Raw genomic sequence first — 72,089 nt, 5'->3', positions numbered from 1 at the left:
TGTACATGGAAATCTTTATTTTTATTATGGTGCCTCACATTGTGAATTTTTTACTATGTTGCTGAGCACCATTCATAATTTCTAATGGTGACACCTAACCCTGGATCTGGCAAGTGACTCAACTGTCAGCTCACTCACTGATGTATGATAAATTACAAATATTTATTGAATACCTACAGTGTGCTGTATTGGGGCTATTTTAGTGAATAAGACCAAGTCCCAGTTATTATGGAATCTGCTTTCTAGCAGAGGGAGACAGATAATTTTTAAATCCACGAGAAGGGTACTATTATTAGCCCCATTTGAGAAACAGAACCACAGGGAGATCAGGTAACTGGCAGGTGTTAAAGGAGAGATTCAAACCCAGGCAAGCTGTCACCTGGACTTGCATTCTTAGCCACTGCTGTACTGGTGCCAACAAAGAGCTCTGGCAGTTCAGAGGACAGCTCAATAGAGCTCAAATAGTTGTTGTATTAGTTTACTTGTTGATGCTGCAACAAATTACCACAAATTTAGTGGCTTAAAACCACACAAGTTTATGATCTTGCAATTCTGGAGGTCAGAAGTCCAAACTCAGACTCACTGGGCTGAAGTCAAGGCGTCAGCAGGGCTGGTTCCCTCTAGGGGCTCAGAGGGGAGAATCTGTGTCCTTGTCTTTTTCAGCTTCTAAAGGCCACCTGCGTTTCTTGGCTTGCAAACCCTTTCTTGCCTCACTCTAACCTCTTGCTTCTGTCATCACATCTGCTACTACTGACTTTGACCTTCTTGCCTCCCTCTTGTAAAGATCCTTGTGATTACAGTGCACCCACCCAGATAAACCAGGATAATCTCCCTATCTCAAGGTCCTCCTCAATTATATCTGCAAAGCCCCTTTATCATATAAGGAAATATATTTGCTGGCTCTGGCATTAGGACATGGACATCTTTGGAAGGTTGTATTCAGTCTACCACTGTTATGAACACTATAACGGCTAAAACTTGTGCTTTGAGACAAAAAAGCAGAGTTGGGGTGGAAAAGGGAGCACTTTCTAGTAAACCGCATTGGTAGAGTATCTTTTCTGTGCAGTTCAGTACTACAGTACAGCTTCATATTAAGTTTGCTTGGGCTGCCATAACAAAACACCACAGACAGAGTGGTTAAAAAACACATTCATTTTCTCACAGTTCTGTAGGCCAGAAGTCTGAGATCAAGGTGCTGGAAGGGTCGGTTTCTTCTGAAGCCTCTCTCCTTGGCTTGTAGATGGCAATAGTCTCCCTGTGCATTCACACAGTCATCTCTCTGTGTACACGTGTCTCTTTGTGTGTCCAAATTTCCTCTTATAAGGACACCAGTCATTAATGGTTTAGGGCCCACCCTAATGACCTCATTTTAACTTAATAACCTCTTCAAAGACCTTATCACCAAATATGGTTACATTCTGAGTTACTGGGAGCTAGGACTTCACTATATGAATTTTAGGGCAACACAATTCAGCCCATAACAGGCTTTAACATACACCAACTCTGTTTAATGCTCACAACAGCTCAGGCTTGGCAGATGAGGTGGTGGCTGAGGGAGGTTCATCCCTGGTCTGAGGTCTCCCGGCTGCCAAGTATTACAGGGAGAATTCACACACAGACCTGTTTGCCCCGAAGGCCAGGTCCTAATCATCCTACCAGCTGCTAGCTGTGATGGCAGAAGATGTGTTGACAGTGAAGAGACCAGCCCAAGGGCGAGAGTGTATCTTGATTTGGGGAAAATGGGAGGGCCTAACTGTGGAGGCCTTTACAATCTGCAAGAGGTATAAAGCAATTCAGCAAAGTTCAGGAAGCAGGAGAGGCAGCGCTTGTGATGCAATTTTCAGACAGCAAGCCAAATTTCCCGTAGCTTCCACCCCACCTCCACTCTCACCATAAACTTATATTAGATAAGTGTTCAGCTTACAAAGTTCTTTCACATGTTTGCACTTTACAACCTCACGGTGACTCTACAGCAGAAAACTAGGGCAAGGGCCCTCTCCATTGATCAAATTTCCCAAGACAAGACTGGTAGTTTCACTTATCTTAAGTTATAATACCCATCATGGCTTCGCAGGAGATAGACAACCCTGATACCAGACAGATGACAGATGTACTTCTTTCCAACCCTGAATGGCTTAAAGTCTAGGATTTTAGAAGCAAATAATCTATTTCATTTTTTCCCCCTTAACTGCCCCTTACCCATTTATATTACTTTCTCAGCCTTTCTACCTGGGGGGGAGAAATGAAAAGGAACTAAAATAATTCAATTAAGCTTAAGCAGCTTTTTGAGAGCAAGAGAATTTTTTTAAACATCTTTTTTGGAGTATAATTGCTTTACAATCTTGTGTTGGTTTCTGCTGTATAAGGGAAAAAGATTCCTTTTGGCTCTGCTCCCCTGCCACTTATCCTGGCCAACATTCTTCCAGAGCTTACACCTGCAAAAAAGGCATTTAGAGATCAACACTTTTCTGCTATGAGAAGTGGTGTATTTTTAAGAGGCATAACCCTTTTCTAAGCTCAATTTTTTTTCCTGGTTCTCACTTCATTCATTGTTGAAGATATCCCCCATCTGTTTAAACTTCCTATTTTTTATTATTACTATATTTTCTAGAAAAATTGTGTAAATTTTGCTAAGTAAATCTTTTTGGGCGGGGTGGGGTTGGATGATATTTGTAAGAAAACAGAAATCAACAAAGATTTAAATTTTATCTACCCTGGTACAGTGTCAGGATTCGATAAAATAGTAACCAACTGTATTTCCCTAAAAATAGGGTACAAAGTTTCTATTTCTTCTCCTCTTCAACTCATTGCTGCTATAGCAGAGTACAATTACAGCTGCTATTGCTGTCTGAAGTCTGAACACTCACACTCGGTGGTTTAGTATTTGCCGAATAAGCAGTTAAATGCATTTTCCTATGCTCATTTACCCGTGCCTGGCATGTGTAAGTGCTCTGAGTCAGCTGTATCATCATCCTATCATTACCATCATTAAGCAATTTTGCGTTTACTGCTGCCCATAACCCATCTCCACTGTGGGCAGCAGTAAACGCACTACACCCCACTGTTCATGACAGCCACTTAAATTAAGTAAAACATATTTTAGGTTGAGAGTGGTAAGTTGTGAAGAGAAAAAAACCCCAATAATATAGGTAGTGTAGGTAGTATCTGTAAATGAATTTTTTAAAATATATTTTATTTATTTTTTAAAATTTATTTATTTTTGGCTGCGTTGGGTCTTCGTCATTGCACGCAGGCTTTCTCTAGTTGCGGCGAGCAGGGGCTACTCTTCGTGACGGTGCGCGGGCTTCTCATTGCGGTGGCTTCTCTTGTTGCGGAGCACGGGCTCTAGGCACGCGGGCTTCAGTGGTTGTGGCACGTGGGCTCAGTAGTTGTGGCTCCCGGGCTCTAGAACGCAGGCTCAGTAGTTGAGGCGCATGGGCTTAGCTGCTCTACGGCATGTGGGATCTTCCCGGACCAGCGCTGGAACCCGTGTCCCCTGCATTGGCAGGCGGATTCTTAACCACTGCGCCACCAGGGAAGCCCCTGTAAATGAAATTTTAGAAACAACGGCTAAGAAAAGCCTCTTTGAGAAGGTGACATTTAGGAAAAGACCTGCAGTGAAGGACTAAGACATAATCCAAGGACAGCACTGTAGGCAAAGGAAATTGTACATGTAAAGGCCCTGGGTCGAGTCTGTCCAGCCTGTTGAGGAGCAGTGCGGAGGCCAGCAGGGCTGCAGAGGGGTGTGAGTGGAGGAGCCACAGACAAGGTCAGATCATGGTGGGCCTAGCAGGTGACAAGACTTTTAGTTTGTACTGAGTGACCTGGGAAGATCCTGGAGGGTTCTGAGAAGAAGAATGACATGGCCTTATAGAGGTTTTAAGAAAATCGTTGTGGCTGTTACGTTGAGAATATTCTGAAGGGGGTAAGGAAAGAAACAGTTACTACACCTAACCAATATACCACTATCCTATCAATTACAATCACCTGAGATAGAAAATAAATAAATAGAAATTAAAGTCATCATTAGTGACTGCCAGCCCATTCTGGTCACTATGGCTGTACACAGAGACCTCTCAAATAAATGTCAGGGTTGGTAACAAACAGCAGTATGTACAGGTATAACAGGTAAAAAATTTTATTTACTGATTTAAATTCTCCTAAAATATAAAAAACAGAACGGTTTCCTGAATTACAGCTTTCGGCAGTAAGTAAAGGTCAACGCAAAGAACAATAAGCCTCAACTTTCTGTAGCAGCCTTTATTTTGCCCTAAAAAGAGAGTCCATTTTCCTACAGAGACATTCATTTAGATGAGACACACATCAAGTTTTTTTCTAAAGTGCCGAAACTCATATAATTCCTGTAACTGCAGATGAGAATTGTAACTTAAATACTCCAGGTGATCGCAAATCCTGAAGAGTTCCTGGTTTCTGTGACGGGGAAGAATTTGACTAGTACATAGTTGAACTAAAATCCAGGCAAAAATGCTCTAAAACTTCATCTACTGGTTTGTAATTCATTAACATATTGTAAGACTGTTATTCAAATCTAATTATGTGGTAATAAGACCTGAGAGTATTTTGTAAAAGTTTGTTTTAAAAATCCCCAGATAAACTTAATTTGCTAATTTTCTATTCTATTATCTACATTTTTCTTTGTTTTATCTGTCTCCTTTTCTTTCCACAAATTCCCAAGGACAATTCCTAAAAAAATTATTAGTCCTGTTGTTCGGTTGGAGGTGAATTTATCCCAACAATCCTCAGGTCTGTGGATGTCCAGAGTGTAAATCTATAAGAAAAGAATACATGCCATGTTAGAACTCAGTATGGACTTTTAGGCATCACAAATAAACACATCAATATAAAGAAGATAACAGCCCTTTGTTATAGAATTTTAAGCAATGGGAAGCCTTTAATGTACCCCAGATTGTTTTCCAACGTAGAAAAAAATCTACCATATCTCTCAATGGATATCATCTAAGCTAAAAACTTGCACTTGATGGGTGCAGGAACACTCTGAGAGGCAACACATGCTATTTTTAATTCTATTTAGAAACGTCTTCCTTAAACTGATTGACCTAAAATCTGCTCTCTACAACTCCTACCCTCCAGTTTAGCTTTATTCTTCGGAGCAATGTTTCTCAACAGAGGAACAAGTTACATTTGGGCAGGACAACCCTCTACTATGCAGGGCTGTCTGCTGCATCAAGAGATATTTAATGTACCTGGCCCTCGCTCACTAAATGCCTGTAGTGGTCCCTCCCCAGTTTATTTATGATACCCCGAAGTACCCCCATACATGTTAAAATCTCCCTCCCATCCCCACATAGAGAAGGGCACCTAAAATCCTAGATCTGCAGGTAGCGACCAAACACACTCTCTTTTCTCCACAGCTGTCCTGCAAATATATCGAGAAAGTCTCATGTCCCTGTTTTACGCTTCCCTGGACTTAAGCATCGGAAGCCCGCAACTATTCTTTATTATGTGACCTGCAGACTTAAAATCATCATGATTTCCTTTCTCCAAATACTAGAAGACTATGTCCATCTTAAAGTATTGTGTCAAGGACTAGGCAGAGGACCACAAAGGCAATTCAGAATATAAAGTGGGTTCCAAATATTTCCTATAATATTTGTGATTATCCCCATAATTTTTGCCTTCCTCTGCTAGTATCCAGGTGCTTAAATATTGCTAAACATCCATTATCCTAATCAGACAATCAACTGATGATAACAACTCCCATGGAGCTGAGTAATGACCAAAAGGAGATGCTGAGAAATTCTGAAGAGGAAAATGCTGAAATGTGGAGAATCACTCATTCATACCTTTTAGCTTTCCTGGTGAGGAAAACAATGAAGGTGATATAGTATGTGGTTTACTTTATGCACATCAGATTTTAGTTTCCTTCATACCATGTTATGCAAGTCCTGCTTACACATGCACCGATCTGTGTAAAATAGATCATCTAAATACAGGCTTACTAACATCTTTTCGATTCTGTTCGAAGAAAATAACAGTAATACTGACGCAAAAATACAGTCCATTTACAAGCAACCTATTTAATTAAATTCTACTTAGTTCATTCATTTTACAGAAGTCAGTGATGTAGACCTGCCATATAAACATGTGGGGCTGAGGTGCTGGGTGAACATCCTGGCAGTTTCCTACTGTGTAGGCAGAACTCTGACATCTTCGCATTTTGTGTCTTATCTTGCCTTGGCCCCTGAGCCAGTGTGACCCAAACATATGAATGATTAGTTTGCTAACCATCAATAGATGCCCACATTTAAACAATACAGTTGTGTTGATCAGTTTGCTTTCAGAGTAATTCAACTCAACCCACAACCTTAAGACATTGCTCAAATTTTTCTAGACACACATCAGAAATAATTCTAGGAAAATGAGAAGGAAAAAAAAAATCTAGGTTTAGGTTTACATTATTTCCCTAGAATAATACAGCTAGCTTTCTTATATGACATATTGGGGCAGGGAAGGGGCAGTTCAAGGCAGTACAAGCCAAGTCGTTGTTTAAGGAAGTAACTTGCTTGGTAAATACAGAGGGCATTTTGTTTAAATAAATTTTATAATTTACACCAAAGAAAAGAGAGGGAAAGATAAGGAAAAGATCAAACCTGGTGAGCCAGATGGGCTCCGACAGCAGCCAGAGCGGTGTAGTAGGGCACAGTCTGACCGATGTTCACTCCCACCAGGCTCAGTGCCCCCAGCATTGCCACAGTGAAGCCACTGAGCCACTGCTTGGTATCTTCACGGAACAGCAGTGCCGTGGACTTAAGCCCGATCAGAGCATCATCTCTCTTGTCCTAACATTAGAAAGTAGTAAGAAATTGCCTGGATGTTACTGAGATTTAATTCACATACCATAAAGTTCACCATTTTGAAGTATGTAATTCAGTGGTTTTAGTATATTCACAAGGTTGTGCAACCATCACTACCATCTAATTCCAGGAGAAACTGTCTTTTAAAGAACATGACAGTAACTCAGAAACAGTTGATCAAAAATGAAGGTGCAGGCCAAATCAAAGTTAAATGTTACTGCTAAAATTATCTTCCAGACCTATTTCTACATATCATCGTACTTTTATCACCCTATACTGACTTTCAACTATACTTTTACTAATAAATTAGAAATCAAACTCAACTCTAATTCTTCACATAGCTCTTCTTTACTTCAGAGTTTTCACATCTCAATAATTTCCTACACATTTTAGTTGCAATCGTGCTAAAATCACACATGTGGAAAAATGTTCACTTGCCACCTAATCACATCCATTCAGATTTCACTTCTGGCTCAGTTTATTCCTTGCCTCTCCCAACAAATCCTTCCTGTTTAAGTAGAGCTAGGTCTTGATGATACACTCACATCTGGTTGACGGGTCTCCTCCAGCAACTTTATTTGTAAGCATTTCCATATAGTGTTGTAATCACGGTCATGTGACATCAGAGGCTTCATGCAAAGTGGGTACAGAGGGACTGTACCTCAACATAATAAAGGCCATATATGACAAACCCAAAGCAAACATACTCAATGGTGAAAAACTGAAAGCTGTCCTTCTAAGATCAGAAACAAGATGAGGATGCCCACTCTTGCCACTTTCATTCAACATAGTATTGGAATTCCCAGCTAGAGCTATTAGGCAAGAAAAGGAAATAAAAGACACCCAAATTGGAAAGGAAGAAGAAAAACAATCACTATTTGCAGGTGACATGGTTTTATATATCGAAAACCCTAAAGTTGCCACCAAAAACCTATTAGAAATTATAAACACATACAGTAAAGCTGTAGGGTACAAAATCAATATACAAAAATCTGTTGTGCTTTATATACTAACAGTGAGCTCGAAGAGAGAGAAATTAAGAAAATAATCTCATTTACAATCGCAACAACAACAACAGCAAAATACCTAGGAATAAATTTAACCATGGAGGTGAAAGACCTGTACTCTGAAAACTATGAGACATTGTTAAAAGAAATGAAGAAGACACAGAGAAATGGGAAGATATTCCATGCTCATGGACTTGAAGAATTAAAATTATTAAAATATCCATACTGCCTAAAGCAATCTACAGATTCAATGCAATCCCTACCAAAATACCAACAACATTTTTCACAGGAATAGAACAAAAAATCCTAAAACTTGTATGGAACCACAAAAGACCCTGAAAAGCCAAAGCAATCTTGAGAAAAAACAACAAAGCTGGAGGTATCATACTTCCTGATTTCAAATTATACTACAAAGCTATCGTTATCAAAACACCATGGTATTGGCAGAAAAACAGACACACACAGATCATTGGAAACAGAACTGAGAGCCCAGAAATAAGCCCATCCATATATGAAAAATTAATTTACAACAAAGGAGCAAAGAACATAAAATGGAAAAAGGATAGTCTCTTCAACAAATGGCGCTGGGAAAACTGGACAGCCACATGCAAAAAATGAAACTAGACCATTATCTTATACCATACATAAAAATTAACTCAAAATGGATTAAAGACTTGAAACCACAAAATTCCTAGAAGAAAACATAGGCAGTACACTCCCTGACATCAGTCTTAGCAATATCTTTCTGGATATGTCTCCGCAGGTAAGGGAAACAAAAGCAGAAATAAATAAATGAGCCTACATCAAACTGAAAAACTTCTGCACAGCAAAGGAAACCATCAACAAAATGAAAAGACAATCTACCACATGGGAGAAGATATTGGCAAATCATATATCTGGTAAGGTGTTAATATCCAAAATATATAAAGAACTCAACAACAAAAAAACAAATAACCCAATTATAAAATGGGCAGGGGATCTGAATAGACATTGCCCTGAAGAAATTTTCTAAGGAAGACATACAGATGGCCAATAGGCATGTGAAAGGATGTTCAGCATCTCTAATTAATAGGGAAATGCGAACCAAAACCACAATGAGATATCACCTCATGCTTGTTAGAACGGCTATCAAAAAGACAGGAAATAACTAGTGTTGACAAGGATGTGGAGAAAGAGGAGCCCTTGTGCACTGCTGGTGGGAATATAAATATGGCAAAACAGTAAGGAGATTCCTCAAAAAGTTAAGAATAGAACTACCATATGATCCAGCTATTCCACTTCTGGATATTTACCTGAAGAAAACAAAGACACTAATTCAAAAAGATATATATGTACCCCAATGTTCATCACAGTGTTATGTGCAAGCCAAGATATGGAAACAATGTGAGTGCCCATCAACAGATGAATGGATAAAGACGTGGTATATACATACAGTGGAATATTACTCAGCCATAAGAAGATAAAGTCTTGCCAACTGCAACAACATAGATGGATCTTGAGGGTATTATGCTAAGTAAAGTAAGTCAGACAGAAAAAGACAAATACCACTATGATTTCACTCATGTGTGGAATATTAAAAGAAAGAAAGAAATGAACAAACAAAATAAAACTAAACACACAGATACACAGAATAGATTAGTGGTAACCAGAGGGGAAAGGGGAAGGGGGAGGGCAAAATGGGTAAAGGGGGTCAATGGTATGGTGACGGACGGAAGCTAAACTTTTGATGCTGAGTATGCGGTAGTGTATACAGAAGTCGAAATATAATGTTGCACACGTGACACATACAATGTGACCTCAATTTTTTTAAAAAGCCTAAAGAAAAAACACTTTCCTTTTAATTTAGTTCTTATTTTAAAGTTCTTAAAAAATGATAACAGTTAAGCCAAAGTTATGAAAAAGAATATTTCTTTACCTGATGAGCATAGATAGTATCGTATATTAGAGTCCACGTAATTCCAGAAAAGTACAGAGGGAGGCAAACAGATGGATCACAGGAGCCCTTGACAGCAGACCATCCAAGTAATGCTCCCCAGTTAAAAGTCAACCCTGTAATTAGCGAAACAGAAAGAGGAGAAAAGTCTAAACGTACTTTAGAATTCCAAAGGGAAGGAGAGAGGCATCAGCATGTATTAAATGCTTCTATGTACTAGGCTCTGTGTATGCTGTTTTCTCAGATACGTTTCTTCCTTAAATTTTCTCAAGTCTCTCATGTGGTAGTAATTAGCTACATTTTACCAAAAAGGAAAACAGAACCAGAAAGGTTAATTAACGATTAAAATAACATAGCTAACACAAAGAATAATATCCCGCTGATAAATAGGAGGTTTCATGAGAACAACATTTATCCTACCTAGTATGACGACTGGCACCAATGATAAATAGTATTAGATGCTAGGGTTTGAACTTAAGACCTATCTGAGTCAAACTCCTGTGTTCTTTCCATTACTGCTCTACTTCCCCTTTAAGTTACAGAAACAAGAGTTAGACAGGAACACTTGTTCTTCAAGCCCACCCTCTCTGAGGAGTGTAAACAAACATCCACACGGTGACAACTCCTAAATATCTATGTGTAAGCCTAATCACTTCCCTCAGCTTCAGACGAGATACTGAATTGCCTGCTAGACATCTCCACCTGCAAGTCCCTCAGGTACACTGACATGCATGCTCTGTGGGACCACAGAGGAGAGGTACTTCATCAACTGAGGAGGAGGGATTCTAAGTGGAAATAGGCAATGTGGAGGAGAAAAAGGGTTTCTGAGAAGATGTTTGGGACCCACGGACTTTGAGGTACCTGAGGGACTTGCTCCTTCAAGATGATGAATGTGTTTCAGTCATGTTTATTTTCCTAGTACCTGGTGTGATTCCTGGCACAAAGTGCAAGTCAGGGTGTCAATAAATATTTAAAGTAAAAATACTAGTTTTCTTAATACTCTAGACTATTCTAGGAATAGAACAGAAAAGTCTAGGAGTAGACATTTTTGCAATAGATTTTGACTCACCTACCTATCTTCCTCTATCTGCCAACAAATATTTATTGAATACCTGTGATGTGCCAAGCGCCACGTTAGATGACGCACCATCCATATGTAAAGAATGCTTATCTTCTAGGTGTTTACAAGTTATTAACGGGAAGAGAGGGTAGGCTCTCAATATCTTCCTGTTGAATTAGTGCTGTTGAAATGAGTAAGTGTCACATTAGAGTGCTATGGGAGCCCAGGAGAGACTGGCTAACTTTCTTCTGCTAAGTCTAAGGAAGGCTTCTCCCAGAAAGGGAGCTAAGCTATCACACACTTCAACTCTTGTTCTCCTGCCTCAGAGTGCTTTCTATTCCAATCCCCAGAATCTTCAGGGCATCTAGATCAACTACCTAGAGAGAGCGGTAAAGTCAAGGTGGCTAATTTTTTTTCTTCGTGACATACCTAGATTTTTAAGAGCATTTCAGAAAATAATGACGATAATCTTAGTAGATGTCCAAGATTTTTTAGCCAATAAAAATGGCTAATTGCCATCCATTAAAACATGAAAATCTATTCTTGGTTTGGAAAATTTCATGACTGACTTAACATTTTATCTCTGCCACATTACACACACACACCGTACACACACGCATTGATATTAGATATAAAAGTATAGCTTGAGGGTACTGAAGGAAATACTTATAGTTATTTCAAGCTCACCCAAGGCTAATTGAGGCCAGTATGTAATTCTCTTCATTAGCGGGTAGGTGATGACAAGAAGTAGGGATGCTGCTCCAAGAGCTATACTGAAATCAAGAAAAAACATTAAAAAGATTAATATCACCATCTCTTTTTTTTAAAGCTTGTGATACTAGTTACTTTTTATTTATTTATTTTTATTTATTTATTTATTTATTTATTTATTTATGACTGTGTTGGGTCTTCGTTTCTGTGCGAGGGCTTTCTCTAGTTGCGGCGAGTGGGGGCCACTCTTCATCGCGGTGCGCGGGCCTCTCGCTATCGCGGCCTCTCTTGTTGCGGAGCACAGGCTCCAGACGTGCAGGCTCAGTAGTTGTGCCTCACGGGCTTAGTTGCTCCGTGGCACGTGGGATCTTCCCAGACCAGGGCTTGAACCCGTGTCCCCTGCATTGGCAGGCAAATTCTCAACCACTGCACCACCAGGGAAGCCCTCACCATCTCTTAAAAATCGGTAAATAAGACAACAATAGCAACACTAATGAGGAAATGATTTATTTAAATTGTATTTTTTGTTATGTAAAATTCTCTTCCTAGACCTTGATTTCTGGACTTTAATTAACATAAAGGGTGATTAGAAAATATCTTAAGTGTTACAAACAATGAAACAAAATAAGAATAGCTAACACATATATTGCTTTCATGTATTACAACTGTTTTAACTGCTCTACATATGTTAACTCATTATAACCTTCACCACAATCTTACGAGGCAGGTAGTTTTATTCTACTTGTTTTTTTGCAGATGAAAAAACTAAAGTCAAAGAGAGAAAGTAATTTGCCAATTGTTATGCAGCTAGTCAGTAGCAGGGCCAGGAGGCAAACCTAAGGCATCTGGCCCCAGTATCCAACACAATACTCCCCATGTGCTACTGCCTAAATTTTGCTTTCAAACATTAAGATAGCTAGTAAACTGAGATGTCCTAACAGAGAACTAGAGTCAAGATATCCCTCCCTATATGCACAAGGGGTTACTTCTCTAGAAGAGGATAAGGTCACAAAGTACCTATGAAAGGATGACAGTCAGATAAGATGTTTTTAGGAAGCTCACAGCTCACTTAACACTACCCCTCCAGGAATAACCTTTCAAAGTGTTCTCACTTGACTGAAGCTATCAGAACAAGATATGCAGTTAAGTCTAGTCTCTATAAAATATGCTTATTTGCTGTACTCCTCCTCTTTTTTGTCTTATTGAAGCACTATGTAAGCAGCCACCTGGTGCACAAAAGTCTAATTTTGTCTCTGTTTCAGAGGTATAAGAATGAGTTCTTTTTTCTTCTGTCATTGATTAGGAATACGACTCTGGGAAAGACCCAGTTCCTCTTTTTGCAAAGTGAGCATAATCACTTCTGCCTCTAATGCTTCAGAGATACTAGCAGGATAAATAAAATTATACAAGTGGGTATATACACACACTCCCACGCACGCACCTAGAAAACCTAGGAGAAGTGTCTTGAGTCCTTTAGGGAACACATAGTGCAAGTACTGGAGGTGGTGCAGAATAAACGAAACGCTGATCTCTTCATTCCTGTGGCTGAAAGCATTCTTGACTTTACAATGTGTGGTGACTTACATTGCTAACTTTACAGATGCCTGATTAGGTAATAAACAACTTTGTAATACAGATATTTCTGTTTTATTTTGTACGTACTTCTATGTCAAAGGAAAGATTTTTTACATGATTATGAAAAACACATATACTGTACCTGTAGTAATTCAGACACAGAAGAACACCCAGTGCCAAGGTCAACTGTCCCCCAAGAAAAACAAAGGATTGAAAAGTTGAAATGTCTCCAGCAGCTATTGGGCGACTTGCTGTTCTTGTAACCTTAACAACATAAAAACAGATACCTTAGCGTCCGGGAATAGCTCAATCATTTACTTAAACATTTACTCCAGAGACTGGCCCATGGTACGTACTAAGGCATAAATATGAATAAAAGGTGAACATTGGAAGTACTACCAAGAATCAAAACTTCCTATTTAAAATAGCTTTGAAAAGAACTAAAAATTCCCACCATTCATTCCTTTCTTTCCTTCTCCCATCCCCATCTCCAAACAAACAAAACAAAGCAACTTCCCAATCTAACTATTTACCTACCCAACTTAGCAAGTATATGTTCAACTTCCATGGAGCAAAGAGGGACAAAAATAAAGAATTCTCAGGAAAGAGGAAAGTGCAGAGCATGTTAGATAAGGCTGATATCATGTAAATGCTTTGAGTATGGGAAGCACTGCAATCAGGCATCAGACATGAAGAAAGAAGACAGATTATCTGAGTCTGAAAGTGGGAGTGTTTTTGCCAGTCTATGTAGGAATGGGGCTGTAATCTTATATTAACTGCACCCATACATAAAGGGCAAACTCACTGTAAGAATATGAACAGGTAGAGCAATTATGTGAACAAATAATATATATTATTCTTTTCCTTCCAAGAGATCATGAAATGTGATTATTCTAAATTCAACCACAAATAAAGTGCATAACCAAAATTTTCAGCATTGCTGGAAGTTAAGAACTCAGGATCTGGGATTAGAGAGCCTAGCATTCCATCACTTATTGGCTGTGTGAATTCTGGCAAGTTACTTGACCTCCCTCAGACTTAGGTTATTTACTATTTAAGGAAAAACAGAAAGAGAGGGAGAGGTAATAATAGCACCTACCTCACAGAGTGAATGCAGTGCCTGATGCAATAAATGTTAACTATAATTAATATAACATATTTTTGTATAATTTATAGCGAGGGTTTAGCAAACTATGGCCTGTGAGCCAAATCCAGCCTTCTGTCTGTTTTTGTATGGAACCATGAGCTAACAATGGTTTTTACTTTTTTTGGTGGCTGAAAATAAACAAAGAAAGAGTAATGTATTGTGCCACATGAAAATACGAAATTCAAATTTCAGTGTCCACAAATAAAATTTTATTGAAACAGAGACACACCCATTTTTTTACATATTGTATGTGGCTGCTTTCACGCTGTAACAGAGTGCAGTAGTTGCAACAAAGACTGTGTGGCCCACAAAGCCTAAAGTATTTACTATCTGGTCCTTTACAGAAGAAATTTGCTGACCCAATTTATAGCATGCTTCACTGTGCAATAAAACAGTTTGTCAAAAACTGTAATGACTCATCTTGCTTAGTGCCAGAACTGGGTATCTTATCCTTGATTTGGTCCCTGTAGTTTCAAGTGGGAATAATATTTATGTTCTTTTTTTTTTTTTTTTTAATTATTTATTTATTTATTTTTGGCTGTGTTGGGTCTTCGTTTCTGTGCGAGGGCTTTCTCTAGTTGTGGCAAGCAGGGGCCACTCTTCATCGCGGTGCGCGGGCCTCTCACTATCGCAGCCTCTCTTGTTGCGGAGCACAGGCTCCAGACGCGCAGGCTCAGTAGTTGTGGCTCACGGGCCCAGTTGCTCCGCGGCATGTGGGATCTTCCCAGACCAGGGCTCGAACCCGTGTCCCCTGCATTGGCAGGCGGATTCTCAACCACTGCGCCACCGGGGAAGCCCAATATTTATGTTCTTATATTTGATTTAGGATATTATGATTATTCCTGCCAGTATTTGAATGCTAATAATCTAAGAGCTATATATGCATCACATCATTGAAGCCTTGTAACAACTCTCTTTTAGCCACTCACAAGTTCTTGCCATTTCTAAGTTTTAGGAAATGGAGGCAGAGAGGCTCAGTAACTTTCCAAGGTCACAGATACTAAGGTAGCACAGTCAGTCCAGTCGCACCAACCACAGTACTAACCACAAAATTACACTGCCCCTTCAGTACAATGGTAATTGCCTGGCCAAACTCGAGAGGTGAAAATAAACAAGCACTCCATCAAAAGAATAAAAATGATGCAATATGATGATCAAAAAACATATTCTATGTGGTTTTTATGAAACTAGAATGCTCACAGCTTACTAAATCATATCATTAACACCTGTGTATTGATATTATTTCAATGTTTATTGGACCTAATGTTTATCGCATGACTAGCAGATTACATACATCATCAACAAAACACATTTAACCCAAATAACCTAATAGTAATTCACTTATCATTTAATGTATTAGCAATTTACTTAGTCATCTAACATGTTAAGCAAAACCCTCAGCCATAAATATACTGTCTTTAAGAAACCGTAAGGTAAGCGTTACAATTTGACCAAGCTTTTAAACCCATTCTGCAAAAGAGATGCTCATAACATTTTAAAATTCATGTTAGCAAAACCATACCTACAAAATACTCATTTAAGTGCTTTGTTGTATGTCAACATAGACTCTGGATTCCTCTAATCAGAGAAAAATGGCACGGGGGAGATGTAAGATATCTAATCAGTTCCCTTTTATCTAGTGAGAATAAAAATCACTTAAGACAAAACTAAATGGCTCTATTTCGTTAATTAAAAAAGTAGAAAATGTTGGTTGGTTTGATTATGTTATTTTTAAATTAAACTTCTTTTGAGATAATTGTAGATTCACAAGCAATTAAAAAAAAAAAATCTCTGTATTATAAGAAATATAGAGATCCTATGTATCCTTTATCTAGTTTTCCCCAAGGGTAACATCTTGCAAAACTTTACAGTACAATATCACAACCAGGATTTTGACATTAGGCTGCTCTAAATGTGTTCAATAATTATTTTGAAGTGATACTGGACAGAAGCCTCATTCATATGGTTATGCAGATGAAAAACTGACGAGGATGTGCAAACCCCCAAAACAAGAAAGTACGCATCTCCTGGCATAGATCAAAGCATCCCAACGGTCAGCGAGACATAGAGATGCCTTTACCATGCATCACCTGCCACTCTGCCACTATCCTACCCTCCAGCCACACACAAACCACATAGTTGCAGTTGTCAAGCATAATATACTTTGTCTCACAGCCATGCCTCTGTGTCTGCTGTTCCCTCTGCCTAGAGTGACCTTTACCCTCCTGCCCAGGCTTTTTTTGCCATTTTAGTCTGTCATAGTTCCAAAGTCACCCTACCCCACCTCACCCCATCAAAACTTCTCTCTAACCCCCTGCATTATGCTAAGGTAAGGTAGGTGGTCTGCAGTAAGCGCCCTTGTGGACACCATCTCTTGATAGCTACTAAACTGAAGTCAGCAATGTTGTCTTTCATCCACACAATCCTAGAACCTGTCACTGTGTCTCATAGACAGTAGGTATTCAATAAATGTTTTTCAATTTAAAAATTATTAATGTGACACTGTTCCATAAGCTAAAAATCATTATAGGTGTGCTTTGCTTAAGGAAAACTAAGACTTATATGAAAGGCAAACCAGGGAAGATTATTCACTTTATGTGAGTGTCACATGATTATTTACTTCACATAATTCACCCTGGATTTCTTCTAAGTTGAAATTTTACTTGATTATTTACTCAAGCATTTAATGATTTTATACTTGTTATAGTATGGCTGCTGGAATAAAAGGCAAATAAGACGGACCATTCCCTTGAGAAAATAACGGTCTATTGAAGAACAAAGAAATAATTACACACATGCATTAGAACATGCATAGAAATTAATCTAGAGAAATATAATGTATCAAACTTCAAATGAAGTTTTTTCTGGGGGCTTGGGGGAGGTGATAAGGAAGACTTGCATTTTCTATCCTTTCTATTTTTGTACTGTCTGAATTTTTCAGAATAAACATGTATTATTTTTCTAAGGAGAAAAAAATAAAATTACGTTTTTAAAAGAAATAATTATAGCAAATGCTAATAGGGCTGCCTTGATTCATTTAAATTAAGATCTGATTTACATATGAATAGTTATGGCTCCAACATATATCTCAAAGGAAGGGGTGACAGTTCTTTTAGACACCCAAAGGTTCAGGATAGAATTTTCACCTTCACTCCCAACATCCTTTCTCTGGCCTTCCAAATTCTAATTCATTTTGTAAAAATGATGTACACACCTTGCCCCCATGGCCGCTCCTCTGTTGGGAAAGGAAGCACACTGCACTTTGCAACACCAGCTATTCAACTGATACTGGCACTTCTTACGCTGGATTTCAGTGAGGACACTAAACGATCCTGGTTGCTTTATGTGGCATTCAAAAGTGATGCCACCATCTTACTCTGCAGAATTGAGAGGAGCCTCTCTGTTCCTTTCTGGGACGAATCTACCTTTTTATCGTAGTCCTGGTCCCACATGTCATTAATAGTACAGCCTGCGCCACGCATCAGAACAGCTCCAGCGCCAAAGAGGGATAACATGTACCAATCTGGAAAACAACCTGGTTCAGCTGCCAGACCAATGCTCCAAGTACATGGCAGATACAGTAGCCAGGTTCCTAAGCAAAATAAAAAGACAAAAAAGGTACAAATTAAGTTAGCTGTCTTCATTTGTTTGAAACCCTGTATCCAAGAGAAGTAAGGAACACAAAGTCAAAAACACATGACAAAACTGGGAAAATAAGCTTGCAACTCATATAACAGAGGACTCTTCTCCCTAATATATAGGGTTCCCAGAAACTGAAGACAGATCAAAAGCCCGATCAAAAAATGGACAAAAAACATAATAGAAAATACAAATGGCTCTTATACCAATGAAAAGATACTCAACTTTGATAAATACACATGGAAATTACACTGGGATAACATTTTCCACCTATCAGACTGGCGCAACCCAAAGGCTGACAACATACTCTGGGGAGCTGGATAGTCATATATGTCTGGAGGCTGCAAATGTTCCAGTTCCTACGGAGGGCAAGCTGAAGAGTTTTCCTGTACGTGTGTGTGTGTACGTGTATATACGCACATGCATACACATATAAAACAAATACATACATTTGAATGTTTGTTCACAAACGATGTCAGGAAGGAAACATTAGAAACTGATACTGAGAGTTGCCTTTGGGGAAGAAAACTGATTGGTTGGGAAAAAGTGGTGGAAGACTTAGTTTTCACTCTGTACCCTTACACCTTTTTAAATTTTGTATCATCTGCATGTATTACCTGCTCAAAAAACTTTAATAAAACTTTCTTTATTGTTGTTAATACAATATAATGAAATGGTTTGGCGGGAAAGAAGGATTAACCTACTGTTTTTTTAATATTTTGCTACTACATGCACAAATGGGATTAGTTCTTGGTACTCAGCCCATAAACTAGATGAAATTAAGCTAAAACCAAATAAATTGTAGGGATAGGAGCCTTCACACATGACCTGTAGTAGATATCCTATTTTCAAAAGAAAATCTTTCAACAAATGTTTGGATATTGTACCTATTAGATAAATTCTGAGCTTTTCTTTCCTATTAGTAATATAAGAGTGTATATTAGCAATATAAGACTGCCACCCCACAAATGTGTCCCTTTGGCATGAGGATTAATTTAGGCCGATTATTTTTAAGAAACAGAAGATTCAAGAACATTTTCAAGAATGTTACCAGAGTAGAGCTATCATCAGATATCTGCCAAAAATATGGGCTAGGTGTGGTGGGGAAACTTGATAGGGCCTAGAGACCAGAGACGCCCGTTTACCAAACATTTACTTTTCTATCTCCAGTGAATTACCTTCCTCCCCTTTTAAGTCCCAAACCACTACCCCCAATATCCTGCTGTGTCTTTAGCTGAAGATATTTAAGGTGAGGGTATTTTGGCCATTTTGGTGAGTTACTCAGTCTTCCTGGGTCTCTCTCACCCACACATGCTATTAAATTTTTGTTTGATTTTCTCCTATTAATCTGTCTCATGTCAACTTAATTCTTAGACTTAACTTAGAAGGGTAGAGGATAATTTCTTCCTCCTCAAAAAGTGGAATAAATAGGACATGTGGCTAAAGAAAAATCAGATCCTGTACAAAAATGGTCAAATGACAAAGTCCTTATGATCATGTTTAAGTTTCATTAAATTTAAGCTTTATTCATTTGCAAATATTTATAAAGCACATACTTTGTACCAGAGCTGTTCCAGGAACTGGGAATACAATGGTGACTAAGTGAGGGCTGATTTCTGCCTACACACAGCTTATAAAGCAAAAGGAAGAAACACAGTTAAATAAATAACACTGAAATAGATCAGTTCAACAACAGGGAAAGTACAGGATGCTATAAAGGCATAAAACAGTGCCCCCCAAGTTAATGGGGGATGGAGTAGGAAAAACTCAGGAAGGCTTTTCCAAAAGGGGCTTAAACACACAGAAAAGGCAAGGCAAGGAGAGGCTAAGAATCAGAAATGACCAGTCTAGACCTGAATTCAGGTTGTCCTGGACAGACTCATATTCAGTGTGTCCCATCTAAAACAATAACAACAATGCCATTTTCTAAATGTTTGTGAAATGTCAAGCAGTGTTCTAAATGCTGTATATATACAAACTCATTTAATCCTCAAAGATACCCTTATAAAGTAGGCACTATTATTATTCCTATTTTACAGATGAGGAAACAGATGCATGAAGAGGTTAAAACACAATGGGTTTAACCACTTCCTTTTCCCTGGACCTATCAGTATAGCTCAGAAGGACAGAGGAGTAGCTAGCTGATCCTGCCCTGATAGAAAAAAAAGAACACTACTTCACAGGCATTTTCCTGGTACAAGTAGAACTGAAGGTTCCATTTAAAAAAGAATTCTAAAGAGAAAGATGTGTAACCACCTATAGCATTTTGTGTCAGTGTCAAAATTTCCTTGGCTGTAAGTCTGCATTTTAGGTACCGTATAGGTACCACTGATAGGAATCTGCAGGGCGCCCCTATAGATGAGGAGGGTTCCTGTAATGAAGGTTCAATGTCTGCTCCTAGTAAGTGACACTAGACACTAAAGTATATTAAACTTGAAGCCTCAGTGCTCCTCATCTGCAAAAGAGGGGAAAGAACATCATCCACCTCTTAGAGTTGTTATAAGACAATATTAATAATGGTGATAATGAAAACAATAACAAATTCATAGTGCTTACTCTGTGCCAGGTGCTGTCCTACAATACTTTTGAGTCTCACAAACAAACCTATGAGATAGGCACAACTTCTTTTATACCCATTTAACAAACACAGAAACTGAAGCATAGAGACAGTAACTTGCCCAAGGCCACACAGGCAAAAAAATGGCAGAGCTGGAATTCAAACCCAAGCAGTTTGGCTCCAGGCTATCACTCTGGATACCTAAAGCTCTGAATACCCATGAGTTCTTATTGTTCTTTTGCCCTCCTGATTCTCAGCAACATTTTTTGGTCTCCCCTATGACACTTTCATTCTGTTCTCTCCCATGAAGAAAGATGCAGAGGTGGGAGGATACAATAGGTTTCAGAAAGATATATTTATTATAGAAAAAGTAAAAACTCTCTGGGAGATTATAAAGTGAGTAAGCATTCTGAGAGGTGATGGGCAGACCAAAGAGCTTGTGTAAACTGAGTCTAAGATTCATTCACTAATTACAAATTATCTTCAAGAAAACATAAATGCAGTTTCAGCCATAAACGTGGTAAAACCAGTTATACCACCAATTTAGTGGAAAGAGTGCTACCTGCTGAAACCTCCTAAAACAATGTAGTTTGTGACATGGTTGTAGGAAGTTGTAATCCTTTCTGAAAAACAATGAAACCCACTTTTTAACAAGATCAAGATTCAACAAAATAAAACAATAAACATAAAATTACCCCACAAAAGAAGAATTTAAGTAAAGAAGTATCAAACCTGGAATTCTACTACTGTCAACTTATTGTGCCTGGCATACAGTAAGGGCTCAAAAAATGTTTGCTGAATGAATTCTACTAGTATTATGCATAAGTTGTCTGAAAAATCCTACAGTCATCTTATTTAGAACCAAAGCAAGCAGACGTGTATCTTCTTAACATACATAATACTATTAACCCAATCTTCTCCAACTCACCCAATACTGTGTCTTTTTAAACTAGACTGGGAGTTCTTTGAAAGTACAAAGTTTCCACAGCTCCTTCTAGCCCTAAGGCTACCCAGTGCTGTAGGACTTAATTCATTCAATACTACTGCTAGGCTGTTCTAGACACTAGATATAAAAGTCCCATATAAGTGGAGCTTATACTGTATTGGAGAAGTATATCAACCAATAAATGCATAAGGCTAGTGGCGAATGCTATGAAGAAAAATGGGGTGTAAAGAGAGACTGAGGAGAAAGGTGAATTTAAATAGGAAGTTCAGCAAAATCCTCCCTTAGGAGGCGACTGTGAGCTGATAAGTAGTGCATAAATGCTGTACCTGCAGCATCCAAATGAATTAAATCTTTGTGTGACGGACGGTGCAGGGCAAAGAGCTAAAAAAACTCAGCATCATCTGGTCTGGCTCTGCCAAAGAGCCTTAATTTCCTCAGCGTCTTTATCGTCTCAATTATTTGCTCTGGGATTATGGGAAGGATGAAACATAATGAACGTAGACGTGCTTCCACACTGTAAATCTGCGCAAATGCAGAGATACGGGTACGGAATTTCTGCTCGATTCACTACTTAAACACGGACTGTGCAATGAGCGAATTTTTTGCCCGGCTCACGTGCTCAGGATTCAGAGAGGCATGACAGCCGGCCGGTTACTTCGGAGATCGCCCTGTTCGGGTGTCTTGACGGTATTCGGCGCCTGGCGGCCGAGCCCCGGCTTTCGGGCGTCACTTCCACTGCGCCCGCAGCCCCCGGACCGCCGCGTCCGTCCACACTCACCTATGGGCTTGTCCAACCGCATGAGGCGCAGGTAGGGCTGCAGAGGGCGGGGCGCCGAGTTCACGATCGCCGCCGCAGGCAGGCTCGGCCGCCGCTCGAGCGGCCCCCGCCCGGCTGAGGGCCGCCGGTCTCCCGCGTGGAGCCCACGGGCCGCGTGCGGCAAGGTGAGGGAGCGGCCGCGCGAGCCCCACAGCCACACCTGCGTCCCTGCCCGCAGGCCCCGCACGAGCCCCGCGCCTGCCGCGCCCAGCATGGCGCTCCGGAGAGCGTGGACCCGCAGGGGCCTGACGTCATTCCCGAGCGTCCGGTCACAGGCAGGCATGCGCAGTGACGTCAGCAGGATGACCAGATGGTCGGAGCTTTTCGAGTAACGTGAAACAGGAAGGATCGCGGTCAACGTGACCTGTAAGGGAGTTCTTCAGGTAAAGGAGTTCCTATTATCAAAATACGTAGCAGTTGTAACAGGAAAACAAACAAACAAACAAACAAAAAACACCGAGAAAAACTTATTGAACCCAAAATACTGATTTGCGGTGTTTCCTTTTTAAAGCTAAAAGGGCATCAAGCGGCCAAATCCGAGAATGTACATTAAAATCGTACTCAGAGTTAACAGACATGCATTACGCAAGGGAAAACCTTAAACTTGATTATCAATTCAAAGCAGTTCGTATAATCCAGAACAGCGAGTGTGTGGGATGCTATGGGCCTGCAGCTAGAATATCTGCTCGAAGGGGTTAATCATAGCCAACTTCTGGATAGCGCTCTGTGCCAGGCACGGTTACAGGCACTTTACATGTATTATCCCATTTAATCACTTACTGAGTGACTATGGGCAAGTCTCTCATTTGAATTTTAGTATTCTAGGGAATTGGGTTAGTCTTTCAGCGCCTTTCTTTAAAACCTCAACAGTGATTCTGTGATATCTTGTCTCCAGTGGTGGTGGCAACGGGGTGGTCCTTAATAAATTTACAAAACTAGCTCACAGCCTGTTCAGTTGTAGACAGAAGCATCAAGGCCCTGGGAAATTTCGTTTTATATTTGTAAAGGAAAACACACACTTCCTCCTGTCCGCGTTTGCTCTCAGTATTCTACTACAACACTACTTGGCTTGTGACACCAGACGTGTGGATTTTCCACACATCAAGCAACTCTGCGACCCCTGAGTGTCCTATAACTTTACTCAGTTCTGTCACTATCTATCTGGAGTTTGCATCAGAGCCCACAGGTTGCAGGCTCAGTTCTGTAAGCTCGCTGACCCCCACTTTAGAAGCCCATCACAGGTCCGGGTTGTCAGGGCTTCCCTGGTGGTGCAGTGGTTAAGAATCCGCCTGCCAATGTAGGGGACACAGGTTCGAGCCCTGGTCCGGGAAGATCCCACGTGCTGTGGAGTAACTAAGCCCGTGCGCCACAACTACTGAGCCTGTGCTCTAGAGCCCGTGAGCCACAACTACTGAGCCTGTGTGCTGCAACTACTGAAGCCCACGCGCCTAGAGCCTGTGCTCCACAACAAGAGAGGCCACCGTAATGAGAAGCCCACGTACCTCAATGAAGAATAGCCCCTGCTCGCCCCAACTAGAGAAAGCCCGCGCTCAGCAGAGAAGACCCAACGCAGCCAAAAATAAATAAATAAAATAAATTAAAAAAAAAAAAAGTCCAGGTTGTTACCTGTGCTTCTGACCTACCATTGTTGGGGAGGAAAAAAAGTTTTCCTCTACCTTTCTAGGTTCTTCCAGCTGGTCTCAGAATTAATTGACATGAGACAGATTAACAGGAGAAAGTCAAATTTAATTACATATATATGGGGAATCCTAACAGGAGAGCCTCCAAAGACAGTCAGGTAAAATGAGGTATATATGGTCTCCTGGACTAAGGAGAAGGGGTAGGGGCCTGGGGCTTCAAAGGAGAAGAAAGAAATGAAAGAATGAAAAGAGCAAATGTTTGGTAAACAAATGTTTGCTGGACCATACAGAAATAATAGGACTCAGAGAGAATTTTAATGAACAGATTTTGCTAGGTTCCTCCCTGTCTACCACACCTAGCTCACATTATACTGTAGTTATCTATGGTGATAGCTTCCTTCCCGGAACAGATCCTCTTTCTAAAGTCTTTTAGGCAGTTGGAGAGGGGAGAAGGTAAAAGCTCTTCCTGAGCCATTTGTTTCTTAAAAACAACCAGCTTAAAAATATCTCCATGTCAAAGAGACACATTTTGGGGTGACAAATTTTTGCTTCCCTACATTGGCTATAGATCAGAGGTTCCCAAGACCCCTTCCTTGAGTTTGATTAATTTGCCAGTGTGACTCACAGAACTTAGGAAACATTTCACTTACCTAATTATCAGTTTTTTATAAAAGGACATAACTCAGGAACAGCCAGATTGAGCAGATAAATAGGGCAAGGTATGTGGGAAAGAACACAGAGCTTCCACGCCTTTTCTATACATGCACCACTCTCCCCTCACCTCCACTTACTTCCCAACCCTGAAGCTCTCTGAACCCTGTCCTTTTGGGGTTTTATGGAGGCCTCATTACATAGGCATGATGGATGAAATCACTGGCCATTGGTGATTGAACTCAGTCTCTAGTCCTTCTCCCTCCCCTGGAGATCTGAGTGGGGCTAAAAGTTCCAACCCACTAATCAGGTGGTTGGTTCCTCTGGCAACCAGCCCCCATTCTTTGGGACTTTACAAAAGTCCCCTCATTAGTATAAACTCTGGTGCGCTCAAAGGGGGCTCCTTATGAATGAGAAAAGACGCCACTCAGGAAATTCCAAGGATTTTAGGAACTTTGTGCCAGGAACTAGAGACAAAAACTAAATATTTTTCTTATATGGCAATATTATATAAATATACAAATATTCATAAATATATATTCCATATATAAATTTTATATATACATACATATGTATATGTATATAGGAGTCAGAAGGGGACTTAAAGGTATACCAATTCTAGTCCTAATAGAAACTTTACCTGCATAAACTTCTTCCTTTCTTAAAGTAACAGACAGACTAACAGGCAGATGTTTGCAATCAGGTCCCTAGACTCAACTTAGGATATTTTATGTGAAAATAAAAGACATGCTCCAAGGACGAGACAAAGCAGTAGCATCCTGAAGCTTACTTGTTCAGCTGACTTTGCAACTTACTCTTTCAGAAGTTGGAAACAGATGAGCTCACTTTTAAGGACACCTAACTGGAGGGCAGTGATAAACAGTAACCCAGAGACACCACTCTTCTGCAGCCAAAACAAATAGACTCACATCAGATAAGCACTTCAGTTAAAGATTTGGATGCCTGCCTCTGGGGATCAGGAAAGTTCTAAAGTGGCAGCCCTTGCTGATCCAGCCTTCTGGCTTGGGCTTTTCCTACCTATCCTCCCCCAGTTATAAACATGACAGTATTTTTCTGGTTGGGGTCTGCTACAGAGAGGCAGGAGTTCTTGCAACCCTGATTCAAGGGAGGGCTATAAGGAGCTTCTGAGGCTGCACTGGCCCTAGGATAAGTGTACTCTTTGGGGATATGGGTCTCCATAGGGTGTCTTGTGTGGCTGGGGGACAGGTAAGAGGTTTAGGCCAAGGGTCAGCACTGTTGGAGAGGGCCTCCTGATCACACAGCCATCTTCCTCCAAATGTTTCTTAAATTAATTAAGTGAGGAGGGCGTTAGACTGACGTGATTCTACGCTGTGGCAGCCTAAATAAGCAAACCCAAATCTAAGTTTGTAACTGCCTCAAGGTTAGGAAATCAGAATGCTAAGGATAACTAGTCACAAATAGCCAACTAGGCTTTAAGCTATAGCCAATCAAATGATTTCTTTTTCCTTGCTTCACACTTTCTTCACATGTCTTTTCCCTGGCTCCTGTCCGAGGTGTGTTCCTAACCACTTCCAGTTTGGTTCTGGACCGTTTGAATAGACAAATGTTCAAATAAACCCTTAAAAATTTTAACATGCCTCAGTTTACCTTTTAACAGTTTCGATGTCTTTTCATCTGGATTCTCAAACTCAACAAAGACATCCCAGACTCAAATTCAGTAGACATTGCCTTGGCCTTTGGAACAATGTGTTTCTGCAGGCATATCAAGCACTTAAATTGTCCCCAAAGTAGAAATTATCTATGTGATGTGATTCTTAGTTATACTTCTTAGAAGCCTGTCAGTGTGTATTTCTATAGATTTGAGGGAACTATCCCACCTTAGCTTTTCATCATTTTAAGGAGATTTAAATGAGGAATAAGAATACTGTATGTGGTCCTATCTCTGATGAATGGAGCTCAGGGGAGACACAGAGAAAATGTGAACTTCCAGAGTAGCCAGACCTTGCTCTGCAGCTTGATGCAGAAGTACTAGTCCTAGACTTTGTCCTGCCATTGTCACCCTCAATGGGAGTGCCTCTTCTAGCTGGGAGCTGGGCCTCTGGAGCTGGGCCTCTTCTAGCTCCCTTGGTGGGCTCATTACTGTAGAGCAATCATCAGACTTGCCATCAGAGTGTTTTTTGTGTTTGGTGGGGAAAAGAGCCTTGGAGCTGGGTTTTGTGGGAGATGCAGATGAAGGCTGAGTTTCTGAGTCTGTTATTTTGTTTGGGCGTAATCTCTAGCCTGAAACTTAAATGAAAACAGCATCTGCCCGTAACCACTGCCATGAATTCTGGAATTGTAGACAGTCCTCCTGAAACTGATAGGTGTGGTTTCAGGGGGCTCTGAAGAGCCCAGTCCTTGATGTCTTGGTGCAGAAAGAATCCAGCAAGAGGCAAAGTGAGAGATAAGAAGTGATTTTTTAGAATAGGATGCTTGTGAAGCTTACAAGCGGGTGGGTGAGAGGGTGCCGCACCCCGAGAACTTAGTGGGCTACAGTTTTATAAGCAAAGGAAAAGTGGGGAGGGGGAAAAGACCACTTTCCTCTTCATTTTTGAGTAGACGTCATGCTTCCATCGTCAGCTTCTTCTCCAGGTTGGGCAGGGGAGCTTTTTGTCTCTACATGGTCAAGCCAGGACGGTACAAAATTATTTCAGGTCTCTGTACGATGAGCACCTTTCTATAAATTATTGTTTTTTATGTGTGCAGAGAGCATGTCCTAGGGATCATTAACTTACTGAGCTCACTGGGCAGGATGTGGGTCTCATTCCACCATTGTTTTATTGTTTGGGGGCATGTCTCATGCTTCTGTTGCCTGGTTTTGTTGCTAAGCAAGCCTGCTTGGTTTTGCGGTTAAGCAAACCTGCTTTCTTGAGTAATCGTTAACTTACAGGGGTCTCCCATATTTTTTCTACTTACAATCCCCTAGTGGGATTGATTAACTATTTAATCACCTGCTTTGTCCCTTTACTCTGTCCCTATCATTCCCCCCTCCAGGTGTTTACCATTTTATGCTTAAAAGGGAGTAAGGGGTGACAACTGATCATTAACTGCTTCCTGCTGAGATGGGAAGTAGGCCTGCCTGGGGAAGGAGTAAAACACCTGGCTGACTGTCCCTTCTCTGTTGGGAGAACTGTAAACCAATGTCATTTTGTTTAACATCATCCTTTAAGCCCTCTTGGATGTTAAGCATCAGAGGATGAGTCTACGAAAAGATATAAATTAAAAGAAATTAAGCATTAAAAGAGTCATTAAAAGAGATTATAACCATGATTTTGACGATCCAAACCATTTTTTCCCAAACAGTTTCTAAATCTGGAAGAGGGTCACTTAAGGCCTCAATCTGTTTGTTTTTGGCTAGGCCTAGAACGTCAGTGTTTCATATTTTAGGGTCTATGGAGTCTTTTATCTCAGTTATAGATTTAATCTGTTCTTCTTTATTTTTTGTTAATATCATTTGGTGATAAGGGTGCCTTCCTTGTCCCTTGAGAAACAGAGTGGCCCCTAACTTAGTTAATATGTCTCTTCCATTAAAAAAATAGGATAGTCAGGCATGAACAGAAAGGAATATAGAAACGACCAGCCATTGATGTTGCACAAAAGGGGTCCCAGGAAAGTGTGTCCCTGTCTCTTTCCTGATACTCCCTTCTTTATTTCTTATGGTTATTAAGGCTTCCAATCTTTTATGTTAAGACTGAGAAGGTTGCACCAGTGTTTGTAAGAAATTTTATCAAGTGGCCCACCACTTCAATGACCACCTGAGGTTCAGCCTTAGTTATGTAGATGGTAATTTTAGGCAGGGCTACCTTGGGCCTTGGACCCCCTCAGTCCTTTGATTGTGAAACCATCAAAGGACGAGGGGCCCCCCTCACTCTCTGGCATCTGGGGCATTCCCTCTTCCAATTTCCTGGCTGTTTGCAAAGGGCACATCAATCACAATCTTTCCTGTAGTGTCCCTTCTGTCCACACAGGGCACACTGATTTTGTCTGGGTACCCATGGGCCTTATGGTCTGCTATGGCCAAATTGGCCTAGAAAGCCTGGCCTCCCCTTTGGTGGTCACTGAGTGGACAAAGCCATTATCATCATTTGGGCTTTTCGTTTATCTCTCTGGGTGCGTTCAGTCTTTTTGGCCACATCCCTGTTATTGAAAACCAAATAAGCCAATTGGAGCAAATCACTCATAGGGATCTGAGGACCGGCAGTTGTTTTTTGAATTTTGTCCCTGATGTCTGGGGCAGACTGGGCTATGAAATGCAGAGCCAAAAGGGCCTCTCCCTCCGGGGAGGAGGGATCCACATTTGTATACTTTTTAAAAGCGTCCACTAATCTCCCTTGAAAAACTGTAGGATTTTCATCTGGTCCCTGTTGGTCTTCTTTCACTTTTTCATAATTGACGGGTTTCACTGTAAGCTTTCTCATACCCTCTTAAACAACTAATCATATGGTCCCATCCATCCCTACCAATAAAATGTATCTGGCCATTCCATTGTGGATCTGCTTCGGGGACAGCGTTGTTTCCCACCTGCTGTACCGTGTGGCCCTCTTGGGCTTGGGCTGCCACTTGGTCAGCATGGGCTCTGGCTGCCAGTAGTATATGCTGTTCTTTCTCAGGGGTGTAGCAGTGGGATAAGATCCGTAAATCCCCCCAGGTGAGATCAAAAGATCTCATTAACCCAGTAAACTCCTTTGTGAAAAGTTCAGGATCCTCAGAAAAACTTCCCAACTTATCCTCTGCCAGACTTAGATCGGACATTGAAAAAAGCACATGAACTCTTATTGTTCCTTGATTTTTATCAGAAATTTCTCTTGGAGTCAGAACCGTAGGGGCAGTTGGTTGGTAACTTACGCTGCTGCGTGTGCTAACTAGGCTGACAATGGGCCCGTTGGGTAGCTTGGGATAAAAGGAGGTCTCTCCTCACCCTTGGGTGCGTTTTCCCCTGGGATAATAGCCTCCGCTGGAGCAACGGCTCCCACCTGTGAGATAGCCCTTGTTGGAGCAGCCATTTCCATGGCTATAGCAGCTGTCACCAGAGCAATAGTTAGCCATCCAAAGGTTTTCTTCCCGTGTCAAAATCCACCTGCAGTTTAATTAAGATTTGTACTTACAACTTTAGATGTTATCCCTTCCAAAGTAGTCTCCCAACCAGGTGTTAATGCCCGAGAGATTGTCGCAAAGGAAGAGTACAGAAGGTGTCCCCAGTGCTGTTGACAGTGAGCAAGAACTGGTCTGGCTGCAAATTGGAATAAAGGGTCAGCACTTGTAAGGGCTGAAGGGAGGGGAAGACTGACATCAGGGCTCAGGAAGTCCTCCGTTGGGCACTTCTAGTAATTAGGGGAAAAGTACCTTAAGTCTTGGAAGTTGATCCCCTTCAGTTGTCTTGGGCATGATGTACTTAAGAATACCTGATAAGAGGCCTTTTATCTAGGTTGGACACAGTCCTTTACATTTTTTTTTTTTTTTTTTAGTATGTATAATTCCCTGGTTATAGATTATGGGCATCTAGCCTTCATCCAAAAATAGATTACAATGATCAGCTTTAGAAACAAGCTTAAAATACCTTCTTAATAACTCAATTAAGCTTTACAATAATATAACATAGCAACAGAGAGCTATTTGAAAAGTGAGTTTTAGACAGTAGATACGGACCTTAAGTAGCAAAACTAAAATTTTATATCTATTAAAACGTAATTTTTTTTCTTTAAAATTACCCTTATTTTTACCAAATATAGCCAAATTAAAATTAATTTGTTTGTAAAATAAGTCTGGATAGTTGATCACATAGGTTTGTATAATTTGTTCAATAAAATGGTTACCCTGATTACTAAAAATTGTAAAAAGTATGCCCCAAGTGAAAAACACATTTTTAACCTTTTTTTTTTTTTTTTTTAAATTGTGAGGGCATCAGCCTTGTAGCCAAGAAGGGCTTTAACCCATTAAATAAAAAATGGAGTTTGCCAGGGAGCCGGGAAGAGCCAAGTGGCCATCATGGATTTCCCATAGCCCTGACTGTTTAATTTACAGCTTTTTTTCATCTATCTTAAGTTTTCTCATTTAGGAGTAACACTGTGTAACTCAGATTGCAACTTGAATCCAGGCAGCAAGGACTCGAACCTGGCTAAAGCCCAGATTGGGACTTGAACCCACGGTCTTGTAACTGAGATCACACACCTGGCTTTAGGACCTAATGAAGCTCAGGTTCTTGATGTCTCATCACAGGAAGAATTCAGTGAGAGACAAAGTGATAGGTGAGAAGTGGATTTATTTAGAGAGAAGCACATTCCACAGACAGAGTGTGGGCCAGCTCAAAAGGCGAGAGGCCTTGGGAGAAACACATAGACTTGAGTTTTAATCAGGGATAGACATAGAATGTAGAAGAAAAGTCTCAGAATTAAGAAGAAAAGTCTAGATTGCCAAATCCTGTCAGAAGCATCCCAAACAGTAAAGTTTCTTCCTTTTTATATACCATTTCCCTTGTCACCTGATCCCTTCCACAATCTCTAAACATCCATGCCACCTTTCTATGGCAATCCATGTTGATTGCCACAGTTCCTCCAGTTCCCTGTGCCCTGGCCTGTACCTAGGTGCCTGATCAGAGCCCCAAAGTATTTAGGGTTGATCAGCCCATCTAAAACGGAGAATCATCGGCGGAGTGTCCTCCCCAATATTCCTGGCTCGTGGTGTCCCATGACTCTTCTAGGACCTGACCCCAGACCTTCTTATCTTACCACTGTCCTGCCTCGGTTGCCATCTGAAACCAATAGGTATTGTTTCCGGAGGGGCTCTGAAGTGCCCAGTCCTTTATGTCTCGGTGCAGAAAGAATCCAGCAAGAGGCAAAGTGATAGATAAGAAGTGATTTATTAGAATAGGACGCTTGTGAGGCTTACAAGCGGGCAGGTGAGAGGGTGCAACACCCCAAGAACTTAGTGGGCTACAGTTTTATAATCAAAGGAGAAGTGGGGAGGGGGAAAAGACCACTTTCCTCTTCATTTTTGAGTAGACGTCATGCTTCCATCATCAGCTCCTCCTCCAGGTTGGGCAGGGGAGTTTTTTTGTCCCTACATGGTCAAGCCAGGACTGTAAAAAAGTATTTCAGGTCTCTGTACAATGAGCACCTTTCTGTAAGTTATTGTTTTTTATGTGTGCAGAGAGCATGTCCTAGGGATCATTAACTTACTGAGCTCACTGGGCAGGATGTGGGTCTCATTCCACCATTGTTTCATTGTTTTGGGGCATGTCTCATGTTTCTGTTGCCTGGTTTTGTTGCTAAGCAAGCCTGCTTGGTTTTGTGGTTAAGCAAACCTGCTTTCTTTTTTTTGTTTGTTTTTAAATAAATTTATTTATGGCTGCGTTGGGTCTTTGTTGCTACGTGTGGGTGAGTGGGGGCTACTCTTTGTTGCGGTGCATGGGCTTCTCATTGCAGTAGCTTCTCTAGTTGTGGAGCCCGGGCTCTAGGTGTGCAGGCTTCAGTAGCTGGGGCATGCGGGCTCAGTAGTTGTGCCTCATGGGCTCTAGAGACCAGGCTCACTAGTTGTGGCACACGGGCTTAGTTGCTCTGGGGCATGTGGGATCTTCCTGGACCAGGGCTCAAACCCATGACCCCTGTTTTGGCAGGCGGATTCTTTTTTAAAATTTTATTATTTTTATTTCTTCTTTTTTATTTTTCAATTTTTTTGTGTTTAGTTTTTATACAGCAGGTTCTTATTAGCTATCCATTTTATACATATTAGTGTATATATGTCAACCCCAATCTCCCAATTCATCCCACCACCACCACCCCCCACCACTTTCCCCCCTTGGTGTCCATACGTTTGTTCTCTATGTCTTTGTCTCTATTTCTGCCCTGCAAACTGGTTCATCTGTACCATTTTTCTAGGTTCCACATATATGCGTTAATATACGATATTTGTTTTTCTCTTTCTGACTTACTTCACTCTGTATGACAGTCTCTAGATCCATCCACGTCTCTACAAATGACTCAGTTTCGTTCCTTTTTATGGCTGAGTAATATTCCATTGTATATATGTACCACATCTTTATCCATTCATCTGTTGATGGACATTTAGGTTGTTTCTGTGTCCTGGCTATTGTAAATAGTGCTGCAATGAACATTGGGGTACACGTGTCCTTTTGAATTATGGTTTTCTCAGGGTATATGTCCAGTAGTGGAATTGCTGGGTCATATGGTAGTTCTATTGTTAGTTTTTTAAGGAGCCTCCATACTGTTCTCCCTAGTGGCTGTATCAATTTACATTCCCACCAACAGTGCCAGAGGATTCTCTTTTCTCCACACCCTCTCCAGCATTTGTTGTTTGTAAATTTTGTGATGATGGCCATTCTGACCAGTGTGAGGTGATACCTCATTATAGTTTTGATTTGCATTTCTCTAATAATTAGTGATGTTGAGCAGCAGTGGAATCTAGAAAAATGGTACAGATGAACCTATTTGCAGGGCAGGAATAGAGATGCAGATGTAGAGAGCGGACATGTGGACATGGTGAGGAAGGAGGGGTGGGACGAATTGGGACATTAGGATTGACATATATACACTACCATGTGTAAAATAGATAGCTAGTGGGAACCTGCTATAAAGCACAGGAAGCTCAGCTCAGTGCTCTGTGAAGACCTAGATGGGTGGAATGGGAGGGGTGGGAGGGAGGTCCAAGAGGGAGGGGATATATGTATACATATAGCTGATTCACTTCATTGTACAGCAGAAACTAACACAACATTGTAGATCAATTATACTCCAGTAAAAAATTTTTTTAAATAAAATAAAAAATAATAAAAATCAAAATAAATTTGAAAAAGTACCTTTGGAGCTTAAATAGTAGAATCAATAACTGTAATGCTTCAGGCCTTAAAACTGTTTTATGTGAAGTTGGTGTTCCTTATGAAAATTATTATAAAATGATAGCTGCTAAGAAATATGAGAATAATAAGAGAAAAATTATGAAAGGCATCCATGTTTCTCAGTGGTACTGGTGGAACTGAGTTCTCATTGCCTACTGCAGCAAATTCAACAACAAACCTCAGTATTGGCTTTTCCTTCTCCTCCGTCTCACTCTCCCTGATCTCTCACACCTGCTTCCTGAGATCACCTCCCAAATAAACTACTGGACCCCAAGTCCTTGTCTCAGCCTTTGCTTTAGATGACCCCCAACATCTGATACTTAAGCACAGGAAGGGGTTGAACCCAACACACTAGTGGTTCTATATCCTGTCTCTAGACTCTCTAATCAAAAGCTAATTGTTACCGTACTTGGTGTAGAGGACCTGAATTGGTAATTATATTAACTCTGGCTAGAGGAGTAAATTTGTAACTTTGGCATGAGAAAATGACATTTTTGTACAAATTGTGTTCTTTTTTTAAAATAAATTTATTTTTTTTGTCTGTGTTTGGTCTTTGTTGCTGCACGCCAGCTTGCTCTAGTTGCAGCGAGTGGGGGCTACTCTTCGTTGTGGTGCGCGGTCTTCTCATTGCGGTGGCTTCTCGTTGTGGAGCACGGGGTTTAGGGCACGCGGACTTCAGTAGTTGTGGCGCATGGACTCAGTAGTTGTGGCTCGTGGGCTCTAGAGTGCAGGCTCAGTGGTTGTGGTGCACGGGCTTAGTTGCTCCACGGCATGTGGGATCTTCCCGGACCAGGGCTCGAACCTGTGTCCCCTGCATGGGTAGGCGGATTCTTAACCACTGCACCACCAGGAAAGCCCTACAAATTGTATTTATATAGGTTTGCTATCACTGTTGTTTGTTTTTGAAGATGTTGAAATGCTTAGGGAACTTGATCTACTAAATTTGTGCGTGATTTATTTGATATATAAGAATTTTTAAAAAATGTGTTTAGGAAGAACATGTTAAATATGAAAATTTGCCTTATTAATTTTGGAGTGCTGCAGAATCAGATAAACTAGCCTTATTATTGTCCTTTGAAAGGTCTATGGGAATTGAAATAAATATGTAAGTTGCATTTAATAAAGTAACCTAAGAACCAATTTAAAAACTAGTGACTATCATCAAATATATAAAAGTAAGGAACGAATTTAACTTAAATCAAAGGTGTTATAAAAACTTACAGTGTTTGGACTTCCCTGGTGGCGCAGTGGTTAAGAATCTGCCTGCCAATGCAGGGGACACGGGTTTGAGCCCAGGTCCGGGAAGATCCCACATGCTGCAGAGCAACTAAGCCTGTGTGCCACAACTACTGAGCTCATGCACCACAACTACTGAAGCCCGCACGCCTAGAGCCCGTGCTCCGCAACAAGAGAAGCCACTGCTATGAGAAGCCTGCACACCGCAACGAAGAGCAGCCCCTGCTGACTGCAACTAGAGAAAGCCCATGCGCAATGAAGACCCAAGTAAGCCAAAAATAAATAATAAATAAATAAACTTATATAAAAAAAGAAACTTACAGCGTTTAATGACAATGATAGGGAAGATTTTTAAAAAATACTGTTAAATATTTAAGTATCTAACTTGCTCTAGGGCTTTCTAATCCATAAGTCTGTAGAATTGAGAATGGTATAAAATTGGAAAAGGAGAAGACAGGAGTACCTTATCCTTGAAGAAAACCACAAATCTCTGACCCAGGGATGGAGTGAGTACGGGAATGTTCACACTATATTTTTCTAAGGCACACAGTATGTAAGTTGGTCTGCACATCATCGGTAATATTTTCTTCTACAGTTGAAACTAATTATTTATTCTACTACCATTTAATTTTGAATACTACTGCTTTGATTTTTTTTTTTTGTTGTTATTTATTTATTATTTTTTATTTTTGGCTGTTTTGGGTCTTCGTTTCTGTGCGAGGGCTTTCTCCAGTTGCGGCGAGCGGGGGCCACTCTTCATCGCGATGCGCGGGCCTCTCACTATCGCAGCCTCTCTTGTTGCGGAGCACAGGCTCCAGACGCTCAGGCTCAGTAGCTGTGGCTCACGGGCCCAGTTGCTCCGTGGCATGTGGGATCCTCCCGGACCAGGGCTCGAACCCGTGTGCCCTGCACTGGCAGGCGGATTCTTAACCACTGCGCCACCAAGGAAGCCCTACTGCTTTGATTTTGTATTGCATTATCAGATAAAATAGATGGGTATTTATGTTAGTTTGGTTGGTCATCAAAATTCTGGTTAGAAGGATAATTAAAAGACTTATCAACCATGAGGTGTTTCAATAGGTTGATGAGACACGTCAGAAGTTTTAAAAAAGAAAATGGGTGCAATTACAGAACTGACAAGCCCTGAACATACAAGTTTCACAGCAGGACTTGGTAATTCCCGTTATCATGTAGATGAGGTGAATCACAAGGGCCAAACTAAAAGACAGATGTAATTCTGAGCCAATATAATAAGTTGCAGAAAATAAAGATATTTGATTGATTAAATAAATTAATGAAATCATATGGGCTCAAAAAGTCTCACTAATGTGACAGGCAAGAAGCTTCCTCTAAAAAAGTTAAAAAAAACCTATTTATTAATAATTCATTTAATATTCATTAATATACAACTGAGAGCATTCCTTTCTTCACATAACTATGCCCCTGTTCTTCATATAACCACCCACCACAGTAAAAGCTTTCTAGTGATAATTTTTAAAAAATTTTTGAAGTTATCAGGCAATACTTTTTGAGGTTTGAAACATCACTCAGTTTTTCTGTATATTCAAAATCAAACTACCTAAGCTAGTTTCAAATTTGAACGTTCTTCTCTGTCATTAAGGAAACATCTGAATGGCTACTGTGTGCCAGACAACATGCTAAGGATAGGGAATACAAAGATGGTTAAGATATTGAACTTCTTTCTTAAAAGCTTAGAGTCAAGTTAGAAAGATATATGGACACAATTTAGATGTATCATAAGTGCCACAGTAAATGTCCAAACTGCTATAGGAGCAAAGAATAGGACTAAAGCTACTTGAATGATAGGGGAGGCGTTGAAACTGCTGTTTGAGCTGGGTCTTAATAAACATAAAAGTTTGCCACATAGAGAGGAGAGGTAGCAGAGTCCAGGTGGAGAGCGGAAGGAGCAGTACCAAAGTTACAGGAGCAAAAGGTACAAGAGGCTGTATGTCCGGACTGCTCAACCAATGTGTGGGTGGGAGAACAGAACTCACGGGGAAAGGAACAGGAATTGAGGCTGAAGAAAACAGCAGGTGCCAGGTTATGGAGGACCTTATATGCTATAGGAAATGGAGAGCCATTTTAATTTTTAAGCAAACTTTAAGCAAATTTAAGCAAAATTTAAGAATTTTAAGCAAAGTCAGGAAGAACAATTAGGAAATTATTACAATAATACAAGTGAAAAAATGGGCCTTGAATTTATTAAGTGACAGAGGGGTTAGGGAAAAGAAAAATAGACAGGACCGAACCCTGATCATGATTGAATCTACATGATGAGGGAGGAAATCATGTTTGTGCCTGATGATCTCTTTTCTTCAAGGTCAAGTCGGTATGGGGGAGGCTGAAAGGACAAATAAAGGTAGGAAGTGTAAACAAAGTGGTGAAGGAAACAAGGGATCTGTAGGCTTAAGCTTTATTGAAAGAATAATCAAGGACTTCCCTGGTGGTGCAGTGGTTAAGAATCCGCCTACCAATGCAGGGGACACGGGCTCGATCCCTGGTCCGGGAAGATCCCACATGCCGCAGAGCAACTAAGCCCGAGCGCTACAACTGAGCCTGCGCTCTAGAGCCCACGAGCCACAACTACTGAGCCCATGTGCCACAACTACTGAAGCCTGCGCACCTAGAGCCCGTGCTCCACAACAAGAGAAGCCGCCGCAGTGAGAGGCCCGCGTGCTGCATCGAAGAGTGGCCCCTGCTAGCCACAACTAGAGAAAGCCAACGCGCAGCAACGAAGACCCAACACAGCCGAAAATAAGTAAATAAATTAAAAAAAAAGAAAGAATAATCATGCAATATTGAGGTTATAAAAGTTACTTTATTTCAAATGTGAAAATATAAAAATCACTTACATATAAAATTTAAGGGTATTAAAGCATCCAAACTTCAAATTTCAGCTTTAGTTCCTTATAAATGTACTTAATTGAGACAATATTCATAGCAGGCATAAATATAAGGAGAATTATATTTCTAAGAATTAAGACACAGGAGAAAATAATACATTCTGTTACTGATAAAAGCACAGAACAGTAGTGGTCAGTGTTATAGACTTCCCAACACCCTCTCCATTCCAAAAGATTATTAGGAGACAATTGGAGGAATCTCATTGATGGTGGCCGTGATTGGGGAGAATGGCCATGCGACCGTGACACGAGGAGACATGAGGAGAGTTTTGCTGAGAGAACCTCTGAGAAATGGTCCTTCAAAAGTCTATGAAGGAGACAGAAAAAATTGCTCATCTTCTTTCTCTGGCTGCTGCCAGGTCTGAATGGGCCCATGGGATAGCTACAGCCATCGTGAAACCAGCTTGAGAATGAAGCCAATACTAAAGGTGACAGAGCAGAGAGACGGAATGAAACCGATTCCTTGATGACATACTGAGCAGTGGAGCCCACCCTACTTGAACTTCTTGTTATGTGGGATTATAAATGTGTGGTGGTTTAAGCCATTGGAATCAGGGTTTTCTGTTACTTGCAGCCAACTAAAACAAGAATTTAAGGTAGATTAAAGGTAAACATTAACAGATGGTTACAATGTATTGAATTAAATTTTCTCCTCTTGGTAAATCAATTTCACTTACAGTCATTTTTTATTTCATTTGAAGTTTACATAATCCCTTCCCTCCAAATTGCCATTAATCGTTTTTTTGTTTGTTTGTTTGTTTTTTGTGCTATCACATCTAACCATCTGTCCTCTCACACAGTATTGCTGACAGAGACAAACAGAACAGAGGGAAGTGAAGCTGCAGCTGAATTTAGCTCTCTGTTAAGCTGCAAAGAGATTGTCTCTCTTTTATAGATGATTTGAAGGCTGTGGTAGTAAACTTTTTCTGACAGCAGCCCTATGGGAGGAAAGCATATGGAGGAAAGAATCTGACAATCTTCTAATAACTGGTTTTTTTTTTTTAAATAAAAACAACTAAACACTTTCTTAAAACTAATAATATATCCTTCACTTACTTGCCCCCTGGCTGTATTGGGAGTATTTATATACATTTTTAATAATTTTAAATAAAAATAGTACATGCAGAATACAAACATAGTGTTTGGAACTAGGTATTACTATTAACAGTGGTCTACTTAGAACAAAATACTGTGCTAATCTAGCACTGAGAGTGTCCCAGTGGCCCTAAAGCAGTCACCAGTTGATCTGTAATGCATCTGCTCGCCTTCCTACAGCCTGAGTTTTGCTTTCCTCTTATCAATGCACTTGAAAAATTCAGTCTCTGGGCTAGTATATGTCTTTCATTTTCAGATGCAAGCAGCAACTTTGGCATTTCTTATCACAAAAAATCCATATGAGAGAGCTGGCAGGCCCAGTGAACTTCCTGGACGGAGAGGTTTTTCTGTCAAAGCTGGCAAGGTTTGGTCATCCACCATCTTCAGAGTTTGACCATTGAGCTGGACAGATCTGCAAAGGGGAAAGATACGTCCAAGTTAGCCAAGTTGTGTGTCTTCCACCTACTCTATAAAAGTCGTGAGATCTTTTTAAGACCAAAAAATTTTTCTGTGGCAGTTTATATTATATAATTTGTATTTGAACACTATGTCAGTTAGGTATTTGACCTAGATGGTCTTGAAGCTGCACTGGTAGAGTTGAGCAGTTGTGACAGAAACCATATGGCCTGCAAAGCCCCAAATATTTACTATCTGGCCCTTTACAGAAAATGGAACACATGTAATCCATACCAGGCAAGATGATGGAGTTATAAAAAGAACGAAGATGACATACTTCTGGATCTGCAGCATTTTTTTGGATGGTAAGAAATTGAAAACATTTTTATATAAAGCAAATATATAGAATGGAATGTGAATTTCATGAATTTAACATACAAAATGACAGTCAATTTCCCACTTGTAACTATGTCCATAAACCCTCTTACTCCCCTTTTCCCAGGAGGTATGCATTCATTTTCTTAAATTGTTAAGCTATTTTGGTAGAATGTATATTGCTGTGGTGAAGCAAAAATGATTTTGTTTAGCTAAACCACAGATTCCAAAAAAAATATGTTTTCTTTGCATCTCACTGTCGGAATTTAAAATCAAAACTGAGTCAAAAAATGGAAAAAAAGTTAAGGACAAGTGTTATTTCTTATGCATATTTATTATTATTTAAATCAAATTAATACATGCTCACAGCAATAAATCTCATATAAACAAGAGCTTATGAAGAAAAGCTTTAGTCTGCTTTTAGTTCTGCTGATAGTTACTTCCATAATTCCAAATGATGCTTTTATCTCTATTATCTTTTTCTTAATTGCTTTTTATATTATGAAATTTTTATATATGAAAAAAAGTTTTTTATTGTTGAAAATTTAGATTACTGTCAGAGTTTATCTATGTCATGTATATAATACATGTAACAGTACCTTGTATATAGTAAGCACTGTAAAAGTATTATCTATCATCATCATTATTATTCAGATAAATAAATACAACAAAAGCAACCTGTTAACTCATCATAACCATTTTTAAGATTTTGATGTATATTTCTTCATCTCTTTTCTATGTATGTATGTACATAGATGTTTTCATTGAGACAAAAATGAGCATACAGTATATAGTCTCTTAAAACTTGATTCTTTTTCCTGTAACACATCCTAACATTTGTTCACACCATTAAACATTCATCCACTACATCATTTTAATGGCTGCACAAGATTCAGTTGTATGAGCATATTAGTTTATTTACTTAATTGTCTAATGTTAGACATTTGATTGTTTCCAATTTAACATTATTATAAAGTTTTCATTTTTAAAGATCTCTCACACTCTATCCTAAGTATCAGTCAGCAGAAAAACTGATTTCCATTTAACCTTGGTTAAATGCCCAGCTCTGGGCTCTCTGCCTAAAGATGTAATAAGATAACCATGACTGCTGGAGGCTAATAAGCCTGCATAGCTGTTACACTCAGCCCACATGCACCCAAGCTTTGTCTTAGCACCTATATCACAGCAGTTCCTGGATGGGGTGTGGGAGGAAACGCCATGACCATCATTAGGAAACCACAGACAAAAACAGGCCTTGAAAACATCTCTAAATGGTGGTAGTAAGACCTCTCCTGTATGAAATTGAAGACCATTACAAGGGTACACAAAAAAGTTTCAGAAATGCTTTAGGGGAGGCCACAGAGTTTAAAGGTAAGTCTGATCATTGTAAATTAATACTGCTCTGGGTTAAGATGATGAAACATGGGCAAGATAAACCATCTGGCTATACTGTTTAATCACCTATAAATATAGCTAAAGGATGCTATCAATATACTGAGTGTAAGCTTAAAGCATGCAGAATATTTCCTCATCAGGCTGGCAAATGAGGGTAGGGTTTTTTTTGAGGGTAGTACCTTGTTTTATATTTTTAAGTCAGTAACACGATGACAAGAAATAGAAGACATCCTTGTCACGTTTCAGATAAATTGAGCTAGAAGGAATTAGCAAGCAACAGATTTGGCAAAATTGTTGATGCTGGGCAAAATTTATGTGAGATAACTATAAAATACTCTTTTTATGTTAACATATATTCACTTCAAATATTTATTAAAAACTTACTATGCAGGACCTTCTATTGGCACTATACAAGTTATTCAAGTAAAAAATAATTTTTTAAAGGTGATTATTATTTAACCCTCTGAGGTCATTAGCGTGAGCAAGTGTGCAGACTGTGCACTCATCAAACTTATCTGCGATGCTTTTGCAACATTTTAAAGAGAGAAAAATATAAGTAATATATACTCATCGAAGAGAACTTAGGGTAATAAAACATTATGCACAATTTCACCAATTTTCCAAGTATAAAGCATGAAACGTGTGATCAGAATGCAACAGGGTCTGATAAATATAGCAAAGAGAAGAATCACTGAAGAAATTGGGCATATTTAGCCTGGAGAGAAGACAGTCCAATTGTCCTTCAAATATTTGAGAGTTATTCTGGAGAAAAGGAGGCATTCAGCATTGTTCCAGATTAACAGTAGCAAACTCAAATGTCCTCAAGGGCCAAGGAAGTTACGTGTGCCAGTGCAGTAGGACAGGCCTGAGACAGCAGGGTCACGTAGGGACTAAGGAGAACAGAAAGCTGAATGACCTGTCTAAAGGAAACAACCCCGGTTCAACTCCATCGAATTGGGAAAACATCCCAGAGCTGCCAGAGCACCCATTTTCAAAGAAAAGCTAGAAATCCAGATACTTTAGTAGTTGTTAATTTTTACAACATTGACAACTAATTAAAAATAAAAATTAACACAGAACGTATGCCAACCTCCCCAGAAAAAGAGAAAAAAAAAAATCCTTTAAACCCACTTGTCCACAGGCATGAGGTATAGTTTCCACCCTCTGTTCTAGAGAATAGAACTAAGAGCAGCAGGTGAAAGGCTTAGAGGTTCACTTTATCCTTGCCACAGAGAGCAGTCGCCAGCAGAGGCTGTGAGATCCAACAGAGGAGGAATCAAACAGAGCTGAATGGCCTTAGATACCCATCTAAAATGATCTCTTAAGACACTTCTAATTCTACAACTATTATTCAACTACTTCAGACAAGCTTTTCTCTTATCAGCCTCAGACAGAAATATGCTAAAAATAGCCACTTCAAAAAGGGTCAAAACCCAAATAGAGAAAAGTGTCTGTTATCCAAATATGCATTATTTACAATAGGGGGGGAAAAAAAGGTTTAAACAGTAGGAAAATAAGTAAACCATGGCATTTTATAAAACATGCAGCCCATTTAGAAGTCTACAAAGGCTATATATGGAAAGATACTTTGGGAAACTTGTGGGTTCCCCTTCACTTTTTCCTATTAGAGGTTGTATGATTACAGTTATAGTAAAATAAAGGATAGGGAAAAAATAAAGTAATGGTGCCCAGTGTTAATAATGCTTGTCTATGGGGGTTAGGACTTTGGAGAAAGCATGTTTATGGTACTTTTTCAGGTTCTGATGCTGTCACTGAAAACATCACTCATAGAGCATTTGCAAAGATGGGAGGAGGTAGTAAGAATTTTGTAATCTCAATTTTTTATGCTTTAATGTGAGAATAGTCATGATGGAAAGAGCCCCTTCCAACACACAATGAATTTTTATTTTAATTAATTAATTTTTTTGGCTGCACCGCACAGCTTGTGGGATTTTTAGTTCCCTGACTAGGGATTGAACCCGTACCCCCTGATTTGGGAGCACAGAGTCTTAACCACTGGACCACTTGGGAAGTCTCCTTCCAATACATATTAGACAGAAATCTTACAACGTTTGTGTGCCTAACTCTTCAAGGCTTACACTCATTCTTGGGTATTCTGTTGGATTACAGGCTTTTGTAAGACATATTCAATGACAGGCTTTTATAACTAAAATGTATTAGAACCAACTTTAAATAATTCACCTAAAAGGCACATTTCTGACCACTTTTTTCTTACTCTAACCAATAAAAAAACTATTCTGATACCATAAGAGACTCACACCCAGCTCGTGCCATATAATATTTTACACCAACTCCTATGCCTTTATATAGCAATTACATATAGGTATTTTTGTTTTAGTGACAGTGTTACCAAGAATTATGTCTTTTTGGAGCAAATAATCTAAATGCATTGAGTGGATCTTGATACATCAAGTTGCTCTGAAATGAAAACATTTCCCTAAGATAACTGCTAGTTTGTGGTCCCATCCTTCCGCTTTGGACTCTCTGAATGAATCACACTTGTATTAGTATGTATTCATATATAACTTCCTGAATATTAAGAATTGTTAGAACTTGAAATAGTTGACTTTTTTTTTTTTTGCTCCCTATCAACACATGGTATTCTGACAAACACCAATAAAATTCACTTTTGGTGAAAGTTTGAAATGAACCAAGAAAATTACTCACTTGGAAAATAAGCCATTGGGTCCTGAAGGTTTTATGAGGTATTTGTCCACTTGCTTGTCAAATAAGTGATGTGGTAACTGCAAGCGCTTGGTGACATTATGGAGGTTTAAGGCATACAGAGTTAAATCTCCTTCTTTATACCTTGGGCTAAAAGAAAATAGATTAACTCAATAAAAATATTTATCTAATTTAAGCAATTGAATAGTTGATTAAAAATATAGTCATGGATAATACTAAGTATTAGTATCTATAGTGATGATGGGCCCTCTTTGTATCCTTCCATTTATGATAATATTAGACTACTGATGTGGTCCTATTTTGAAAACATGATAAAAATATTGCTCTTCACACTGCCATTTTCTGGGCTTTAGCACTTTGAGATCTTTGCTGCTTTGCTAGGCTGCGTTGTGAGGAAGCCAGTCAGCCCATATATGTTCAAACATAGGAAAGTTAAATGGTAAAATGGAAATTTTCAGGGTTCATGTGAATTCCTAATATAAAGCATATAAACCCAGGCTTTTCCTAACCTTATGAAAAGACTGAAACAAATAAGAAAATTAAATCTACTGACACTTTTCAGAATTTTTCCACCTAAACCATTCCCCCACTTATTCCTAATGGGGCCCCCTCACCAGAAACAGAGTTCCCACTCACTGAAACTGCAAACAGTGTGTAGCTTTTGTAGCTAGAATTAGCATTTTAATATTATTCTATTAGGAAAGACAGACTGAAACTAAAAAAGAGAAAAATCTCAGATTTAGGAACATTTTTCCTACCTAAGGCCAGAGTACTGGACTACAAAAATCTCTATGGCCTCTCAACTCCAGAAACTGGGTTGAAACTTTTGAAAACATGAGTGTTATTGTTGTTATTGGTCTCATTTTAATTCTTCTTCTTTATTAATCAGATATGATGCAAAGGGATAAGTATATTCATGTAATTATTCATTCATATGAGTTCATATTCATATTTTATTCATTCATAGTCATTCAATTGATTAATCATTCATACAAAATTAGTTTTATGTGTTTCATTTGTATCATTATTTATTTAAATTCAGGATATATTTTCATTATGGATTGTGATAATTAAATCATTGTACAAATCTTTGCTGGACTGCAAATGCCTATGTTTAACGTATTTTTTTTTTTTTTTTTTAGCTAGACTCTGGCACCATATCACTATGAGAATGAAAAGAAATAAAGAACAATGACACACCTTAGACCCACTGTATAGATAGAAGACAACAGGGTGTTAGAGTAGGAAGTTGTGTGCTTACTAATTAAAACTCGTTGATTGGTAAAGGGTGTCTTACACACTTACTGGTTGATGTTTGTGCAATGAAGGTATACTCGAAGTTTGTTTCTGTCTGGACCTTTCACACTTGCCATTAACACGTTGGTGCCCACCAGTTTCTTGAACAGAAGAGAGAGCCAATAATCCTAGTTGTAGTGATTGGGGAGGGGAGGGACAAAAACAGATCTTTACTTACTCTTTAACAAAAACAGTGTCAAGCAAATAGTTATCCTACAAAGAGTGTGACTGTTATCCTAGAGCTATTTTAAAAGGATTCATCTTTTGGTCTGCATTACCACCACGAATCTGAGGGCAATATCTTGTTTGCTGCTTTTTATCACTGGAGGACTACACTTCCACAATTCAGAGGGCTATGCGTGCTAGGAGATAAATCTCAAGGATGCAACTCATTGCTCAGAGACAGTTTAAATATTCTTTGTTGTCAATCATCCAAGAATTCAAAGCTCAAAGCAAAACTTTTAGATATAGACACATACACACACTCACATACACACACACACACAAAGCCAAGTTTTAAAAATAAAACTTCTGTGTAAGAGACTAAAACAATTTCCTCTGAAACCTTGTAAACCCCCAACCCCTGCCCAATAAAGCAGTGCATTAGGCAATGACCATCACTAGCTATCAAGGTCAAAAAAAGAGACAATCAGACATGATGTGTCTCTTGATGGAAGCACACAATATCACCTATGAAGAATTCTTGCAAAACAAAAAACCCCACAAAAATCAAGCCTCTGGGTCTAACTACCAGTTTACAGGAAATACAGGGGACAGAGGAACATGCTAAATGATACCACAGAAATAAATTTAGCAAAATCCAGAATGTGGGAAACACTATATAACATTACCTGGTTTCTCTAATAAATTCCAAGGGACAAAAAAAAGAGAGGGAGAGAGAACTTAAAGATGAACAGACCTAAGAGATATAATAAATACAATATATGGACCTTGTTTGGATTCTGATGTGAATAAACCAACAATTAAAAACATTTGTGACTGGAGGGTGAGGTGGTGGTGTGATGAATTGGGAGATTGGGATTGACATGTATACATTGCTGTGTATAAAATGGATGACTACGGCGATGAAGAGTGGCCCCCGCTTGCCACAACTAGAGAAAGCCCTCGCACGGAAACGAAGACCCAACACAGCCAAAATAAATTAAAAAAAAAAAAAAATTGGATGACTAATAAGAAACAAAAAAGAAAACATTTGTGACAATAAGGAAAATGTGAAACACTGACTAAATATTTAATGATATTGAGACATTATTGTTCATATTTTAAAGTATGATAATTATATTTTGTTATGTTTTTACAAAGGAGATGCATACTGAAATACTTATGGATAAAGTGGTATACCTGAGATTTGCTTAGAAGTAATCCAGTAGGTGGGAGGTAAAGAGTGCGTACGATTATAGATTAAACAACATTAGGGCTTCGTATACTTTTCTCTCTACTTTGAAATTTTTCATAATAAAAAGTTTTTTTTTAAAAAAATCCACTCAATATATATATACCCCAACCCTTCCTTCTTGAGCTTGGGTAAGGTAGACTCAACAGGCAAACAGCTTTTGTTTCTCCGCTTAACTTCAAAATTTTCACTGGAGACAAGAAGAGAATCAATTAAATGTTTTCAAAGGAGACGTAGCATGGTTCCATGACTTGGGGGTAGAAAGCAAGCAGGCTCAGAGCCAGGATTTGTACAGGATTCTTTAGAGTAACAATGAGACAGCTGTGTGACCTCCAGCAAATCACACAAGCTCATCTCAATTTGAACTTCCTCATTTGAAAAATGGATCCAAGATACCTTCCTTGCCACCTTCCAGGACTGTTTTGCGAATTCCCTGGTATTCTGCAGATGTCAAAGGTAACATTTACTCTTGCAAGTTTTTCGAGCTGACTTGTGAACCTTGAGGAAGAAGTATATTTAGCACATATACAAAGAATTCTTAAGCCAAAAGTTTATGTTTGGCTGAGAAGCTTTAGATAACAACATAAATAGCTGGTACTATTTACAAAGAGTGACAGGATAAGCTGGCTAATTTCTAGGCATTGGACTTGAAGCAAGTTGTGAAGAAACTATTTATTTCTCTTCCTTGTTCAAGGTCCATTTAAGAAGGGGCCAGTAGTAGATTTTGGATATTTGTCTAATGAAATGATCACATTTGGTTTAACTCATTTTATAAATGACTCATAATATACTTGGGGAAGATAGATTCCATTTTGTGCAAAGACATTTTGCTAAATTTTTTTTTTAAGTTATGTACAGTGTGCTCCATGAGTTTGGACCACTATAGACTAAAGGCAATTTTGGGGGGAAATCTATCTACAAACCATAAAAGCCTAGCTTATATTTTGGCATGTGCTTTTTGCAGACTTTCTTAGCTTTCCTACAATGTTCAAGCAATTCCCTTAGGAATTATTCTTAGAAAATAGATATTCTCAAATGCTATTTTAGACTCTAAAAATCAAGGTCATACTTCTCAGGCTATATCTATGCTATGCCAATTTTTAGATATATATATCTTCCAGGTGGCTTTTTAAATAGAAAGGCTATATTTCCTGATTTAGTACCAGATGTAGTTGGAGGTAGGGTGGAAATGAGATTTTACTCATAAATATCTTGAAGATTATTAACAAAATAGCCAATCGTATGGTGATATTTTTGAACAAATACATGGTACTAGCTTATCTTAAAGTTAAATAAATTATGATTTCATGACAAAAAATTTTGAAACTTTGGATACTACAGGCAATTTTAAATTTGATTTACTTGGCAAAACATTTGATTCAAGTTTATCTTATAAAATTGAAGTCATAAAATTTCAAATTACTCCTTTTTTTAAAAATCCCACACCATGCCCTAAATAACCCACATTAAAAACGTTATTTCTGGGTCTCAATTTCTTGAGACACAAAAAAGTTAGAATGAGTGATCTCTAAGGTTTCTTCTAATTCATCTTTCCATGGTTTGGCTACTTATTGAGAGCACTGAATTTATTGAGAGAATTGACTATTTATAAAAGGTTAATACAGGGAGCCCTTAGTATACTCTAACCTACTCACGATAATAGGAAAATAATGGTCACTTACAGGCAAAGGTTCAAAATTTTCATCCACTAAGTGGTAGTTTCCAGCTCCGAAGAACACTTGCCTCATCACCACTTCTATGCCCATTCTGGCCGACAGGCCCAATTTATCCAGCCACCTGGAACAGAGTGAGGCCAAGCTTCCTTCAAGTTTGGCAAACAAAATAACACAGTTTTAACTATACACTATTCTGATTTATTCCTCCGTGTGGGAGGAACTGACAGGAAGCCAGAAAAGTAGTATTAATTATCAATAAGTCATTCAGATGAAATAGAGACTATCCTTCACTTCACGTGTTCTCACACTTCTGCATGATAACAAATCCTAGAAGACTATTAATATGCTATAAGAGTCCCTATCAGGGTAGAACAACATCTACAAAGCGGAGTAGACAAACGCCCACCCTTATAGACAATTATTCTCCGTCCTGTGTGGGATCCACACCCGCCCTTCCCACCTCCACCCGCCGCCTCCCCACCCGCATTTCCATGTGAGGTCTGAAGAAAGGATTGCTGGTGGTCAGCAGTACTAAAATGCGAAATAAGTAGAATCGCCCCTAAGCTTTTATGGACACTTCCTCCCCCCATGTTCAGTCAGTGGCAAAACACACATCTCCTTTCTTTCCTCTACTCCTCATGCCTCCACAAGCATAAGGGATGTGTGCTCTAGTCGGGGCTTATAAGAATGAGGGTAGGAGAGGAAAGAGAATAAAGCTCAATATGAGCATGCAGAACTATAGACTAAGAGTGTTAACCGAGTTGTGAAATGTAAGTAAACCAGCTGGTTTTAAAGCAATCAAGTTTGTGGTGCTTGGATAAGAGGGTGATTTAGTAAATCTTTAAATTCATTGGTAGCCCCTCGGGTGTGACCTCATACTTCCAGGCTCTAAACTTCTTGGGAATCTATGAGTAGAGCTATATGTACTCAGAATCCTTCTCAGAGTCGAGGCTCTTGATGCACTCTTTTACAATGTATTTCTTTAGAGAAAGGAATGCTTGACATATTTATGGGCCATAATTAAGGAACAAAACTTCTAAAGCAGCTCATTCATACAATGATTAATTTGGGCACATGTTAAAGATGTCCAACAAACTTTAGTAAATCATTTTCTTGCAAAATCTGGCACAAACTTTGGAGCTCAGCCACAGAAACTGTCTTTGACCAGATTTTTGTCTGACGAGTTATTTCAACTGAATAGAAGAACAGGAGAATGCTATCTGGTCCCTGAGACAAGTGCAAGTTCACTCACATAAAGCCAGCAGCAAAGGTGTTGGACAGCAAGGGCGCTCCACCCCCATACGCAGAGCTGGTCTCTCCTAACCAAACCTTCTTGTGGGGTCTGGTCTCCTCAACAGCCTATGTATGGAACAGGAAAGTCTCCACGGTAATTGCAAACAAGCTGACCAAATATGTTGCTGAAGATTATTCAATATTCAAAACCTTGCATTCCCAGATCCATCCGTTCAATATAGTTACAAAATATTTTCATGGTCATTTAGGTCTTGGGCAATTAACTTTTATTGGAATACTAGGTGTGGAAGGAATGTAAATAATCCCATTCTTTTCTTATGGACTATGAGAGTTCATTCTACTGAAAGGCTATTGGAAGTATTTTTAATTTCTAATCAACATACATGGGTAAGACCCAATACTAAGGGGAACTGAAGGTGAGTAAGATCTAGTGCCTGCTCTCTAAAATTGGAAAAACATATAAATTTATATACCTGTAGAATTTAGGACTAGCTAGACTACAAAATAAGGACTCTGGTTTTACATTAAAAAGAAAAAAAAGGCTATTACCTGGAAAATTTCTTGCACAGATGAAATAAAAGTGTCCAATACATCAGGGTTTAGAAAATCTTCTTTGGTAGCAATTCGCCCATTCAAGTAGTAGCTAAATTATTCACAAAATATTCAGGAAAAAGTAACAAACTTTACTTTCTGCTTTTAAGTTAATTGGCCGCCCTTGCCCTCCTTCCTACTTCTTCCCACCCCTGTGCTATTTAAAAAAAAAAAAAAAAAAAAAAAAAAGCAGAAGTTCTACTAAGGAGAGAACAAGATGAAAGGGGACCACTTATTCTGTCTTGAGAAAACATAGTCACAAATGCAGGTATTTGTGGGTTACCCATTCTTTGGCAAGCATATTAGTTTTAGCTACTATTAGCTACATCTATTCCATGACTTAAACGATAGTGTGCCTTGATCTTGTAGAAACTACCACGTTACTTAAAACAAGTTTAAATTTTTGTTTTATTAATATTAAGATCCTAGTACAATGCTGCTTGAGACAGTTTCTTATCGGGAACTATAAAGTCAATTAGTAATTAAATGAAAACAATTTTTTGAAAACTAGGTAATAAGTAAAGCTAGCTTTACTTTCTCAGTATTAACAGTAGGAGACATACTTACTGATGCCATGTAACTGAATCAATCACTTCTCCCCCAGCCTTCAGGAAACTAGAAAAAAAAATCTATTATGTTATCACTTAATCCTTATATGAACAATAAATGCACAAGAGTTGTTTTCCCTAGAAATGAGCTGGTTACTACTTTAGGATAAAGCAACACAAACTTCCTAATTCTGATACAAATTTTATCACAGATGCCATTTGCCCCAAAATCTTTGGTATTCTGAGCCAGTCAATGTTTCCTCTTTTGGTAAACCTTCTAGTCAGGCAACAAATTGTTTAATAACAGGTGGTTTATTGAAGAGTCTCCACCAAAGAAAAATATTATATTTAAGAAAAGTGGTTCTGCTTCCTCTAGCTCTTACCTCTTCAGCATCTTAACAGTCTTTCCTCGAGGCTGGCCAACATCAGGACCATAGAGTTTTGCATTTTTGAAAGCAGATTTTCGTATAAGTTTATGCAACTCCACAAAATCTTCTCCTAACTGCAACCCATCGATGAAAATACCAGCCTTCTTCCAGAAACTGTTAGGTTCTGAAAGACAGCAATTCGCAAAATAATTGCTTACCTAGAAAATTTTTTATTTAAAAGCAAACATAAAAGCAGCATATAAAAGCAACAAAGCATTTTTCATATTACAAAAACTTAGAATCCAAAGTCAAGGAAAGTAAAATCTCTAGTTATAAAGAAGATATTCCAGGAAAATAAAAATATAAGTTATATAACTGAAGTATTGGGGGTAATACAACAGTTGGAAATTAATAATTGGGATATTAAACTAGTGGATATTCAGGAAATAGTCTGTATTCAGTATTTAATAACCTAATTTACTTTTAAAAAAAGATTGTGTGGGAGAAGACATTTAAAAACCTATTTCTACAATGTAATTAAAAGTCTTCCTGAGGGGCTTCCCTAGTGGCGCAGTAGTTAAGAATCCACCTGCCAATGCAGTGACACGGGTTTGAGCCCTGGTCCAGGAAGATCCTACATGCCGCGGAGCAACTAAGCCCGTGCGCCACAACTACTGAGCCTGAGCTCTAGAGCCTTCGTGCCACAACTACTGAAGCCTGCACGCCTAGAGCCCGCGCTCCGCAACAAAAGAAGCCACCACAATGAGAAGCCCGCGCACCGCAAAGAAGAGTAGCCCCTGCTCGCCGCAACTAGAGAAAGCCTGCGCAGAGCAACGAAGACCTAACACAGCCAAAAGTAAATAAATAAAATAAATAAATTTATTTTTTTAAAAAGTCTTACTGAGAATTATAAGTGCAAATTTTATGTGCATGTGAGTCTGGAAGTAGCAAAGCTGAAGGGAGGGGAGGGAGGCATGGAAAGTGTCCAATCTACTTCCCAAATTACCTTACTCTTCTCCTTCACCCCGGAAACCAGACCTTCCCTTTGCAAAATGCGGCCCGAGGAAGAGGGGCACATGATGACACTCTTTTATCTTACTCTGAAGAGCAGAAGGAGCTGGGGATGGGTAGGGCAGAAAAGTAGGGAAGGTGAGATGTACAGAGATGGGTAAGGATGGGTTCAGACGACCTATTATTCACATAGTTGCTGCAGTAAAGTTGTTCAGCATCTAACTGAGATATGGTTGCCTTGACCCTTCCTTTTTTTTTTTTTAAATTTATTTTATTTATTTATGTATTATCTTTTGGCTACATTGGGTCTTAGTTGCGGCACGTGGGATCTTTTTTTTTTTAATTAATAGCTACTTTATTTATTTATTTATTTATTTATTTATTTATTTATTTATTTTTGGCTGTGCTGGGTCTTCGTTTCTGTGCGAGGGCTTTCTCTAGTTGTGGTGAGTGGGGGCCACTCTTCATCGCGGTGCGCGGGCCTTTCACTATCGCGGCCTCTCTTGTTGCGGAGCACAGGCTCCAGACGCGCAGGCTCAGCAGCTGTGGCTCACGGGCTTAGTTGCTCCGCGGCATGTGGGATCTTCCCAGACCGGGGCTCGAACCCGTGTCCCCTGCATTGGCAGGTGGACTCTCAACCACTGCGCCACCAGGGAAGCCCCGACCCTTCCTTTTATTCTGTTTTCAGTGCTTCAACTTGCCAGTTATCCTCAGCAACCCAATCCCCAAATCTGCTGCTAGGCTTTATCATAATACATACCACTATAGACATGCATCACTTCTTTGCTTGCTTTCTGGTCGGTCTGCCTCCCTACCTCTAGAACAGAAGTCTCAAGAGAGCAGGGACCTCCTACTAGAGCCAGACTGCCTGGGTTTAAATCCTAACTCCTGTAAGATTCCTCTCACTGATAATTGCCCGGCATCACACAGCTATTTAGCTAACCTTTTTGTGCCTCTTTTGTCATCTATGAAATGAATGCCATAATTGTGTTCACCTCGGGGCAATTATAAAGATAAAATAAGCTAATACTTATTAAATGCTCAGAACAGTGCCTGGAATATAATATGTGCTCATGATATTACTACATCTCACTTCCCATTTTATCTTCAGTTCCATCGGCTGATGTGTGAACAAAGCATTGTAAATATGTTTGAATGAATGCGGCTAATCACTAGCACTTTAGTTACAATTTATAAGTTCCTTACAATAAAAGAGTGACAAAGGAGACAATCAAGAGCTTGACCCAGGTAAGACTCTGTACCGGAACTTCTAGCTTGAACCCATTATGAGTGTTGGCATGGGGTTGCTGAGATTGACAAGTTGAGAACAGAGGAAGGAATGGAAAGGTAAAAGCAAACTGCTTGAGTCCAACCTGCCAAGCATAAGAGGTCTAAGTGACCCTGAAGATCTCAAGGGAACCAGGGAGCTGTGGAAGTGCTCAAATGTAATGTAAACTGGGATTAACGATAGGTTCTGGGATACATAAGGAGTTTTCTGCCACAAGTAATTCCAAACTCACACCATTGAGCACTTACACAAATATTCCAAGGCAAAAAACATATTTGCTATTATTAAAAAGAAGGTCATAAATAGGAACAAATAATGGCAAAGGGGAACCTCCTTATTATTGAAATGTTCCCCGGGCGGGGGCAGGGGAGCACTTACCATTGCCTAGTTCCCAAGAAATGTTATAACTCTTGGAAGAGCAGTAGTCCAGGAGTAACTGAGCATTGGAACTGTTCCAGTGCAAATCTGCAGTTCGTAGTAATGCATTTAGACCAAAGATCAGGTCCAGTCCTGAGCAACTGGCAAAAGTATACAGCATATCCACTGAGCTTCCTAAAAGAAAAATGTTGCCATTTCGTGGTTAGGTCAGCACCAGAGTGCCGAAGTGATGAAGGCCTCCAGATTTGCTCCTCATAATGAATTGCTATTTCTGTTGTTAAATGGAAGGAATCCCAATGAGTGCTTATAATTATGAATGCGTCAACAAAATTGGACTGGCAAATTTAAAATATATATATATTGCTTTATTTGCTTCAGCTGTTGAATCAAGTCCTGTGGAAGGTACCAGAGGCTTTGGTCTGGCACTTGGGTTTTGTTCAAGTGACCTCAGGTGAACTGGGGAAACTGCATTGTACGGCTCAGGGCTCAACACGCACAGGTCAGATTTCCATTAGTCAACACAAACCCCACTCTTCATAATCTAAATATCTCCACTCATAAACTCAGTCACAAAATAACTTGGTAACTTCGATTACATTTTTTAAAAGTTTTTGAAAAATTCATGTATATAATTTATTAATTCAAAATAAATGGAATTTTACATTAAAAAATTGGCCTAGGGCTCTAGGGCTGTGGTTTCCAAACTCTACGCCAAGGCACTCCGGGGAGTGAATTCACTGGTACGGTTTAGCAAATAAAAATACAGGACATCTAGCTAAATTTGAACTTCAGATAAATAATGAATCATTTTTAGTGTATGTCATATGCATTATTTGAGAAATACAGCAAAGAAATTATTGTTTATTTGAAATGAAAATTTAACCAGGCAACCCTACTCACAGGGGCACTGCAGGATCTTTTAAATTTGCAAGGGAAGGCATCAGCATCTGTTGGACATCATGAGAACTGTTACTATTAGGTTGTTCGGACCTAACAGCTTAATTGAAACTCTCAGGTATTTCTTTTGGGCTAGATGTGCTGTGAAAAAAATTACTGAGTCACTAAGGAGTTATTAAAGCTTTGGAAATTTTGAACTCAGCTTTTTAACCATTAACTAGCCTATAATCTCTTTTTGAGAGTGGCGGCAATGTATTTTTGAGTGTTTAAATCAGTTATTATCTGAATAGATCTGGTGATCTTAATGTATATTTAGAGTTATCAAACAGAAATTCACTTCCCTAGTTTAAAAAAAAAAATCTCTATCTATCTGGCAAACTTACACCCTTTCTCCTTCAAAGTGGCTTTGTTTCTAAGTCTTCAGCCTGAACTACTTGGATTACCATAGCAGTGAAACCCTAGGTTTAATACTGCCCATAACGGCTGAGGGGCGGTAACAACACTAGCAAGCTATTTTAGGTGTTTTTGATATTTGCTGTGTCACCCACTTCCACAAAACTTCTGCCTATCATTAAGGAGTTACAGACATTGGGGTCTGAAAAGCTCTCTGAGTCCTAGCCTGTTCCTGAGATCTTAGGGCCACAGTGGAGGACAGCGTAGGACTTTGGGATTAGGGAGTCCTCCCCAAACCTCCACCCTCATTTTTCTATGAGGAAACTGACACCCAAAGAAATAAAGTGCTTTGCCCAATATCACATAGCTATTTGGTGACAGTGCCACAGTAATAGAGCCTGTAATAAAGGCCCTGGGACTGTCTTAGACACAGTTATCTTTTAGACATATACTGCTAATCATGTTGTAGCAAGTGTCCTAAATCAGGAATCATTGATCTGAGTTCCCAGCCCCACTATCCCACTTATAGACTGAATGATCAGGAGTGACCCCTTTACCTGCATGAGTCCTGGCTACGGATCTACAATCCTGGAACTAGTACCATCATCCATCTACCTCACAAAACCAAGTTGAAATAGCACATGTGAAAACTCTTTGTAAGCCATAAAAAACTCTTACAGATATAAAGCACTATTATTGCCTAGACCTTCTACAAGGATTATGGCATTTTCAAGAAACATAGAATGTTTGCATTTTTGAGTATTTATTCAGCTCATTCCTTACTCTTCCTCTATTTCCTCATTTTTCCAAAAACACTTTGAATTTAAGTAGCTTGAAATTCTATTATATGCCCTCTGTAAGAGTAACATCTCCTAGAATAAGGGCTGTGTATTACTGAGCTAAAATCCACTCTTAAAAATAAAACCCACCCAGCCTATTCCTTCCTCAAAATAAGAAAACTCACAGATAATTATCCAATTCCCAGTCATTACCCAATCTCTTATCTCTTACTGTATGAAAGGGTGGAAAGATCCCTGGAATGAAGACAATCTAAATGACACACTATACATTGGCACTGACTATTATACCATTTTTGTTTACATAAATGTGTCCAGCATCCAGTGTGGGAGTGGGATGATGAGGAAGAAAGGTGGAGAAGAAGGAGAAAAAAGAATTAGCTCATTAAATATTATTATTTTAATAAGGGAGTCCTCCTTTTTGTAGTCACACTCAAAATTATACCCATAACATTGCTTCCTTTTCCTGCCCAGACAGGTATACAGTGTGAATCTATATTCTCATGACAAATGTTTTTGCCATTTTCTACTTAAGTAAAACACACCATCCAATGGGCCCTGTAATTAGAAAACTCACCTATATCTTCTAGGAAACCTGTTTTAAAGGTGCAGGCCATTAAGCAATTAACACAATAGACTTTTGCTATCTCTTCCATCGTAGGATGCCACATCATACGATGTTACTCAGGCATTACCAACCTTAGCCACGGATGCAGAACCATGTGTAGAGACACCTACTGGCTTCTTAGATACTTATCCCTATAATGAGCTGGTGCCCAGACCAAACGCAGTAGATTTCTTTTTTTTAAGATTTTTTTTGATGTGGACCACTTTTAAAGTCTTTATTGAATTTGTTACAGTATTGCTTCTGTTTTACGTTTTGGTTTTTTGGCCATGAGGCATGTGGGATCTTAGCTCCCCAACCAGGGATCAAACCCATACCTGCTGCATTGGAAGGTGAAGTCTTAACCACTGGACCGCCAGGGAAGTCCCATAGATTTCTATCTATATGTTTCTAATACATGCAGATTAAAATAGAAAATTTCAAATCAGAAGTCAAATATTTCCAAATACAAATTAACTATCTGTATTTGTTATACATTTTAGCATTGCCAATAGGGTGGCTGGAATTATACTGACCCAGCTACGTAGTTAGTAAAAGAAGGGCTTTCCTCTGGTGCAGAAACTATGAAGGCCCCAGTCCCAAAGGCAGGAAAAAGATGTTGAAAACCTACCATCTTGGTTCCAAAAAGATCATGTGAGGTAGCAAACATTTTTAAAGAAAAATTTAAGGTAAATTGGCATATGTTTAAGATGACCAAGAAAAAAAGGATAAAGCTATAGATTACCTAATACCATAGGGTCTTCTCCTAGCAGGCCTATATCAGATGATTAATTACAAATAAGGCCTTCCTGCTGTAGGTCTCTTGGACTTCTGTCATCCCTTTAATGGGATCTGAGAAGGCCCTGTCCTGCCAAATTCTGTTCAACCATAGATCATGTTATTAAACCATTAGCGTAGCTCCCCCCGGCCCTCTGCTTTAAAATGCAAAAAATAATTTAGAGGACCACATTTTCTATTAGCATATAACCTATTTTCTGATTTCTTATGTGTTACTTTTTCCCTTACCTTATAAATAAAAAATATGAAAATAAAAAAATCCATTGTACACACTGGAATCTAGGTAGTGTATAGTAAAATCTTACAAAGAAATAATTTACTGTCAATAATGTACTCTTAGAAATGTTGACTAACCCAAACTAACTTCAAGATCATTTATTTTTCAAAAGTCAAAAGAAGACCGTTGTAGCGTATCTAAGCAGGTTACTTTCTTAGCTGAGATCTGGGGCAACGTCATCCCTTAGTTGGGTATAAAACATCAACTTTCGGATAAAAATATATTTCATAGTTAGATAAGGATTGCTTGTTTCAGTTGTTTTAAAGCCCTGCATGACATCATCCCATTTAAACACCAGAAAAGTGTTTCCATGAATGGAAATAAATTCCTGGTTAGTTGAGCTAGTCCTGTGTTTTCAAACCCACAGAGGAAAGAAAATGAGAAAGCTGCTCTGCCAGTGATACACAACACATCACTGGCAGGGCAGTGGCTGCTTCTTGGAGGGGAAACAGAATGGACAATGAGGTGTGAATGGTTTCACATTTTACTCTTCACACTTCTATATTTTACTTTTACACAAGGAGTATATCCATGTCTCCCTTGACTTCCTAGCTCTTCAGAGCAGTAGAGGTCATTATTAGCTTGTGAATGAATGATTCTATATTTCACTCCGTGGCTAGTAGGCAAAGTCGGGCGAAGAAAAGTAAAAAACAGAAGTTTGGGGTTGAAGATTGCCCATTAACTCTTGCTAACATTTGAGGATTATGCAGCTTTACACAACTGCTATAGGGCTTATTAGATTCAAGCCCAAGTTCAAGCCATCCAAGTATTTTGGGGGCTGGGACACTTGCAGGATACCTTTCATTTCTTACTTGAGTAGGTACTGTTCTTGAACTTTTTCTGATACTGTTCTCTGAGTAGCAATTGCTCCTGGAAGGGCCATTCCAACTTCAACCTCCTCTCCACATCAGAAGGGACGGATCCAGATTCGCAAATATCTGCAAATGGAGTAAATAATTTAGAGAATCTATTTTCACAATGATACGGTTGAAATCCCATGCACTTATTTAGTTAGCTATTTATGTGACTAAAGCAGGATAATTGAGTCTCTGGTTGTTAAGTGTAACATCAGAGAAGGACATATTCAGCTATACGTGTCAAATTTGCTGGCTAATCGATTACCACAAAAAAACAGCCAAAGGGCAGGTTTCTGAAGAAACACTGGACATATACTGGACATAGATACATTGGACATAACTTCAAGTTATCTAACAATTCAGAAGGCTCCTCAGAAACCTGAAATTACTAGAGAACCCACCAGAAAAAAACATAGTTCAGTTCTCTTAAGGTTCACTTTCAACATACGTAGAAATTTGTTTTACATGGACTATATCTGCTTTGTGGTGATTTCCTCTTGCCAAATGGTAGGACAGGGAATGTTGACTTTTATTCCTTCAAATTTGGTATCATCAAAGCTCCTGAGACCACAACATGTGTACTTGGAAAATCCACCACTATCCTATCAGGCAGACTGTGCTTCTTTATCACAAGGCAGCAGGGCTGCCGGGGGCGGCTGCCAGGGCTGGCTGACCCCCCAGTGACTTCCTTTCTGGGAAGCTGCACATTCTGGCTCTCTGACAGCGGGTGCCTCATCCACCCCTGTGCTCACAAAGGATGTTTCTGAAGCACTTGGATAACCCCAGTGATTCCCCCCTCCCCACAGGATGAAGAAAATTGATGAGCAAAGGACAGTTTCCTATCTAAATTTATGAGACCTTTGGAACGCATATGACTGGTCAGAAAGGGCCAGGTCTAAACATATTCCAACGTGTTATACTAAGAAAACTCTCCTGCTTTTTTCATTTTTTCTAATTACTCTTCTATCAATTGGCGCAGTTACTGATTAACGGTTCTAAACACTTCCTAACTGCAGAAAATAAACAGAAGGAAATATGTAATATATAAAATAATAAAATATTGTTCATTTATATATATCATAATTCATTATTGTAATTCAATGATGTATGTGTTTTTTTTAATAACTTAAGATAATGATTTAGCTTCCATTTGATGTCTGTATAGCACTGATGAAAGACACAGGGCAAATCCTCATGGCGCCCCAGGGTGTTTCTCAGATGAAGCCCACAGACTTCCAATATCAGAATCACCTGAGGATCTTGCTAAACTTGTAACCTAAGGTTGGAGCCCAAGAATCCAAATATTCAAACTCACCCCAGGTGATTATGTCTAGTCAATAAAGTTTGAGAACCACTGCCCAACAAATCAAGTCTTGAAATCCATCCTTAGAAGCAGAGCATATCTCCATGTCCCCTTATTACACCTTTCATCCACATTTTTTGGAATAAATGGGTTTCGATCAGTGCTGTGTCTTGAGCAGGAAATACTCTGTTTTGGTACATTTCTACCCACAGGCCCCTCTAGGCAGCTCTGTCCTTTTAGCTACAATCATTGTGCTGTTTACACCACAATTAACTCTCCCCTGCCCCAGTGTTGTGTCCAGCACACCATCCCCCCTGCCCCAATGTCTCACATTCATGAAAACATCAGGAGGAGGAAACCTGCCCACTGCTTCCTCCTTTTGTATAGGTGCCTCCACGGGTCCGCTGGGAGCCCTTCATCTCTTATTAATTGTTAGATATGAGCAATAGCTCTTCTCTGAGAATGCCCACGACTGACTCAAGTTAACTCAGATATATGGTTAATCTTTAAAGTTTCACCCTGGTTGACTTGAGATTGCCAGTAACTTCTCTCTTCAAAGGTTGGTTCCTTCTTGGGATCAAAAATGAGAAAGTCCGTCTTCGTGCCACCAAATCTCAGGTATGCGGGAGACAAACCTCTGGCCAAAGTGCGAAGCTTTGAAGAACTGTTATGAAGACAAGCAAGAAATTGAAATTATTTTTTTCCAAGACAATGCAGTCAAACACATTTACTCCCTTCTCTCTTGGTGGACCCATTTCTTAATAGCTGTACAGGCCCTGGAGGGAGAAATATTGCTCTAACAGGGACATCGGCTCAATCGGAATCTTCCTAATTGCAAGGCTGCTCTTCTAGGCACCTGAGAACACTTGGAGCTCTGACTCGGGCAAGAGCTTATACTTCAACTTGACAAGCAGGATAATGTTCAGTACTTTCAAAAAATTCATGACCTTTTGTGATTCATGGAGGTAAAGAGGTGAGAGAGTGGAAAGATGACTCTGTTTCTTTGAAAAATAGATTGTCTCCAAAAATTTATGTTCCCAGAGAAGTTCATAAATGATTGGGAGTCCTCCTCCCCTCCCTAACCAAGCCCCACCTCCACCCCAAGGAAAACCTGCCTTTTAAATTTAAGTCAAATGACTTAGAACGATGTAAGATTCTAATTCCTCCCCACCTAGGACACTTCCAATTCAAGCAATTCTAAATGCATATGTCATCAAGCCCAAAACGCTCTTGATAGGTGCCTATTATGCACTCAGAATGGTACAGAATGCTATAGAATGGAATTAGAGTGATTTATAATTCCTTCTCTCAGAGAGATGAAGATGTCATGAATATTTAAGTGAACAAAACTAAAAAAACAGAAGACCCAGGTAACAGGGACACTTGCCATGTATTTCTGAAGCCTCACATATGTGATCCTGGCTTCCGTGCTCTCTGGAAAGCTCTTAAAACACATGGAACCAATGCTGTGTGTTCTCAAAATGGCCCAGTTAATTAGTTTACATTTGGGTTTATTTCAAATTGGAAAATCATGCCAGGAGGACTATCTAATTGCCAGTATTTCTTGACATCCTAGGAACTGAAGACAGGACCTAAAATTTAAAATTTAAATGCGTGCTCCTGCTTTAACTATATATAGTGCTATGTAAAATTTCTGTAAGATTTCTTTATTTTTGCTTAGGAAAGAGAAATTAAAAGGTGGAAATTGACCAAAGGATAAGTGTCTTGCGTTAAAAACTTCAGCGATTCCTCCTCACCATCTTTTTTTGTTTGTAACATGAAAGCATTTACAGTACTACCTAGGCACTTTTGCCTTCATGAACCTCTTCCACCATAAAAAAAATTTTTAAGTTATATTTTGTGATGATATTCATGTAAAGACAAATATGTTAACATTATATATTAAAACACTTTCTTTGACCTAAAAGTTCATTTTCTTTGGATCTTAAAAGAACTTGAAATATTTTCAAGGGCCCCTGAACCTATTGTGGGTCCTGGCATGAGGAGATGTAGCACAAAGTGAGACTTCAGGGATGTTATCAACATGGAATTGGCTGAAACACCTGACAGCACCAAAGAACTCTGGGAAGGATGGCATCTGCCAGGAAATCCTCAGAACCTTTTGAAGATAAATGGGAATGTTCGCTTGAACTGAGTAAGGATTCAGAAGAAAGCCATTTCCACTATGCTATGAACCCAAATAAAACTAAACTGTAGGGACTTCCCTGGTGATTCAGTGGTTAAGATTCCAATGCAGGGGGCACGGGTTCAATCCCTGGTCGGGGAACTAAGATCCCATATGCCTCGAGGCATGGCCAAAAAATAAACTGTAGGAAGGGGGAATAGCACATTATTGTTTAATGGGTACAGAGTTTCAGTTTGGGAAGATGGAAAAGTTCTAAGATGGCTGGTGGTGATGGCTGCACAACAATGTGAATACACTTAATGCCAGGGAACTCTGCACTTTAAATAACCACAACTTTTACTATTAAAGGAACAACCTGTAGACATAGTGTGATTTCAACAATGAAAATAATATATATATAGAAGGAGATAACAAGAGTCATAATTATGTGGTGAGATGGATGGTAGACTCTTTCCTATTGCTTTTATGTATTTTTCACATTTTCTATAATAAGCACATAATATTTTAATTCATACAAGGTGACTCTGTGTGTGTGTGTGTGTTTCTGTCTTTTTAAGAATAGGTGAAAAAAACAAGATTTACTTAAAGGAGACATAGTCATCCATTAATTTATTCAATAAATATTCATTGTAGGTGCACTCTGTGTCAGGCATTATGTTAGTTGCTGGGGATACAATGGCAAACAAGACAGAGGTAGCTGCTGTTCTCATATAATTTATAGTCCAGTGATATATATATATATAAACAAGTAAATAGGCAATTCCAAAACAATGTTATCAGAACATACAAAGGGGATCTTAACCCAGACCTTGCCCTAGAGGTAGGAGGTGGTTAGAGGTTTTCCAGGGGCAAGTGTCTGCACTGTTAGATGTTCAAAAGGAAAAAATCTTATCCAGATCAAAGATAGTGAGGTGGGATTGAAGAAAGTGTTCCAGGTGTAGGGAAAAGCCTCTGCAAACACCAGAGGTAGAAGAAGGGAATATGGCACCACCGAAGAGCTGACAGGTGTGGCGAGAGCCTAGAGATTGGGGACAGCGAGGTGCTGGGAGAAGATAGACTGGAGAGGCAAGCAGGACCATATCATGGAGGGCTTGTACGCCACCATGTCCAGGAGTTCCAATTTTATATCAAGGCAGTGGGGAGCCATGGAAGGATTTAAAGCAGTGGAGTGCCCACACCAGACTTTTATTTTAGAAAAGAATCTCAGGCTGCAGTGTAAATAACTGAATAGAAGGACCAAGACTGTGGTCACATTAATGTAGACAGAAAGTGATGGGCTGAGGTAAGGTAAAAACAGTGGGGATGAAGAGAGGGATAAATTGAAGATACACGTGGAGACAGCAATACTAGATGTGGTGTTTAACTGGATGTTGGAGGAGAGTCCAAGAGATGAAGAATAGGTGATAGACTGAGATGAAGAATAGGTGATAGACTGGAGATGGGGATGAAGGTGAGGGCAGGGCACAGTGCGGTAGAATTTGACATGCCAGTGAAAACCAAAAACCATTTCCATTAGGCCCTTGGCCATGTGTGCCTGGAGCTCAGAAGGCACATAAAGGCAAGGTGTAGAACGGAGAGTCCTCAGTCTAGAAGTCAGTGACTAGTGAATCCCTAGACCACAGGTGCAGAGATGCGGCCGTAAAACTGATACAAGGAACTTCCTCAGAGTCACTCTGGGCTGGCCCTGTTCCACTGCTTTTGTCCAGGCACCGATTCTGGTCCTCGATTTTGATTTTGGTTGTGTTTGATGATAGAGGAAGCTCATTTAGATTTGTGTAACTGGTATCTGTAAGTAATTGAGACGGGAGAGATTGGTGCTGTCTGGGAAAGGAAGTGAAAGTGAGCAGCAGGAAGGAGCTGTGGTATCACGAGATGTGCGTCTGTGCACGGCCCTGCTCAGATGCCGGAGGATCAGATCCTGATTCCCAGAAGTGGTGACTGTACCACCTCGGGTCGCTCTCGACCACATTACCCTGCCTTTATGTTCTTCACAGCGTTCACCACTCTCTGAAATCAGCTTCCTTTTTTGTTTATGTGGTTTACTATCTATCCCCACCCCTGAGCTAAGCTCTGCAAAAGCAGGGACTCTGTATGGCTCCTCAGAATCTCCTCAGCACCTAGATAAGTACCTGGCCCACAGCTGGTGCTTAATAAATATTCGTCAAGTGAATGAACAGTTAAGTCCAGCCTGATGAAAGGGCAAGCGGGTCCAGACAAAGACTGTTTTCTGAACAAAATTAAAACCCATTGCTATGGCTCCTGCCAAGTAAAGGAAATCACATGTTTCGAAGTATTGGTACGAAGGACCTTTTTGTTTGTCTCCTTTGTAATGGAATATTTTCTTGTTTTGAGATACAATTTTGATGCCCTCTGACAAAAACCAGATTTAAAACAGCTGCAAACTTGTCATTAAAACAAAATTGATCAAAGGTACAGCATTTCTATCATACACAGTAAAAAGAAAGGGGGGAAAATCCACCGGCATCGGCACTGCCACCACAGCGACGTGGAAATAACAAAAGAACACGTAAAAGCAGCTGCTGATATTCCATTTCTGGAACAGTTTGTTAGGGGAAAGAAACGTTTGCAGGTGCTTTTATTTTACCTTATGTGTAAAAATAAGTTGCTTATCTCTGACACAAAAGCAGAGATGAGCTGGAGCCACCCTGCACTGACTCGTACCAGCTTGTGCGAGCCAACTGTTTCCTTTCGAGAACCAGCTGTTAAACTGTTGGCAGTTTGAAATCAGCCATGGTGGGGATATTTATACTACAGAAATCAGAAAAAAACATAAATCAGTCTCCTCTCCTCCCAGAGAGCCAGTCGTGAAACATTTTCTGGCACACCACTGCATAAACAGTAATTCAAGCCATGGAAGTAGGTGAAACCACTCAGGAGATTATGTGAAGTAAAAAAGAAGGCCTAGGTCAGAAATCTGAGGAACATCAACAATGAAGATAAGCTAGAAGAAGAGATGGAGAAGAACTGTTAGAGAGATGGGGGAAATCCCCAGAAATGGAAGTGACACAGGGATGAGTGTTTCCATTGTCAACCTCGTCAAATGCTTCTGGGCGACTGTATTGGTTTGCTAGCGCTGTAGTAACAAAGTACCACAAACTGAGTGGCTTAAACAGTGGAAATTTATTGTCTTATAGTTCTGGAGGCTAGAAGTCTGAAATCAAGGTGTTGGCAAGGCCATACTCCCTCTGCAGGTGCTGGGGGAAGATCTGCTCCAGGCCTTTTTCCCAACTTCGGGTAGTTCCTTGTAGCAGTATAACTCCAATCTGCACAGGATGTTCTCTGTGTGTGTATGTCTGTCTCCAAATTTCCTCTTTTTATAAGCTCATCAGTCATATTGGATTGGGGCCCACTCCATTCCATTATGACCAATTCTTAACTAGTTATGTCTGCAATGACACTATTTCCAAATAAGGTCACAGACTGAGGTACCAGGGGTTAGGACTTCAGCATATGAATTTGGAGGGGACACCCAGACATACAACCCATAATAGAGACAAATAAGATAAGGATTGAAAGGTAGTCATTGGATTTCGCAATAAAAGGTCACTGATGATGTGGGAGAGATTGATTTTATGACACGATGATGGGAACATCATGAGGGTGGACCGAGGAAGGCATGGTTAGTAAGAAAGGCTGCAAAGGGGAGGAGAAAGAGGGTGGTGACTGCAGAGGCACACGTGCTGGGAGGTGTTTGAGATGGGAAAGACTTGAGGATGTTTCTATGCCGAGAAGAAGGATCCAACGAAAAGAGAGAGGTTAAAGATACAGGAGAGAGAAGAGATGACTGCTAGAGCGAAGTCCTTGGGGAGGGGACAGGATCCACAGCAGAGCTAGAAGAACTGGGCTGAGAAGAGAGAAAGGAAGAAAGCTAGAGGTAGCCGTGCTGTCTGCAGGTTCGACTGCAGGAAGAAGAGGAAGTTCCTGTCTAGTGACTTCATTTTCTTTGGGAAAGAGAAATGCGGTCATAGACTAAGAGTGATGAAGCGGAAGTGGGATCAGAGTTATGAAGGAAGTGGAGAATGAGAGAGGCCAGAAAAGGAGTGTTAAGGAGTAGCATTAAAGGCCAAGTAAGTCTGGAGGCCAGAAATTTACAGCACGACATCAATCCATGTCACTGAGAGATTCCCTTCTGCCCCCAAGAGCGTAATAGTCCTGCTATGCAGGGTGGTCACTAAGACTGAAAGCAGAGGCAAATACCTATAAGTGGCTTATTAATATGCATGACAGTACATGATTAGATAATATTTTCCATTTCCAGACTTTATGGCCACCTTATAGATTCCAAAGAGGGAAAATATAGTTAGACTAAGCTAGGTTTGGGTTTTAGCAAGAAGAAAAATGGGGCAGGAGTTTGGGGAATATTATCATAAAAATGATTCATGTGATAAATCAAGAAGCCCAAATCAGATATGGAAGAAGTAAAAGGAAGAGGCTATTCAGTGGAGGTACTTAAAAAGTAGTTGTGGTGGGATCCACAAAGTAAAAAAAAAGCTAAGAGGGTAAGGAGTACAATCCAAGAATGGGAGATTTTAATTTAATATTTCAGATGTTGAAAGGTTCTTAATGATGGAAAGAGTCAAGGCATGGCCATGGCATCAGGTTGTTGAAATGGAGTGAAATGGTGTGTTCTAGGAAGCTGCCCCCCCCAACAGAAAAGTGCCCTGTTTTTTGCATTTGCCAATTTCCATGGTGTAAATATTCCCATCAAGGCTGATTTCAAGGTAATGGTGTTGATGTCACTGAATGTGGAGTTGGAAAGAAATGCACACATTTCACCAGCTGGTAGAAACTGGCTCCAGTAAAACACTGAGTGAAGATTATTAGAAAATGTGGGTGTGAAGAAACTGAGAGACAGTATTCAAGTGGACTTGAAGTCCTCTAGGATGATGGTGGGACGTGGGAGTGCAGAGGAAACTGTGAGATCAGTGTGGATCTTCAGTCAGTAATGAGGAGTGAGTAAGAGGGGAGCAGAGTTCGGTTGCAAGGAGCATAGGAGGAGAGCCAGACGTGGAGCTAGCAAACCTCACACTGGATCGGGACAGTCATCTCTAGCAGGCATCAAGTTATCCAAACTGAGTGTTTTAGACACTTTGCATAGATTATTTCACTTAATGCCCAAACATCCCAAAGAGGTAGGTGTCATTATTACCCTCATTTTACAGAAAAGGAACCCGAACAAAAGCAAGCTAGGTAATTTGCCCAAGGTAACAAGCCAATGGGGATTTGAACCACAGCAATCTGGAGTTCAAACCAGTGGGCAATTATCTAGAAGCCACACTGGGGAATGGGGGAGGGCTGCAGTGTGGGAGAATGCACAGCTTCTACTCCAAAGGGCTACTTCAGAGAAGTAGCTGCGTCTACTTCTCCACTTGGGTCTTCAAAAGAAGAGCCAAGTTTTAGCTAGGGCAAAGAGGAGGCCAGAATATTCCCCAGGGAAAATGGAGCAGGGTTACCATGCAAAGGGCTCTAGGCTGCACAATGAAAGACTTTGTGGAGGAAGGGAACAGTGAGCGCTGCTCAGCCAGGGGGAAGCGCAGAGTCTCAGGGGTCAGAAACTATGAGCCTATGGCTTGTTGATTGTTCTCAGTTTTCTGTTTCTCTGGCTGTGGTTCTTTCTCTCAGCAACAGGCACAAAGAGGGCCTGAGGTTATTTCCAACATTGGTTATCAAAACATGCATTTGACATTGATAATAAGTGCTTTTCTAATGTGGAAAGCACCTTTGTCCATGAAGATGCAGGAATCTGATTATTGAAAGTTATTAATAATAAATATTTATCAAATTGGCAAAAAGGGATGAACTTTGCTGAAATAAAATAAGCAAATCCTTATGAAACGCAAGCACAGCTGCATTTTCACTGCAATCGCTGTGCAGCACCAACGTTTTTGCTCTGTGATTTCTACCACTGACTCGGTGCTCTAATTTTTACCTTGAATTAGTGAACTGTGCTTGTATTGAAATGTGGCTAGTCTGAACTGAGATGTGCTGGGAGTATAAAACATACACCAGACTTTGAAGACTTGGTTTGAAAAAGAATGTAAAATATCTCATTAATATTCTGTATTGATTACATGTTGAATGATAATAATTTGGGTATCTTGTGTTTAGTAAAATATATTACTAAAATTAATTTTACCTGTTTCTTTTTTCCCTTTTTTAATATGGCTACTAGAAAACTTTAAATTACATCATGTGGCTTACTCATGAGGCCCACATTCTATTTCTATTTAGCCCTACTGGTCTCTGTCTTCCCATCTTTGAGGGCCAGGGTCTCTTGGGAGCTCTGCACGTAGTCGGGTTTAAGAAGTTTTTCGACTGGGTTGTGGATGAGTTACCTCTAGGAAGAGGGCAAACTGAAAAGATGTTCTTTTCTGATTCTAGATTGTTCTACCATTGGCATTTAAGTTCTGTGTACTCCATGTTCTTTAACTGCAAATGTGGGGAAAAAAACAAACAAATCCAAAACACATCTGTTTGCCATCATGGGAAACCAGAACCGTGCCATCTGACTGAATTTGCTTAGGCCTCTTTTGAAGTACCGTAGAGATATGGGCCCTGATTCTCCTGTTCTAAAGACAGTGTTTCTTTTCATTACATCAATGTTCTCAATTTGTTTCCAGACAATCTTTTTCCACCATCCCTCCTCTGCTGCCTTTAAAAAATATGAACTGCTTTATTTTCTTTTTGTGTATTCGTTGTGTCTACAATTAGCATCTGGCTTCAAATTCTGCCCCTTCATGTCATAGCTGGCTGACCATGGGCAAGTTGTTGAATCTCCCTAGGCCTCAGTCTCTTCATTTTAAAAATGGGGATGATAATAGTACTGACCTCACAGTTTTGTAGCAAGGACGAAATGAATTAATGCCTGGGAGGTGCTTAGAACAGGGCCTGGCCTATGACAACGGTTCAATTAGTGTCAGCTATTTTTATCATCCTCTCCTTCTTAGTACTTCAGCTTTCATCTGCTCAGCTCTTACCGTCTTCACCCAAGCAGTTTCACTCTTGAGGAACTGAAACACAACAATGCCCCTCTGACTCTCCGCTCCTGTGATAGATGATAAGCCTTGTGATGTCTTTTGAGATGGAAGCGAAATATTTTGTCTTCTGAGATGGCCAGGTCACTTTGGGCACTGTGTCAGCCATCCTGGGGAGATGGACACTCAGACCCTAATTCAGAAGCTCCGTCTCAGGTGAGAAGGGGAGGGAGCTCTTTGAGCTGCAGTCTTTAAGGTCTCAGACGAGAATTGTGTGGGTGCCTCTGGGGAGAAGGCATGGAAAACAGCTTCTGCCCAGGGAAGGGACCTAGAGGGGTCAGGAGCCAGCCCTGGAGAGAAGCCTGTATGAACAGGAATACACTGTGTTTTGTAAACAAACAGCCTTATTTATTGCATGCTATGCTTTTTTGGTTTCATTATCCTCCAGCCTTTAACAAAAAGGTAGAGACCAGGGGGTGGGAAGAAAGAGTGCTATGGGAAATTAAGAGATGTGTTTAAGAAGAATGGAAGTTCTGTGTGTGTTTGGGGGTGGGGAGCATTGCTAGTGAGTTGGTTAGCTTGACTACAGGGTGATCAGGCCTGGACCCCAAAAGTCATACTGTAGGTTTTTTCTTTTGGACTTGTGTCTCCAGGAAGGGATACCCAAATGCTCCTCCTTGGGGAGGGGTAGGGTGTATGCTGGCTGCAGCAGCAGAAAAGGGCTTAAGGTCTCACATTTCAATAAATGGTCATTTACTTAATCTTTCTGTTTGCAGTAAGGCACGTCACACTCTCTCCTCCCCTATCACCGCCCCCCCCAACCCAAGCTAGGCCTGGGGTCCTCAGATATGGAGCCCTCTAGTTCAGTGTTTCACCAGAATAATCTTTCTGCCTCTCAGCCAGCTGCTGCCTGATATCAGCTCACTTTCCATAAGGGAAAGGGGAAAAAGTGGGAACTCCTTCCCACCAGGAAATTCTTCCTTTCTTGCCACATGGGGAAAGATAGAGGTTAACTACGATGGAAAGAAATGCACAGAGGACTGATGAATGGTTAGCAAACACTCACCAATTTCCAGGAAGAAGCAATTAACAAATTTTGAGCACTGTCAAACACTAAGTACTTATTTATTATCTCATCAAATGCTCATAGCAATCCTACAGGAAGGTTTTAGAAGTTCCATTCTACAGTTGAAGAAATCGAGGCTTGTAGTTGCCAAGCAACCTGTAAAAACCAAGCCACCGGTTTGGGCAGAGTTGGGAATCAAGGCTGGTCTCACTGCCCATCTCGCAACCTTAGGTTATCTGCTTTTATTTGCAAAGTAAGTGACTGAAATTAGCAATAGCAGCTGAAGCTATGGGCACAGAAAGGCCAGCCTGTAGGTGTTTGGCAATGGCAGGATTTGAATTGTTTGAGTTGGTTGAGGTGTGGTCATCTCTGGAGGCTCTCATGACCTAGATGAGTGGCCTAGATGACCTGGGTCTGTCCCTGCAGCGCCCTATCTTGGAATCAGCCTGCACTCACGGGCAGGGGCCAGTGAACCTGCACTAGGCTCAGTCTTTCTCAAGTGAGAAAAAAAATTACAGCTAGTAAAGCAGTGCCACACTTTGCAGTCTCATCTTGGAGAGAGAGCTTTTTATTAAGGCTCTGTAAGTCACTGAAATAGTCTTCCAGGTCTCATTGATGTGATATTAAAATTTTTTTTAAAGAGTGTAGTATGGGAAATCTGTGTACCTTGCACTCAATTTTGCTGTGAACGTAAAACTGCTCTTTAAAAGTCTTTTTATAGAATAAGTAAGCTTATTCTCCTTTGTGGCCTTTTCCTCCCCCCCCGCCCGCCACCCCAAGGAAAAAGTTGTTTTTTTCCTTTAACCTTACTAACAGAGTTTAAGAGACTGAAGCCTGGCGCACGGTGTTACTTGTCCTACAAGGTGCAGCAGATTCAAGTGCTCAAAGCCCTCCAGGTGCACTTGTCGGGCCCCCTCCTTCCGGCGAGTTTCTGGGGCAGATGGGAAGTTTCTTTCCGCAATTTCCCCTAATGCCTGGCCTTTAGTTGGCGCTCAGGCAACACTTGCTGAATGAATGAAGGCGGGAAAGAAGGGTTTGGGGGACCTGCAGGGGGTGGGCTGGGGAGAAAAAGAGAGAGAGAGAGGGAGAGAGAGAGGTGTGAGAAGGTTCCGGAGCAGAGAGAAAAGAGCGGCCGGCAGGGCGGGCGTGATGCCAGCAGGGCAGGAGAGAGGACAAGGACCCGCAGGCCCGCACTTACCCCAGGAAGGTGAGGAACCGCGGGTCCGTGGCCAGATTGGCGTCGATGGTGAAGGACAGGAACGCGGGACTCACCAGATGCACTGGCCGCTCGGTGGAGAAAAGCAGCTCCACGACGTCGTCAGCTGGCGCGGGTCCCGCCAGGGCGCCCGGGGAGCGGGGACACAGCGGCCCCAGGAACAGCAGCAGCGGCAGCGGCAGACCGGGCTTCCAGCGCGGCAGCATCTCGGCCTCACCTGGCGGCCCCACCCGCCAGGGGTGCGCAGCGACCGTCGAGACCGGGCGCACTTCCTCCTGCCCGGCCCCGGCGTCCTTTTCTCCTTTCCGCCACCCTCTCACTCCTCCTCAGCCCTCCCACTGCATTCGGCATCCCTCCCCCTGCTCCCTCCCCACCCCGCTCCGCCTCCCCGCTCACTCCCACTTCCTTGCACGCTTTCCCCTCGGCGGTGGTCACGTTCACTTAATAAATCACCCACACCCATTTGAAGGGTGAGGACGTGGCTAGGATCCAAGCGCCCGGGAGGCCTGGGGAGGGAGCTCCCGGGGAGGAGCGCTGGGCATCCCGGACCGGCTTCCTGAAGCATAATGTCCAGCGAGCGCTGGTGAGAACGCCAGCGGTTCCCTCTTCCAGGTCCTCGCCTGTGGCGCCTGCTCTTCTGACCTCAACTAAAGCTTCCAGTGAGCATTTATCGCTTCCCTCCTCATCTGGCTTCTGAACACTTGCCTGTCACTTGAGCTTGCCAAAATCTGATTAACTATGTGTCCTCTGGCGGGAGTGCTGTTTCCCAGGCATCTTACTTTTGCCAGAAAAAAATCTGACCTGGGCATTGGCTAACCTACACCTAGAAAGAGATTAACTCCAAATATTTCTTATCAATTTCTCATGAAAACAGTATTTAGCAGAGCCTTAAAGTATTAGGTGTTCCAATATCTGAAACTCGGGACATACAGCCTCCATACAAGTGTGGGGTAACGACTGTCCCTTGAATTTGGAGACTTTGCCAAGTTTCCACTCCATACATTTATCTTTAGCTGTTGGCCAAACTTTTCTTCAGTTTCCCTTTGATGCCTACATTGGTATGTAATTACACCAAGCGCCATGCACTTCGGGCTTACTACATGCCTGGTACCGCAGGAGGTGATTTACCTTGTATTCTCTTTCACTCCCACAGCACTGACAAGTGGGCATTATCCTCATTTGACATGTGAGGACCCAAGCTCTGAGACATTAACATGTCCAAGGGTCAGAATCGGGATGGGAATGCACTTACACAACCCGGAGCAGCTGGCAGTCTGTCTCGGCTGAAATGTAACTTCCTCAAAGACGCTTCGCCTGAATCTCCAGGCAGCTGAATTCCCCCCATGACACACTCTTACAGCATCCTGAACTTGCTAGAACTTACCACATTTGTTAGTA

The 72,089-nt window shown here is 40.3% G+C and overlaps 2 protein-coding genes across 5 annotated transcripts; both read right to left on the bottom strand.

The window, feature by feature from the left end:
• Window positions 1-4,122: 4,122 nt before the first annotated feature.
• Window positions 4,123-22,487, bottom strand: COQ2 (coenzyme Q2, polyprenyltransferase). 2 transcript variants are annotated; one of them, XM_036853855.1, is made up of 7 exons: window positions 22,190-22,485; window positions 17,695-17,861; window positions 13,265-13,386; window positions 11,524-11,609; window positions 9,759-9,892; window positions 6,633-6,821; window positions 4,123-4,789 (listed from the first exon to the last, which is right to left on the bottom strand). In XM_036853855.1, exons 1-7 carry the CDS (start codon window positions 22,440-22,442, stop codon window positions 4,625-4,627), a joined length of 1,116 nt encoding a protein of 371 aa, XP_036709750.1. In that variant the 5' UTR covers window positions 22,443-22,485; the 3' UTR covers window positions 4,123-4,624. The 2 variants fall into 2 exon arrangements, with proteins under 2 accessions (XP_036709750.1, XP_036709751.1); XM_036853856.1 differs by lacking the exon at window positions 4,123-4,789 and adding an exon at window positions 4,799-5,947 and having other exon boundaries at window positions 22,190-22,487.
• Window positions 22,488-37,466: 14,979 nt separating this feature from the next.
• On the bottom strand, window positions 37,467-71,015 carry HPSE (heparanase). Of its 3 annotated transcripts, XM_036853991.1 has the most exons (12): window positions 70,674-71,015; window positions 59,787-59,932; window positions 57,921-58,046; window positions 53,343-53,516; window positions 50,681-50,849; window positions 50,317-50,364; window positions 49,708-49,801; window positions 49,157-49,263; window positions 47,911-48,025; window positions 44,824-44,942; window positions 43,501-43,647; window positions 37,467-39,058 (listed from the first exon to the last, which is right to left on the bottom strand). In XM_036853991.1, the coding sequence occupies exons 1-12, from the start codon at window positions 70,895-70,897 to the stop codon at window positions 38,899-38,901; spliced, it is 1,629 nt and encodes a 542-aa protein (XP_036709886.1). In that variant the 5' UTR covers window positions 70,898-71,015; the 3' UTR covers window positions 37,467-38,898. The 3 variants fall into 3 exon arrangements, with proteins under 3 accessions (XP_036709886.1, XP_036709887.1, XP_036709888.1); XM_036853992.1 differs by lacking the exon at window positions 53,343-53,516; XM_036853993.1 differs by lacking the exons at window positions 47,911-48,025; window positions 49,157-49,263.
• Window positions 71,016-72,089: the final 1,074 nt, after the last annotated feature.

Source organism: Balaenoptera musculus, chromosome 5, assembly GCF_009873245.2.
Source record: "Balaenoptera musculus isolate JJ_BM4_2016_0621 chromosome 5, mBalMus1.pri.v3, whole genome shotgun sequence".
In the NCBI taxonomy this organism is placed as follows: Eukaryota; Metazoa; Chordata; class Mammalia; order Artiodactyla; family Balaenopteridae; genus Balaenoptera; species Balaenoptera musculus.
Note: the sequence above shows the minus strand (reverse complement) of the source record. Positions and strands in the feature narration are given on the sequence as shown.

Excerpts from the sequence above, each read along its gene's own strand:
- HPSE (XM_036853991.1), bottom strand. The coding sequence starts at position 70,897 with ATGCTGCCGCGCTGGAAGCCCGGTCTGCCGCTGCCGCTGCTGCTGTTC. Across the intron at positions 59,933-70,673 it reads CGGTTCCTCACCTTCCTGGG|TTCTTCAAAGCTTCGCACTT; the intron begins GTAAGTGCGGGC and ends TCTTCATAACAG. Across the intron at positions 48,026-49,156 it reads ACCTTTGCTGCTGGCTTTAT|GTGGCTGGATAAATTGGGCC; the intron begins GTGAGTGAACTT and ends ACTCTGTTCCAG.
- COQ2 (XM_036853855.1), bottom strand. The coding sequence starts at position 22,442 with ATGCTGGGCGCGGCAGGCGCGGGGCTCGTGCGGGGCCTGCGGGCAGGG. Across the intron at positions 13,387-17,694 it reads ACCAGGACTACGATAAAAAG|GTTACAAGAACAGCAAGTCG; the intron begins GTAGATTCGTCC and ends TATGTTGTTAAG. Across the intron at positions 6,822-9,758 it reads ATACTATCTATGCTCATCAG|GACAAGAGAGATGATGCTCT; the intron begins GTAAAGAAATAT and ends TTCTAATGTTAG.